This window comes from Barbus barbus (genome assembly GCF_936440315.1).
Source record: "Barbus barbus genome assembly, chromosome: 31".
Taxonomy (NCBI): Eukaryota; Metazoa; Chordata; class Actinopteri; order Cypriniformes; family Cyprinidae; genus Barbus; species Barbus barbus.
Window position 1 is genome coordinate 24,141,832 of NC_136759.1, and position 59,775 is coordinate 24,201,606.

Here is a 59,775-nt window from a genome sequence, read left to right on the forward strand (position 1 = left end):
CCAGGAAGTATGATCATATTAGCCCGGTTCTGTCAACACTGCACTTGCTCCCTATCAAACATCGTATAGATTTTAAAATCTTGTTAATTACTTATAAAGACCTGAATGGCTTAGCTCCTCAGTACCTGAGCGAGCTCTTATCACGTTATAGTCCTCCACGTCTGCTGTGTTCTCAAAACTCTGGCCGTTTGATAATACCTAGAATATCAAAATCGACTGCGGGCGGCAGATCCTTTTCCTATTTAGCACCCAAACTCTGGAACAATCTACCTAATACTGTTCGGGAGGCAGACACACTCTGTCAGTTTAAATCTAGATTAAAGACACATCTCTTTAACCTGGCTTACACATAACACACTAATACACTTCTATCATTCAAATCCGTTGAAGGATTGTTAGGCTGCATTAATTAGATCAACCGGAACCAGGAACACTCCCCATAACACATGATGTACTCGCTACATCATAAGAAGAATGGCATCTACGCTAATATTTGTCTGTTTCTTTCTTATTCTGTTTCTCAGTCCGTGTCTGGATCAGATGGTGGATTGGCGCTGGGAGATGATGTCTCCCTGATCATCGACGGAGGCCGGACACCTGAATTAGCCCCGGGGACATATTCCCAGTAAAGACCTCGACTTAAATACAATAACACTAAAAATAAAACAAAATAACTAAAAATATAATAAAATACCTAACTACATAATACTATTATTGTTAGAAATTGCAACAACATAAAAAAAGAAATATAATACATTTATACATTTAAAATTTTAATTGAATTAATAAATAAACAATAATATCCTGGCCAGAGGAGAACTGGCTCCCCGACTGAGCCTGGTTTCTCCCAAGGTTTTTTTCTCCATTCTGTCACAGAGGGAGTTTTGGTTCCTTGCCACTGTCGCCTCTGGCTTATTAGCGATTATCGTCAATTTGATTTCACAGATACTATTTAAACTAAACTGAGCTAGACAATGACATCTCTGAATTCAATATTGAAATGCCTTTAACTGAAAATTGAGTGTTTAATCTTATTATTATACATTACTGACACTCTATCCTCCAATTTGATACTGTTAAGTGCTTTGACACAATCTGTATTGTTAAAAGCGCTATATAAATAAAGGTGACTTGACTTGACCACATACACAGAGTAAGGAGAGATGAATTATAGGACGATGGCGAATGATTTGTAGATACTGAGCACCACTGACAAACATCTAATCTTGTAAAATGTATGGTACTGCTGCTCCGTGTGATCGCGAACCTGAAAGTGAAAGTGAAAGTAAAAAAAACCCAAAAAAAAACGAGCGCGCATTCGAAAGCGGTTTAAGTGGCCTGCCTGCATATTAGTAGCGGTTCCTTGATGCCCACAATTTAATTATAATTACCCAACGATATAATTGTGAGAGAAAGTATTTAAAAAAATGTTAATCTTCCCATCTGTAGGCAATTTATTCCCCTTAGGGGTTCCATTTTATACTTAATTTTCTTTCCGAACATGGAATTGGGATGCGGCGGATTGCGGAAGCGGGGGTGGGTGGGCGAATCACGATTCCGCCTCAATATCGTGATGTCTGCCAGCCATCGGCGAAGGACGATGGCATCGTCTATCGGCCCAACCCTATTGCAGCCTGATACTACAAATGTTTAAATTCCTTTTTTTTTATTAATCTGCACTCCGTGTTTCATAATGACAAAGTGAAAACAGAATTTTAGAAATGCCTGTAAATTTATTTATATATATTTATATATATATATATATATATTTATATATATATATATATATATATATATATATATATATATATATATATAACTGATATCAATTTACATAAGTATTCAGACCCTTTACTCAGTACTTGGCTGAAGCACCTGTGGCAGCAATTACAGTCTCTAATCTTTTTGAGTATGATGCAACAAGCTTTACACACCTGGATTGGGGGATTTTCTGCCATTCTTCTTTGCAAATCCTCTCAAGCTTGGTCAGGTTGGATGGGGACTGTCGTTGGACAGCCATTTTCAGGTCTCTCCAGAGATGTTTGATAGGGTTCAAGTCAGCGCCCTGGCTGGGCCACTCTAGAACATTCACAGAGTTGTCCCTAAGACACTCCTGTGTTGCCTTGGCTGTGTGTTTAGGGTCATTGTCATGTTGGAAGGTGAACCTGGGTCCTGAGTGCTGTGGAACAGGTTTTCATTGAGGATATCTCTGTACTTTGCTCCATTCAGCTTTCCCTCAACCCTGACCAGTCTCCCAGTCCCTGCAACTGAAAAACACCCCAACAGCATGAGGCTGCTACCAGCACACTTTACTTTTGGGATGGTACTCTGCAGGTGATGAGCAGAGCTGTTTTCCTTCAAACATGATGCTTAGAATTGAGGTTCATCAGACCAGATAATCTTGTTTCTCAGAGTCTGAGGGTCCTTTAGGTGCTGTTTTGCAAATTCCAAATGTGTATTCATGTGTCTTCACTGAGGAGCGGATTGAGTTTGGCCACACCGCCATAAAGCCCAGATTGGTGGAGTGTTGCAGTGATATTTGTCCTTCTGTAGGTTTCTCCCATCTGCATATATGATCATGGAGCTCAACTAGAGTGACCATCAGGTTGTTGGTCACCAGTCTAGAAAAGGCCCTTCTCCATCAATTGCTCAGTTTGGCTGGGCGACCAGCTCTTGGAAGCGTCAAACTTCTTCCATTTGAGAATTATGGAAGCCGCTGTGCGTTTGAGAACATTCAGTGCAGCAGAAATTTTTTTGTAGTCAGATCTGTATCTCGATAGAATCCTGTCTCTGAGCACTGCAGGCTTGGGTTGGTTTTCACGCTGATATGCATTGTCAGCTGTGAGGCCTTTTATAGAGAGGTGTGTGCCTTTCCAAATCATGTCCAGTGAATTTAATTTACCACAGGTGGACCCCAGTCAAGGTGTATAAACATCTCAGCAATGATCAAGAGAAATGGGAGGCACCTGAGCTAAATTTCAAGTGTTGTTGCAAAGGGTCTGAATACTTATGTAAATGTGATATTTCAGTTTTTTCTTTTTAAGAAATTTACAAACATTTCTAAAATTCTGTTTTCATTTCTTCATTATGAGGTACGGAGCGTAGATTAATGAGAGAAAAAAGTATTTAAACAATTGTAGTATCAGGCTGCAACATAACAAAACTGAAAAAAGTGAAGGGGGGTCTGAATATTTTCTGAATGCACTGTAAGTGTCCAGTTTCTCTCAAAGTCCACCCCAACAGCTCTAAAATAGCCTATATCGTTATTACAGGTTTATCAAAGTGTTAGCTTTATATATAAGTTAGCTTTAAAATGAAAAGATAATTGTTTTACAGCACAGGTATAAACAGGAAATTATGACAACCTCTACCGTAAATCAATCTCTGAATAAACTTCTCCCTAGTAGTGCACTAAAACTATGCTTCCATTATGCACACAGACAAAGAAATGGCTTATATTAAACAGGGAACCGCCAAGGGAACAGAATATAGTTCCCACAATATAGTTTTATAAATCAGTATCAATTAAAATGTAATAATTCTTAGGGTCCTAATTTTGTATCTACTGTAGGTATGGGTTGATTGATGGAATTTGAAAACAAAAAAGTTAAATTATTGAATTATGAGTTATATTTCAAGTCATATTTAACTAAAACTACTTAATTTTTTATTACTGACAACATCAGGGTTTACTGGAATACTGCTGAAACAGTTGAATGACTTAATTAGTAAACACTGATAAAAAGAAAGGCACCCACCCCAGCAGGTCTGCCCCACAGAGCGGCGTGAGCTCCATGACTGTCCCAGGGGCTTTTGGGAGCCCACGCATCCTGACACAACCGTAAACCTTCCAGCAGACTCAGGAGTTTTGTCTCATCTTTGGAGACCCCATTGGGTACGGTGCTAGCAGCATTTTCTCTATTGATAAAAAAGTTGAATCATGTTTTTGAAGAAAATCATATTAAAAATGCACATGGAATAAAATGATTACATTTACTGAAGATTGTATCCTTGTTCTCTCTCACCTGTTCTCACTGGTTGTGAATTCATCTTTTGATTCTTTCATCATAATTGGTCCAACAGAATAGCGATGGGCCTGTTCAGGAAATCTGTTCTGTTATAAGCTCCTCCATTTTAGTTATGTGGCTGTAACCCTGTTGAATTAAGAATAATTAATTTAGAAATAGAGAAAAAAAGGAAATGAAGAAATATGGTTTCTCTCCAACCCCACATCCTTTCATTTGTATTTTACGGTCACTTTTTCTTTGTCACAGTTCTTTGTTAACAGCTAAAGTGTTTCATCAGTGGTGAAATCTAAAGTCTGATTTTTTTTTTTATATGAGGGAGGAGTTTCATTTGTGATGAGCAGCTTTAAAAGTAGATGGCCAGCATGCTGTGACCAAAAACAAATAAAAATAAATAATAATAATAATAAAAAATCCTTTCCAACTTGTTGAACATTTGAGCACACATTGTTACTCATTATTGCTATTTATGTGGATGGATCATGTATGAATGGTTAAAGTAGCATATAGTATGAACTCAAGCTAATATTTCATGATACATAAATAGTACCAGTGAATAAAAAAAGTTCTCTGATTCTATAATAATTTGTCTCAGAATTTTACTTTCTGTTTTGTATTAAAATAGCAACATCTCCACGTTAAAAATCAGAAATGCTAATTTGATTTTCAGAATTCGGACAATTATTACATTAATGTCAAAGTACTAAAATTACCCATCGTTACAACACAACTTAATACTTAAAGTAAATTAAAATACATATTAATCTAAGTTCAACATAGCCACAATTATGTAATTCTGTGATATACAGTAAATTGACATTTTCTGGGACAAAACATCAAATGAACATGAAACACATCATGATTTGTATTATCTCTCACTGGTAGGCCTTTATCTGTTAGCTTTAGTTCATCTCTGGTTTCTGTATTGGATTATCTTTTGAGTGTCATATGCAAAATATAATTATTTTGTCATCACCTTGAACTGTCAGTTCAGTTGTCATGAATAGGAACTAACCGTTTGAGAGAGATGGGCTTCTCAGCTTATTATACTCCATGTTTAATGTATATATATATACCTCTAACAGTTCTGACATTTCTGTAGAAGCATGTAAAACCTACAGTAAATACCTCTGAACATCATAATGCTTTGATAGGCTATGGCTACATACAGTAACCCCCCCCCCCCTTCTAAAGCCTATTTTGGCTCATGTCTCAAGAACAAGTAACTCACTTGCAATGATGCAAACAGAAGTCAGAGCTGAACTCACATGTGGTGTCTTCAAAATGTCCTCCTACAAGAAGAAAAGCCTGAGCATCTCTGAAAGCTGCTCCAAACACCTCCACACACTGCAGGTTCACGTGTGAGGTTATTGACACTCCTCATTACGAATCGGTCTTGTACTTCTTCACGACGCCAACAGTGGGATTCACTTTCGCTCCTGTGATGTATGAAATGTTCAAGGCATCAATTTCAGTCACATTAAAGTTCAGTTTGAGCTCAAAAGTGACATGATGATGCTTTGTGTGTGTCATAAGCTCCACCCATATTCATGGTTGTGGTAAACCTCACAGTGTAGTGATAGAAGTAGGATGCCACATACAGCAGAAAGATTCTAGCTAAACGAGTGTTATTTTCATATGTAACAGTATCACGCTGCTCAGTTCAGAACGGTTCCATTTTAGTCTAGCCAGCAGTTACAAAATAACCCCCCTTTTCTTTTTACGGGAACATAAGTTCTGCTAATAATTGAGATTAAGGGAAGACACTGTTGTTCCTCACTGAATTTCCTCTTACGATAAAATCCATACTGACTCTAATTAAGGTCAAACCCATAGCCATCTCTAAAGGTTTAAAGGTTTCAATAAATGTTTGAGAACTGTAACATTTCAGTGCTGTCTATAATCTAGTACTAATGATCACAAAGGATCATCACACTGTAAACACAGCAGGCTAACAAGACATTTTAGTTAGAAAAGCTAATAAGAAAGTGTTACTAAAAATAAAGCAATAAAAATGAATATACAAACTACACAAAAATATTGAATATTAGAATATTTTTTTAAAGCATCAGGTAATATAGTGTCATACATCATACTAAAAAGTGAAGGACCTGACATGAACAGGTTACTAGTTGACCCTGTGTGTCAAGCAATCATATACACAGCCACTAGGGGAACAGGTGTTTTATGTCGTAGCTGTTATTTACTAATATACTGTATATATATATATATATATATATATATATATATATATATATATATATATATATATACACACAGTGGGTACGGAAAGTATTCAGACCCCCTTAAATTTTTCACTCTTTGTTATATTGCAGCCATTTGCTAAAATCATTTAAGTTCATTTTTTTTCCTCATTAATGTACACACAGCACCCCATATTGACAGAAAACACAGAATTGTTGACATTTTTGCAGATTTATTAAAGAAAAACTGAAATATCACATGGTCCTAAGTATTCAGACCCTTTGCTCAGTATTTAGTAGAAGCACCCTTTTGATCTAATACAGCCATGAGTCTTTTTGGGAAAGATGCAACAAGTTTTTCACACCTGGATTTTGGGATCCTCTGCCATTCCTCCTTGCAGATCCTCTCCAGTTCTGTCAGGTTGGATGGTAAACGTTGGTGGACAGCCATTTTTAGGTCTCTCCAGAGATGCTCAATTGGGTTTAAGTCAGGGCTCTGGCTGGGCCATTCAAGAACAGTCACGGAGTTGTTGTGAAGCCACTCCTTCGTTATTTTAGCTGTGTGCTTAGGGTCATTGCCTTGTTGGAAGGTAAACCGTCGGCCCAGTCTGAGGTCCTGAGCACTCTGGAGAAGGTTTTCGTCCAGGATATCCCTGTACTTGGCCGCAATCATCTTTCCCTCGATTGCAACCAGTCGTCCTGTCCCTGCAGCTGAAAAACACCCCCACAGCATGATGCTGCCACCACCATGCTTCACTGTTGGGACTATATTGGACAGGTGATGAGCAGTGCCTGGTTTTCTCCACACATACCGCTTAGAATTAAGGCCAAAATGTTCTATCTTCGTCTCATCAGACCAGAGAATCTTATTTGTCACCATCTTGGAGTCCTTCAGGTGTTTTTTAGCAAACTCCATGCAGGCTTTCATGTGTCTTGCACTGAGGAGAGGCTTCCGTCGGGCCACTCTGCCATAAAGCCCCAACTGGTGGAGGGCTGCAGTGATGGTTGTCTTTCTACAACTTTCTCCCATCTCCCGACTGCATCTCTGGAGCTCAGCCACAGTGATCTTTGGGTTCTTCTTTACCTCTCTCACCAAGGCTCTTCTCCCCCGATAGCTCAGTTTGGCCGGACGGCCAGCTCTAGGAAGGGTTCTGGTCGTCCCAAACGCTTCCATTTAAGGATTATGGAGGCCACTGTGCTCTTAGGAACCTTAAGTGCAGCAGAAATTTTTTTGTAACCTTGGCCAGATCTGTGCCTTGCCACAATTCTGTCTCTGAGCTCTTCAGGCAGTTCCTTTGACCTCATGATTCTCATTTGCTATGACATGCACTGTGAGCTGTAAGGTCTTATATAGACAGGTGTGTGGCTTTCCTAATCAAGTCCAATCAGTATAATCAAACACAGCTGGACTCAAATGAAGGTGTAGAACCATCTCAAGGATGATCAGAATAAATGGACAGCACCTGAGTTAAATATATGAGTGTCACAGCAAAGGGTCTGAATACTTAGGACTATGTGATATTTCAGTTTTTCTTTTTTAATAAATCTGCAAAAATGTCAACAATTCTGTGTTTTTCTGTCAATATGGGGTGCTGTGTGTACATTGAGGAAAAAAAATGAACTTAAATTATTTTAGCAAATGGCTGCAATATAACAAAGAGTGAAAAATTTAAGGGGGTCTGAATACTTTCCGTACCCACTGTATATTAGCATGGCTGGAATGCTATATTGACTAACCGGCATCCAGTAGCAAACTATCCTCTTTTTTTTTTTTTTAATAACTATTTTAATGCCTTTTGACAAAATCACACCACATGCATACACAGTACAAAAACTCTTGAAGGTTTCATCTTTCATTGTGGTTTGGGCTCATAAGGTTGCATTGGGAAGCCATATGTGTAGATATCATTCCAAACCAAAAATAAGCAACGGAGAACTATTTATTTGTTATTTATTTGAATAGTTAGTATAATGCAGAGATCATTAATAATTCATTAAAAGAAACATTCATTAACCCTTTTAAAAATGTAACATTATACTAAAATCTACAAATAATTGCACAAAGAAAAAATCTGATTTGACAAGGTCAGACAAAAGATCGTAAACCATCATTAGTATTATGATTAATCTCATGAAACCGGGTAAGAATTAAGCAGATTTTTTTTTTTTTTTGGTAAATTCTCTTTATCATAATGCACAAAATGCAATTCTCATTAATGTAGTGCAAGAATAAAATATTTATACAGCATGGTAGCATTTGTTGTACATCCTTTTGTACATTTCTGTAATTTAATTTACCTTAAATTTAACTTAATAATTTAAAAGAAAATCACAATTATGAGAATGACAAAAAACTCAAACGCAACACTTGCAGGTGCATTAGAGTAACGAGAATCTGGGCTTCAGACACTTTTGTTTTATGCAGGATAAAATGAGACCCATATTATAAAGCATAAAGTGTAAGTGTAATAAGTTATCAACTTTAAAATATTACATTTAAAGCACTGTTATTCATAGTTGTGTTTCACAAACTTTTTTTTAATCAAAGCCACCTCAAGGCCCAAGCATAACACCATGTTCCTGCGAGAGTGTTTGCCGTCTGTCTCGCCGTTCCTGTCTGAGCTCTGTGAGGTTTCTGTACTTATCTATATATTGCTATTACAGGCAGGTGAGAGACACAGTAGCTCAGAGAAACGGAAAGATGTGATCGACAATAGACTCGAGAAGGCCAGACTTGGCTTCGAGACGTGGAGTGCATTACATAGACAGCCTCTTCATGCTGTGAATGGTTATTCTGTCTTGTCACTCTTTCCAGCCTCTGCCCCAGTGCTTCTGGAGCTCTGATTGGCTTCCTTGTCTTTCGTTTTGGCATCTTTGCTGTCAATTAAAGCATGTTCACACTTCACCATCTCTTCCAGCTCTGCCTGAAACAAGAGTGGTGACATCTCATGCAACAAACAGTTCAAGAAAGGAAAAAAATATATATGTTACGGATTTAAATAAAAGATTACACTTTATTTGAAGGTGTCCTTGTTACAGTGTAATTATATATTTACATACAAAGTAATATTAATTAACTACATGTACTTACTATATGGTTAGGATTAGGCCTAGGGTTACATGCATGTAATTATGCATAATTAACTGTTATTATAATAGTAAGTACATGTAACACCTTAAAATAAAGTGTTACCAAATAAAATGTCTGAAATGATCTGAGAGTGAATATGCCTATATTTACTTTCCAGCCCAGCAGTTCTGCGAGAGCCAAGCAACCGTCATCACAGGTGCTCAGGTGAGCCACATCTCTGTGAACAATTAATAAAAAAATCAATACAATCTCTCAAACCCCACTGACACCTGTACGCATATTCACACCATTTTGAAAGTTTGGAAAACATTGTTTTTTGAACATTTTATTCACTTACGATGCATTAAATTGACTGAAAATTATTTTAATGATAGGTGTTTTCACACTTGAGGGCCTTTCACACAATATTTTATATATTTCAGATAAAATTAATAAAATTATTGAATAATTTATACGGTGTTAACAGAGCTACATTCATAATGCAACCAAGTTCAGCATCCTGTTATATACAGTAAATAGTAAGTCATGGGGACACAAATGGCACAATTTGTGCCATTTGTAAAATCAGAATCATGTCAGGATGAGTTTTGGTGTTCTTTTTTGGTCAGTAAGTCATAATGCCTGTGAATAGTTCTAAACAAACCAAACTGTTTAACAATACAATACTTGGAGGCCTCACCTGTAGGCTTTGTCGGAGTCAAAATCCATTCCTCCTCCAAAACCAAATACCCCCTGGCCAAATTCTGACTGTTTGGGAAAAAAACAATGCAAAAATGTAACTGTAAAATTAATTTGTTTTATTAAAATGTTTATAATGATTAAACATTTATTCAGCTACAGACCTGTCCGGTTTTCTCCATATTGATGAGCAGTCTAGGACAGCTGTTTGATACTCTGCAGATGAGACAATGAGTCAGAGATATAAAAAAACGTCATAATCACAGACCTACATATTTTGTGCAGAATCATTGCAATATACGTTAAATATAATTTAAATAGTTACCTTAAAAAATCTTATCTACATCAATTCCACAGCATTTCCTCCAGAATCAGCACAGAAAATGTGAAAAAAAAAAAATCTTACCTATTGACTAGTGATGCAAATGGTTGAACCTGCAGGGATGTGCCCATTATGATGAGAAGGTCACATCGAGGAAAGTCCTGCGGTAGAATGACAGTACCAGTGAGAACGTGGACCGACTGAAAAGGAAGTTTGACCTTAACAGATCAGCTGAATCCTCACCATTTTCATGGTAGTGAAGAACCGGGCAGGCAGATTCTCCCCAAAAAACACAATATCTAAAAAAGAAGAAGAAATACATCCACAATTTAATTACATCAATTATTTAATTTAATAATGAAGAACAGGCTAGTCACCAATGAAATCAATTTAACCCCCTGGGGTCTGAGGGTGTTTTGGGGGTCTGGAGAAGTTTTGACATGCCCTGACATTTGTGCTTTTTTCAGTTGCATATAAAAATACAAATGGCTAAAGTCTAATAACACTGTAAACAGCACAAACTGGGCTACAATAATATGTTAGCAGCATTTATGTACTTGATTGTGTTTTTAAGAAAGCAACATTTATGCGTGGTAAGTGAAAAAATAAATTGGAATTAATTTTGGACTGATTGTCAGCGCATATGGTTTCAGAAGACTATGAATGATCTCATATAGCCAGTATGGACTTCAACTATTGTGTATTTTATATTTATGCTAAAGAGCAACTCTTTTTGGGAACGTGTACACAAAACCAGTCATATATATCATCTGAAAGCTGAATAAATAAGCTTTCCGTTGATTAGTTTGTTAGGATCGGACAATATTTGACTTGAAAATCTGGAATCTGTGGGTGCAAAAAAATCTAAATATTGAGAAAATAGCCTTTAAAGTTGTCCAAATTAAGTTCTTAGCAATGCATATTACTAATCAAAAATTAAGTTGTGATATATTTACGATAAGAAATTTATAAACTATCTTCATGGAACATGATCTTTACTTAATATCCTAATGATTTTTGGCATAAAAGAAATATAGATAATTTTGACCCATACAATGTATTTTTGGCTATTGCTACAAATATACCCCAGCGACTTAAGACAGGGTCACATATATCTTTTGTGTTTCAAGGAAGAACGAAAATCATACAGTTTTGAAATGACATAATGTTTGGGTGAACTAGACCTTGAAGCCAAAAATTATTCAAATGACTAATTCATATTTAAATCAAATAACATATTATTCTTAGAAATAATTTCTCTTACCAGGTTTTACCAGGCTCCCACAGGAATCACACTTAGGAATATCTTCAGAGAAAATTTTATCTGGGAGTCAAATACATGAAATGTGAATCTTCCCACATCTCGTTTAAAACAGAAAGCACAGAGAAATTTCAGCGTTCATTACTGTACTTTTCATCCAGTCCATGGAGTACTCCTTACGACACAGGAAGCTCACACAGTGAGAGGTGTGAAATGTACCATGAGCTTCAATCAGGTCCTCTCCTTCCAGACCTGCAACTCTCTCTAAAGTGTCGATATTCTTAAAAAAATAACAATAATAATTGTATTATATGAAGTAATTACATGTTATAAAATACATAGACAATAATTATTATTTTTCAATAATAGCATAAAATGACACATAAAAACAGTCTCTTACCTGAGAGTAACATCGAGTCAGTAGACCTTTGTCCTTCAGCATCCTCATGAAATAGTGACAGACTGTGGGCTGAAGAAACCAAAGAGCATGTAACACAAACACAGTATTGCATGTGTCATTATTTGTATGTGGTGCCTTATCAAACTCATGACAAGACAAGAGCATGTAATATGTGTGAAATAAATAATAATGCAATGTGGCATAACACAGTGGAGGGTTTGCCAGCATTTCTGTAAATATGCATCTTAAGTAACTCTTTTGTTAGTAATGCATATTCTATGCTGGCAAATGAAATATGCATTAGTTGTTGATTTCTAATTTTTGGTTTGATTTCATTTCTAACAGAATTTCATTGGTGACCCATGTATGTCAGAAAAAAATTAATAAACTACCTTAAACTGTCCTGGGTAGAGTTCTCGGGCTAGAGCAAAAAAGGGCTCTGGATGTTTCTGGAAAGAGAGAGAAGGACAAATTTGGCTGTTGTCTTCTTAGATGACAAATAATGACACTGTAGCTTTTCTTCAGAATGACAATCAGACCTTAAAATAGTCGATCTGAAAGATGGCCTCTGGGTAAGGCAGATTGTACTTCTGCAAATTAGCATATAGACCAGTGCCAGGAGAGCGGAAATCTGGGATGCCAGCAGCTAAATGAGGAAGAGACTACAGGGTTAATTAATAGTGTTATTACACATTAAAGCCATGATAATATTTACAATTATTCAGTTGGCAGATGCTTTTATCCAAAGTGACTTACAGCTGAGGAAAACTGCGATTTATCATAAAATGGCAACAAACACGAGAAGTGCTATATAATAATAGTCAGGACCATATAATAATATAAGAGGTCTTTAAATATAAAAAGGAAAAATAAGATATGATCTATTGAAAAAGCAATGTGCTTAGTTTAATAAAAATGGTTTTTATGGTAAGTGATTTACTTACATGTAGATATTCCAGCTCCAACCATACAGATAATGTTCTTGCCTGTTGAGACAGTCAGACACATCCAGCTTACTGAAAGGCATCTCACTAAGTTGACTCAAAAATAACTGCAAAAAGGTGCAATATGTTACCAGCTAGTGCTGTCAAACGATTAATCGCGATTAATCGCATCCAGAATAAACGTTTTTGTTTACATGTGAATATTTTAAATTATAAATGCATGTCAATATTTTCGAAATATATACTGCATATGTGTGTATTTATATATACATAATAAATATACACAGTACACACACATATATTATGTGAATAAAAACTTTGGATGCGATTAATCATTTGACAGCAGCACTATTACCAGCATCACAATGTTTACACAGGAAGCCGACCTACAAGTGGCTTTTTTTGCAGTTCATATTGAATATAATAACGTATTTTAACACTGAACACACTTCACTTTTAAAGACTGGACTCATCTGAGAAGTTAACTCACATTTGCCACTCAGGATATAGCGGGCGACCGCATCCAGGGTCAGCTCATCCAAGACTTTCTCTCCAGGACTCAGGCCAAGAGTTCGTGAGAAGAGACTGCGCAGGAAATCCACTGAAAAAGAGCACATCTAACTTCAGCTTAGATCACATGATTTCTTTAAACGTACTTTAAGACCGACTATTTGACACATACTCTCAGTGTCTCCTGAAGCGTCGCCCTCGTCGCTGCTGTCGTCAGACTGACCCTGCAGAAAAGTGTAACAAAACAATATATAATATAAAGCGGTGGCTTACTGTGTGCTGAACATGGTGGATGTTTACTACATTTACATATGTTGTGTTTATATCTCACGTAACATATGCATTTCCTATACATACATTTGTTTTATGAAAAAAAAAAAAAAAAAAAAATCACTAGAACAAGCTAATATATCATCTAAAATTTGGCCTTTTTAAAATTATTGGCACATGTTAGAGTATTTTTATGAAATAATTGTAAATACTAAATAATAACAACAATAACGTACTATTACTGTAAAGTCAAATGGTTAAGACATGGTATTTTGATAAATACATAGAATACAATGTCACTTCCATGGTCCAAGTGCAAAAAATCTAAACAAAGCATGTTATTAGCTTTGTGAAAGTCTCACAAACACAATGGTATTACTATGGTACATGTCCATGATAAGTCTAATGTGTGTCTGATGCTATGCTCATATCTTACGTGTAATGTTTATATCTATAGACTTCTGTGCATCTCGGTTATAAAATTTACTCACAATTGTATCTATATTTACCTCGAGATCTGGTGTGTCAGCCTCCTCTTCTGCCCTTTTAGATACCTCTACAGGACAAAATAACACATATCACACTGATGGGAATGTCATAACAGCTAACATCAGTCACATAAACAGTGGAAGAACTTCCAATACACAATTATCTTTCTCTTTTGCTAAAGGCTAACTTAACTGATAATAACACCCACACAAACAAATGCACAAGCATAATACTACCTTCAGACATCTATCCGCTTTCAAACAGTACTAAAAATCCCAAAACACAAAGTTAAGAGATGACAACAACAGTGTTTTATTGCTTGTGTGCGTCGCTAATATTTCATTGGGTGGCTAATGTAAATGTTCCTGAGGAACATACGGGTTCCTCGAGGGGCGCTATAGAGGCTCAAGGAGCCGAGTCCTCCGTTGATTCGCATTCAAACCAAAAGACGATTTTTATTTTACAGGAGAAACTTATAGGCTTAATCGTATGTTCATTTGAATGTATCCATGTAAAGGACTGGTACCTGGTATGCAAATAAAAATCCGCTGTTGCAATGTCTATAAAATTGTTTAAAAAAAAAAAGTTTCCCAGCGATTACAAACGACTGTGATTGGTCCTTGCTAACAGCGATGAGAAAAGTAACAGGTATCGCATGATAATGCATTGCAGTCAGTGCTGTGTGCAGACATATATTTTACACCTGAATGACACTGTACAATTAGTTAAAATAGCAAAAATTAACTATATGTAAAAAAAAAAAACAAAAAAAACAGGACGTTTATTTATCATACCTGACCAATTAGAGACACCTTCCGGGCCACTAATCCCCGCCCAGTTCGGATTTCTAGACACAATTCTGTATTATTTCCACGTAGCCTGCGTCCCAATGTGCACACTATCCATCCTAAATTCTATGTGGTAGTAGTATTTTTATTACTATTTAAGGCAGATAGGGTGAATAGTATGCACATTGGGACGCAGGGGTAATATTTCTCTGCACTTCGTAGCTTGTAACCTAACCAAATCCTCTGGGTGGAAACTTTGTACAAAATGTCTTTCAAGGCAACGTTAATGTAACAGTTTAAGAAAAAGCAACGTCAGGTTTTTCCTTTTCCGATAGAAAATACATTGTTTACATATTCGTCAGGTTTCTTCATCCACCTTTCCTGTGCATCAGTCTTTCTAACACTTTGATCCAATATCCTCACACCTCCATAAAAACAATTACAGGATTTACTCTCTGACTAATCAGATTTGACACCTGTCTTTTTCATGGTAGCATAGTATAGTTCAGGGGTGCTCAACTCTGTCCCTCGAGGTCCACTTTCCTGCAGAGTTTAGCTCCAACCTTGATCAAACATGCCTTTCTAGTAATCTTGAAGAGCTTGATTAGCTTGTTCAGGTGTGTTTGATTAGGGTTGGAGCTAAACGCTGCAGGACAGTGGATCTCGAGGGCCAGAGTTGAGAAAACCTGATATAGTTTATATTTAATAAATACAATTTAAGTACACGTTCTCAACTTGCATATTAAACATCAATATTTATTGTGTCTGTATTTGATCATTGTTTTGAAACAATGTATTTTACATAATACAAACAGAAAGATAGCCTTTACATGAGCACAGCACTTTAACGAACAATAATATAGAATCTCCACTGTCAGCAGGCCATAGTTTACAGATGTCTAAGTCCAGTGTGTGTGGAAGCTTCGTGATGGTCCTCTGTTTGCTCTGGGCTGTCTGGCTGGATCAGGCCCTGCTCGTATTCAGCTCCAGTGATCTGGCAGTGCGGCAGCATTTCCTCCAATAGAATCCGTACCAGGCCTGGATTCTGCAGCCGTGGAAGGCCGGAAATGTCCAGCCGCTCTAGCTTTCTGAGGGTGGAGGGACAAAAATAACACAGAATATGAGATTTTCAAAAACATGAAATGTATGTTTGGGTAATTTGTCGCCCTGAAAACAAAAATCGAGTTTGTCCAGATAATGCATATATAAGACACAAGTAAAGACCTGAGGTTCTGTAATGCAGAAAATTACCTGAGGTTCTGTAATGCAGCGAGGCCTCCCACAGTGATACGAGAGCAGTGGGACAGGTCTAACTCCACCAGACTTTCTCCAAAGACATGTAGACTTGCAAGGAACCAGTCATCCACTTCAGGACATCCTCGCAGAGAGAGAGTCTGAAGTTTATTCTGTTTCACTGAGAAGAGACGATTTGTTTGTGTGAGCCATGGAACAAATTGCACCTCAGCAACATGTTTTAGTGGCAGCTGTGAGATCAATTATTTATTATAGGCTTTCTTTGTTTCCTGTTAGATTCAGGGAATGCTTTTCTGTGGTCTATGGATGGACTGCAAAAAAAAGATGAGAACGTAGAAAAATGAAGCCAAAATGTCCTAGAAATAGCCTCTGTAATCTTGCACTAATGATATAATTTGGACCCAGAGTCTGAGCATTATTGATCATAAGGTAACACTTCGGTATCAAGGTCCTGCACATTCTCCCACATGCAACCATGATGCCACACAGTTTTTGTAGCATCAAATTTAACATATAGAACAACAGAAAATTGAACATACATCAGTGATAAGGAAGATAAGAACTACCTAAAATAAAAAAATAAAAAATCTTAAGAAATTTTTTTATTTTTGTCATTTTTTTTTTTTTTTTAGTTTGGCTCATATCCCAATCGTTTACATGGAGAGAGAGAGAGAGAGAGAGGGTTTTTTGCCGTATATAAAGCCACCATGGTCTGCTTGGAATATTTGACTTAACTTTTCAGGACGTGTGGCATATTTCAGTCTATTTCTATACCGTTCATCAAAACTGCAATGAAATTATGAGATGCTTTCAAAGCAAATAAACAATGCTCCAGGAGAGGCCAAGGATATCATAATATCTCAGAGCATTTATCAGAACTCTGATTGTTTGAAAACGGAATCTACAGAAGGGGCACAGAAAAAAAAACATGATTTTGCATGGGTTTGATTTGGAACTCACAAAATGAGTTGTGACAGACGAGATGGGGACAAGAACATCATTTGGCTTGGCGGCAAATACAAATAAGGACTTGACCGGTCAAAGGCCAAGTCATCTAGAGACACGTGACAGTTCATGCAACAAATGTATATTTAAATACAACAATAGTAGATTACCAAGGTTTTCAAGTCCATTATGGTTTACTAGGGTGCCACTCAGATCCACTTCCTCAATTTGTGCATCAGGTGTGCTCATGAAGTCATAGCTGAATCTTCCTCTAGAGTCTGGACGAAACCATTCAGACTGGCCAGCAAATCTATAGAGACACAAGCATTACGCGATGGAGCCAATTTAACAATGTCTACCTAAACCCTTTAGGCAATGCAGTAGGTAGTAAGAAGCTGAATGAGTCCATAAACATTTTAGGATCAATGACATATAAAAGTGGGGGTTCATATGGTTCTGGAAAATAAAAATACCATGAATTATTATTTTAAGAATTTACTGACCGCATGGGTTCTCTCTAATATGTGACCCTGGACCACAAAACCAGTTTTAAGTGTAAATTTTTCAGAAACTGAGATTTATAGATCATCGGAAAGCTGAATAAATAAGCTTTCCATTGATGTATGTACAGACAATATTTGGCCGAGATACAGATATCTGAAAATCTGGAATCTGAGGGTGCAAAAAAAATCAAAATACTGAAAAAAAATCGCCTTTAGAGTTGTCCAAATGAAGTTCTTAGCAATGCATATTACTAATCAAAAATTAAGTTTTAATATATTTATGGTAGGAAATTTACTTAATATCTACATGGAACATGATCTTTACTTAATATCTTAATGATTTTTGGCATAAAAGAAAAATTGATAATTTTGACTCATGCAATGTATTTTTGGCTATTTCTACAAATTTACCCCAGCGACTTAAGACTGGTTTTGTAGTCCAGGGTTACATATATTATTTCCTGCTTTTTTCTTTTGTAGAATTGTATTCTTTTTTCTTCATTATGACAACAGGACATTATGAATCACTGACACTTCTGACCTCAATTCGGTTTAATTCAGAATTTTAAAAACAGGCTTAAAAATCATAAAAGGTGCATTCAATTAATGAATGTGTGATTTTTTTTAAAAAGATGATTTTTACCTGAGGCTCCCTCTGAGAGTCAGAATATAATAGGCTGCTGCAACATTTTTCCCAAAATTCTTCTGTGCATAACCAAATAACCTATATATATAAATAAAAAACAAACAAAAAAACTCAACATTTCAGTAAAAATAAATAAGCAAATAAATAAAAATGACATTATTTGATTATAGAGACACTATACAGAGCACAGGACACCACAACATCCAGACACAAAAACAGTTTCTTGTCACAGGCAATCTCAATGCATTAGTTGTCAGTTAGCAGAGCCATTTATAGTCTTACTCTATTATAGTATATTGTTTACAGTGCAACATTCTATACAGTAATATGACAAAACAAATCAACACATGCACTGACACTTACCTATTTTTGCGTATGACCGCTTGTGACCTCAACCAGTTGTTCCAATCCAAAATGTTCTCCACATCATAGAAGTAGTGACTGAGTTTTAATAAGAACCTGGTGAAGACAGATGGAGTGGCAGCACCTGAACTCAAAGCCCTCCTGACAGCAACAGCAGCACAGGTGTGAGCCGAACATCTTTTCATGGCTTGAGACTTTCGAAAGAGACAGTTGGAAAACAAAGCCATAAAGATAATTTACAACATGCTGCTACTAAAAAAGATAAACGAGTTCTTGTCACTTAAGGACATGTTGGCACACAGATGGTATTATCATGGTACAGTAATACATACAGGGGCTAGACAAAATAATAAGAAGTGAAGTGACATACTGCCAAGTATGGTGACCCATACTCGGAATTCGTGCTCTGCATTTAACCCATCCAACGTGCACACACACAGCAGTGAACACACACACACAGCAGTGAACACACACACACCGTGAACATACACCAGAAGCAGTGGGCAGCCATTTATGCTGCAGCCCCCGGGGAGCAGTTGGGGGTTCGGTGCCTTGCTCAAGGGCACCTCAGTCGTGGTATTGAGGGTGGAGAGAGTGCTGTACATTCACTCCCCCCACCTACAATCCCTGCCGGCCCAAGACTCGAACCCGCAACCTTTGGATTTCGAGTCCGACTCTCTAACCATTAGGCCACGACTTATACATATATTTATATTTTCATTGTCTATAATCTCTAGGTTGCATATGAGTCTATTATAAGATGTGTTCAGGCCATGGGGTGAAACAGGTGCTTTGTCAGCACATTTAGCAGGAGCATCTGTAACCTTAACAGCCTAATTGTTTGGTGTTTTAAACACAACAGACTGTGTGCACAAAGTATAGCAATTATGGGCGAAAACCGAAATTGAATGATAGCGACCCATCGAACACTAAGCAGGATTGTGTTCAAACAACAACAACTGCAGCAAAATGACAGCAACTTTCAATTTTTCATTTTTCGAATACCCTATTTCCACAAAAAAACGAGCACAGAGAACAACATCCATGAAAGAGCTGCAACTTCTAAAATTCTAATCACTGGCACCAATGCTAAGATGCTAAAATATGGTGTTTGATGTAATACCTGGACAGCTGAAGCACCAAGATGAGCTCCAACATTTGCCCTGGCCAGAAAAATCACCTGACCTGAGTATTACTAAACCACTATTGGCGATTCTGAAGAAAAGAGTGAGGCCGATTCCCTCCTACATACATCTTTGAAGCAACTGTCAGATGTTCTGATAGATGACAATCAACTGGAGACCACTAAAAAGTTATATGAATCTATTCTAAGAAGGTTGGAAGCTGAATTAAAGGCAAATGGTGGTAAAACATATTAAATTGACCAGTTCACAAGATTTTGTCCAGCCCCTGTACAATGGTAAGGAATGACTGCCATGTTAATGTTCCGTGACATTTATAAGGGCTTTTTGAACAATTAGCTCCCTTTCAATTCATGAGTTGGAATATAAATTTAATTCATTTCTACGGGTGACATTTCAAACAACATAGAATACCATGTTTTATTTCATAGGTTTATGGCTATTTAATAATGCAAATGAAAAATACTAAATATGAGACTTGGAACTTTTTTGTTCTTCTTCTTCTATTTTACCGTTTTAAATTCACTTTTTTATTTCTGTATCTTTTTTAAATTCGATTAAAGTTCAGGAATTCCGAATTCAATGAACGGCGTATTTTCATGATCTAAAAACATGGCAATGACATGCTGCATACTGTTACTCTTTTGCAAGTAACTTTAACTATATAATGAACCAACTGTCGTGTAAAACTCTGGCGTTTACTCTGCAGGAAACAAGCCACCTGCCACTGTTTCATCAATAAACTATATTTATGTAAGCAGGAGAACAGTTAAACTCACCAACAAGGAGGCTGCCATGTTTGTTTCTTCTTCTATGGCGGCTGTGAAGGGACAAACCAGAGCTCTACAAGCTATGAGCGAACATCGTTTTTGGGATGCGTTATGATATCAAATAAGAGCACTCGATAAATATAGGTGTTACATACAGTAGATATGTACAGTTTAGATCAATGGTTCGGAGCATTTATCTAATTTCAGTAACCGAGTCCATGCCTTCGTACGTCGTAGGTATTTGTTTCGCAATGTTAATGATTCTCCGTTAGGAGGCGATCTCAGAGAATCCAGTAACCAGTGACTAGTTATTAATGATGACGGATCATATTTTATAATGTAGACGGTTTAATGGCATATTTGTAATGAAAGGGAAGCATAACCCTACAAATTAGTAAAAGAAGAACACATTTCACATTTAATAATTTTTGATGATTTGTTGCATGTAACAGATAAATAAAAAAAGGTCAAAAAATCATTAATTGTTTTGTAAAAGGTGTGTGCATGCACATGTTTTAAATTGTGCTATAAAAACAAACATTGCATAGTATTGTAAAATACAAACAAAGGAAAACATGCATGAAAAAGAAACTAAGAATGAACTGAATAAGCGTGATATAAAAAGTATTCGGTCACTTTTTATTATTTTTTACCTTGCTTTTGTCAAATGCTCTTCACCATCTGCTGCAACTAAGTAAAAGCTGATCAATAGATGGTGCTGTGCTCCAGAAACAGATCCAGTAACTGCAATAAACACCAGTTTCTTCTGCAAAAGTCAAGGAGCAATTTTTCATTTCTGGGTAATCTATTCATTATGGTTTTCATTTTAAAGTATTTTTGGAGAAAAGCATTAGCTAAATGAATATAGCCTAAATGTAGTCAACCAATTGCTAGAATGCATAATAATACTTATGCAAGTTTATTTGAAATGGAAGTAATCATACTTTATGTAACATTATATAAATGTTTTATTTTAAATTGAATGTCCTCTTGGAAAAAGAAGAAGTACTTACATAAATGTACTGATGTTGTGTTGGGATACAGTTAAGGTTAGGAACAGGTTTTGTTTTATGGTTAGACTACATGTACATGTTTAAAGGTGGGTTTAAGGGTAGAGTAGGGTTAATTATAGATGTAATAGAAAATAATTACAAATGTATTTACATGCAGGTCTTTTCAAATATATGTACAACATACAAACAGTGAGATTGAGAACATAAAGTGGGTCTTCAATTTCTTTAAATCAAAAAATATAAACAAAATGTCTTATTTTTTTAGAACTTCTAAAAGTTTATTTGTTTAAAATGTTATAATTTTATACAACTGCTTCTCATTTGTGTTCCTGACACCCCACAGCGCTGCACATTTTGTATGGCTCTCTTACTTAGATCAGATTGCTTCAGATAATCAGCTCATTAGAAGAGTACTCCATGAACTGAACTGAGAGGCTGCGTCTGAAAGCTTAGGCAGCTGACTCGATGCCTTATCAGACAATGATTTTGCAGGCGGTTTTTGTGCACTGAAGGTACTTCAGCATGATAGGCAGCACGATAGCTCAATGATCTACAGCAAAATAGAGAGAACCTTGGTGATAACGAAGTGGATATTTAATGCTGGAAATGACATCAAAAGTGGAAAAAGTTGGTCAAAAACCTACATTTACACAAATTAACCACCGACCTCAACTTTCAGACACCAATTTAATCTTTTAGTTCAGCTGTCACAGAATTGAATGCAGAGGATTGTGGGATATCAAAGACAGAAAAAAGAATACATCTATGCTGCTTTCAAAAACCGATCAGTTGAAGGTGTCTCAGAAGACAGGAAGCGAAGCTATCATTGGATTCGGACAAGCGTTGGTATCTTTTTACTTTGAAATGTATCCTTCAAAGTCAGCATTTTAAGCTTTCGGATGCAGCCAGTGTGTCTGATAAGGGAGACATATAAATGTCCAGAGCAGTGCAGCACCAGGACCGAAATTAAAAACCAATGCCCTATCAGCCACAACATTAAAACCACCTGCCTAATATCCTGTAGGTCCCCTTGTGCTTCCAAAACAGCTCTGATGCATCAAGGCATGGACTCCACTAGGTGTGCTGTGGTTTCTGGCACCATGAAATTAGCAGCTGATCCTTTAACCCTATTGAAAAAAAACAGCATATGCTGGTTAGGTATGTTTTGAAGCATGGCTGCATGAGCTGGTTTTAGCTGATCAAGTGCTGGTTATGTGCTGGTTCTAAGCTGGTCCTGAGCAGGAGCTAGTTGCTTAGGACCAGTACATGACCAGCTAAGGACCAGCTCAAACCAGCAGCCATGCTTCAATATATACCTAACCAGCATATGCTGTTTTTTTCAACAGGGAAGTCTGACAAGTTGTGAGGGGCCTCCTTGGATCAGATTTGTTGGTCCAGCATATCTCATAGATGCTCAATCATATTGAGATTTGGGAAATTTGGAGGCCAAGGCAACACCCTGAACTTGTCCTTAAAACCTTGATCATGTTCCTTAAATAGTGATGTTACGTTCGTGAACGAATCGTTCTTTTTGAACGAATCTTTTAGGTGAACGAATCATTCTCGTTCACGTAATCCATTGACTCATATTTCTCGTTCACTGAAATTCCTCCCTCCACCGCAGCGCGCCGCTATTGCGCGCATGCGTAGCTCTGGACCGTTTCATCTGTCAAAGAATGACTAAACCTCGAGCCAATAGCCTTCGAGTATGATACGAGGACGGAGCATGTGATTTGTTGAATCTAGTGAACGAATACGCCCTTCATTGAGTTGCTTTGAGTTTGAAAGAGTCAAATGAACTGTTACATACATACATCTCGTCTCATTATTACGTTCGTCGTTCGAACAACTGGTTCTTTGTTTTATTTTTTTATATTATTGTTTTATTTTTTTTATTTATCATTTTGTTTTATTTATTTATATTATTGTTGTTTTATGTTTGAACAGTTACATACTTTTAAATAAAAAAATATTTCATTATGTTAGTCATGTCATGCACTTTTGTTTGTTTAAAAACTGTGAAACATAAAAAAATATGGCAGTATTGATTATTTGCGTCACGTCATCCCATCTCATTTGCGTCACGTGACTCCCGGTCAACGAACTGGGTATAGCTACCAGTTCGTTCAATTCGTTCACGAACGGGAGATCTCTCTCTCGTTCAGACTCAAAAGAGCCAGAACGAGAGAGAGATCTCCCGTTCGTGAACGAATTGAACGAACTGGTAGCTATACCCAGTTCGTTGACCGGGTAGGTCGGCCATTCTGTCAATCTAGTTCATCAATCAGCAGAAAGCGGATGCAAAGCACAGGTATCCGTACTGTGCACGCTTGTTTATATTCATATTTTACATACAGAATAACTCCTCGTTTAACATAATCTCAGATTTGAACGTGTAAATCTCTGCCTAAACAATTAAATGTTAACTAGCCTAGTATGCAAACAAATAAAAAAACACTTGTGCATTGGTCATCCGAAAAGAGTGTAATTTAAAAGATAAAAAGAGTAATGACTTTGATCACTTATTTAGACTTATTTTATTCATTTAATGAGAAGGGCACACTTTTTAATGAAGCCAAATCAGTTTTTATTTTGTAACAAGTAAATACGTTAGTTGAACAACACATTTTGCCGCACATGCTGACGTATTTGTGTAATATGGAAAAATGGTCACTGAACGAGTTAGTGAACGAATCTGAACGAATCATTTTGGTGAACGAACGAAAAATGAACGAGTCTCTGGAAAGAATCAAAATTTCCACCACTATCCTTAAAATAAATGTTTGCAGTGTTGCAGAATGCATTACCCTGCTGAAAAACACCACTGCCATCAAGGAACACACATGAAGGGGTGTATGTGGTCTTTAGGTTGGTGGTACATGTCAGAGTAACGACCCAAGGTTTCCCAGCACAACACTGACCAAAGCATAACACTCCCTTTGCCTTCTTCCCATAGTTGGGCCAGCACTTTGCGCCCCATGTGTATAGGTGAGCCTTGGGCACTCATGACCCTGACACCAGTTCACTGGATACCTGTAAGGTGAAGTGAATTTGTTTAAATGTTATGCCAGATCAGTGAAATGTGACATGAAGCTCTACTATACATGTGTTATATTTATAATATAGCTGATCATTCGAGGATCAGACAGCGTAACATGACAAGAGCGACTCTGGAGTACATGTGGACTGTGGTTATTTCTGCTGGAACAACAGAGAGACTGTGTTATTATGACAGTGGGGCAGAAAGCTACATGATATGTTCAGTTTTGTGAACCACTCACAACTCACATAAAGAGTCAGGTAAGAAAACTGCCACAAATCATTCAGGTTTTAACTTAATTTTCCATTCCCTGAGCTCACTAAATTGATGAGTGAACTTTCTCAAAACAAACATGTAAAAGACTAACAAACCAATAAACAGCAACAATTTTTTTTATCATATGTAATTTGATTTTTATAGTGCTGACAGAGAGCAACTACTTTTGCCTGCAGTACATTTATGCATAATACCTTCTTTTTAATTAAAAATGTATTTCCAATAAATGCTTTTGGCTTGAAATCCATCCAACAATGCAGTATTTATATAAAATGTACATATGATTATTCAGGGTCATTATTAATTCATGCATACATTTGAATATGCATGCAAAATTTTAGATAAATGTGTGATATGCCAGTGATTTATTCTAATTGACCATTTTATTTTTTACAGTAGAACTGCAGATGTTTGCCCCCCAAATATTTCCAGGATTATCCAAATAATAATATGCACTAAATATGCACACATGCTTCATATTTCAATACAATACAATTCAGTACCTTGACAATACTTTGAATTATGATAACATTCAGTTTCTGGTTACTGTGTTGCCAGCCTTGTGTAAAATTTGTAAATCTCCTTTTGATCATTTTAGCTCTTTTCCTTTATGACAAATATCCAAATAACCACATAAAACTATGAGTTTTTATGAGTTAAACTGTTTTAGTGTATCGCACTTCATCACTAACCGTTGAAACAAAAAGTCGAATGTTCCAAGAAATGCTGTCCTATTATAAAAACAACTAAACTAATGTCACACTATTAAACGATGTAGTCGAGTTAGAAACGTTTCAATGTGCCAGAAGTTGACATGTCAGAGTGCTCAAACAAACAGAGCAATGTTTGGAAAGAACCAGGGCCACTGTGTTTATGCTCTTCAGGAGGTCAGACTATAAATAGTTTACTTAAACTGGGATAGGAGAAAATATTCTTTAAAAAAACTGCAATTCTTACCTTCCATGTGTCCATATGATGAGTCTACTGTAAACACTGTGAATGAAAAAAGTCTCTCTTGTGGCCTGATTATGAGGGCAGTCAGGATACATTGCTGCAAACTTTAAATGAACAGCAATAAATGTCTGATGTCTGTCGTCATGGAAAGTTTTCGTGCACTTTCTCTAAAGACAAATGTTGAGTTTGTCACTACATTAGTTCAACAATAAATCTGTAAATAGATAACTCTGGAATTTTTCAACGGAACAATAAGATGATAATCATAACAACAGTTGACATTGAAACCATCTGTGATTTATAAGTTTGGCTTTATGGATGAATGTTGTGTGTCCACACAAAAGTCATGTTTATTTAACTAAGTAATTACTCTTTCTGTCCAATATAGGTGATGTTAAATTACATGGTTTTTGTCCCACTATTTCTGTGTTGAGTAGTGAAATCTAAATAAGCTTGAACTCGATTTTCATTTTGAATACAGTATGAAGAGCACATGTTGGTTGACAACATCAAGTTATGGTTAAACTAGATTTACATTTTGTAAATGTGAGTAGAGCTTTTTTTTTCTGTGCAATTCTCACTGCTATGAGGTGGTTGATGGTGGTTGCCAGCCCACTGATATGTGACCCTGGAGCACAAAACCAGTCATAAGTAGCACAGGTATATTTGTAGCAATAGCCATCAATAGATTGTCAAAATTATAAATTTTTATTTTATGCCAAAAATCATTAGGATATTAAGTAAAGATCATTTTGTAAATGTCCTACCAAAATATATCAAATTAATTTTTGATTAGTAATATGCATTGCTAAGAACTTCATTTGGACAACTTTAAAGGCAATTTTTTTTTTTTTTTAAATTTTTTTTCACTTTTTTTTTTTTTGCACCCTCAGATTCCAGATTTCCAAATAGTTGTATCTCAGCCAAATATTGTCTTTATCATAACAAACCATACATCAATGTAAAGCTTATTTATTCAGCTTTGATGTATAAATCTAAAAAAAAAGACCCTTATGACTGGTTTTGTGGTCCAATGTGGTTTCTAGGGTGGTTGCTCTTCTAGGTGGTGTTATGGTACCTGATTATGGATTCCTTTTTCAGTGTTAAAAAGGGATTTTTCCTGCATTTTATAATAAGCTAAGTCCAGATGCTTAGGTAAATAGCTGTGTTTTTTTACTTTATACCACTGTTCTCTTTTGAAATATCTATTTAAACTAAAAAAAGTCATGTTCACTTTAGCTTCAATTAGTATCATTGCTCATTGGTTATATTTTCAAGTAAGTATGAATGATGTGACAGGTGAACAGAAAAGCTTCGAGGCTATGTTCACACAGGACATGTTGTCCTTGTCTCAACTGTTGTTGGTCTTCATGAGAGAATGACTTCAATGGGGAAGGATAACAGCTGATGGTCAACATATGGTCATGACTGTCTGAGTTAAATACAGTCAAGGTCATACATCTTCTCTTACATAAAGACTTCTTTTAAACTATTTTATAATGGCAAGATATATATAGTGTTCAAAGTTAAATTGGGTTCATTTCAGGAACCTGTACACTGAAACTTATATCTGCTAAAACGTTTAATGACTTAAGCTGGTAGCACGGCCACATAAGAGGATGCTATTTAGATATTGATTGATTCATTCATTCTCCAAATTGTTTTGGTGTTGGCAGCAGTATTTTTCTGTTGTTCTGCTATACATTTATCCAGGAAGCAATGCAGGGACTGAGTGTGGAGAGGAGCAGAATGAACCCAGCCGAATTACAGTACAGCAATATAAATATAGTTTTTAATCATACCACATTCTTACCATGTGTTTATATTACTAGTTTATATGCTACTTTATGTAGCATATTATGTAGCATAATGTTACTTTATGTAGAATATTGTTCTGTTGTCTGCGCAATTCTCAGTCTCTCTGGGATAAACTAGTCATTATTAGACAATGTAAGTAAATACTGTCAGAAGAACACAGAATACTGAACCAAGCCATGAGTCAAGACCGGCCTAAAAAGTGCAGGCTGCATGTGGCAGGATTACATAACCGTGTGTGTGTGTGTGTGTGTGTGTGTGTGTCTGTGTGTGTTAGACTGGGAGGGATAGTCTTGTCAGGAGAGCCTGTGTGTCCTCTCTGCTACGGCTGTCACTGTGACTATATTGAGGGCTCAAGGCTTTGGAGATGGTGACGTGGAGTGACCCGGATCTTGGCGTGCCCACTGCACACTGTGGTTCCGCTCTGCATGTGTGGGCAGGGTTGCAGGCCAAACATGGCCACAGCGCAGTGTCGTGTGATAGTGTTGCTGCCAGACTGGGGGAAGTGTGCATGTGTGTGTGTGTGAGACACGAGTGGCATGCTACACTGCTTTTGATTGGCATGTGCGGTAGTTCACTGCAGCTATTACCACTCATCTCACTTATGCAGCATTTAAAGACATCATAGTCTCACTCTCAACATGAAGGCTGTTCCAAAATGTTAAAAGGGGCATTGTTTTGGCTAAATTTTAAGGCAGCATCAAATGTTTCCTTCATAAATGTTCAGCATGAATTGCAAGATCAAATGATCCAAAATGGTAGACAAAGATGTACACCAAGAAAGAAATGTACATTGAAAAAATTACAGTTGCTGCCTGCAAAATATTCCAAATCAGTCACTTATGAGATGCCATTTTAGTTATGATAGACAGCTGTCTATGGCAGTAGGCGATGAGGCAGCTCACTGGTTTTGGAAGAAAGCCAATAAAATCCATTTAGCAGCTGCAGCTGTGTTGTTTTAATCTCTTTCAAACTGCAGTTCTTTCTGTCTAAATCCACTTCTCTCTCAGTGTCTGTCTTTCTAAATCTCTCAGCTTCTTATTGTTCCATCTCTGTATTATTTATGCCTGCCACCTATTTTTAAGTTTGTCTTCATGTAGCTTGGTCCCTTTGTTGATCCTTTCTCTATGTATCCTGTGTACGTTTGTTTTTCACTCCCTTTGTTGTCTCGGTGCTAAAGTTATCCACAAAGAGGCAATTTCATTGTTTTCTAGAAACTAACATACACAACTAAATGATGCTGAAAAGGATACAGCACTTATGAATATGATATAGAACCCAATGAACAGCCATAAACGCAAGATCATATCCTGAGTGAACAGAAAACAGACATAATATAAGCCTTCACTGTCTAACCCTGAAACGTGCTCATAAAACATCAACTTAATTACACGTCACATGATGCTGTCCAAAAACTTTACTGAACATGAAATATTCCCTCATAGGTGATGTATGCTTTCTGTGCTACTAATGCCCATAATAATTACTGTTTTCAAACAGGTTTCCAGAACACTCCTTCTGTCTTCTGCTGGCAAAACAAACAGAATACCACCCAAAATGTAAAGCCTTTTGTTTTAAAGTTAACATTTTATAAACTATTTTTATGAAGTAAACTAGGAATAAATTGTATATTTTTACCAATATTTCAAGATAAACACTTCCTGAAGCAACTAAGGTTTACTTGATTATCCATGCATGTGAGTATCAAATATGATACATCAGATTTTTGGGTAACATTTTATTTTGATGGTCCATTTTGAGCATTCTGTTGACAATAAGTAACCTTGCACTTACATGCCAACAAACTCTCAATAGAGTATTAGTAGGCTGATTAATATCTGCTAACTCTTTATTGTGATTGTCTCCCAACAGACTACTGACTATAAGTAACTTTGCAAGTACATGTCAACTTATTTTACCCCTAACCCTACCAGTCTACTAATACTGTACTAACACTCTTAGAGTTAGTAGATATGCAGGTGCAACAATACTTATTATAGTCAACAGAATCTGTTAAAGAGACCATCAAAATAAGGTGAAACCGGTTTTTGAAGAAGACTTATTTGCACATCTCTCAATCACCATTGCATTGCGTTGCATCATATGCATTACCCCACAATAAAAACTACAGGGCTTTGATCATAAAATTAGATAGAATATATTGACAGCTGATATTTATATGCATTTGATGCAAGTAGTTTGCTGTTATTAAGATATTATTGATTTACAAGCTATCTGAATTTCATCTTACTTTTTGACCATATACTGTAATTATCAGCAACTGCACCAAATTTCATATTTTCACTCAGTTTGGGCCTCTGAATATATATTCTTTCTTTTCTGGAATATGAGCTCTAGGTTTTCACTATCATACGATATGAGCCATAAAAGACTGATGTATCAAATATGTGACCACAAAACCAGTCATAAAGGTCCATTTTTCAAAATTGAGATTTATACATCAGCAAAAAATCTAAATATTGCGAAAATTGTCTTTTAAAGTTGTCCAAATGAAGTTCTTAGCAATGCATATTACTAATCAAAAAATAAGTTTTGATATATTTATAGTAGGAAAGTTACAAAATATCTTCATGGAACATGATCTTTACTTAATGTCCTAATGGTTTTTGGCATAAAATAAAAATCAATAATTTTTTGACCCACACAGTGTTGTTGGCTATTGCTACAAATATACCCCAGCTACTTAAGACTGGTTTTGTGCTCCAGGGTCACATATAATACTCAACAAACAACACATATGGGAACTTTTTAAATATTTTTCAATATAAGGTTTAACAAGCTGTTTAGTAAAAAAAAAAGATTTTTCAAACTATTCATTTTTATGTCAGGTTTTACATATTCTCTGCATATAGGAGAAAGCATTTTAACATGATAATAAAATACACACTTTGCACTTTTTTAGTCTCTCTCTTCTCTTCAGTCTTCAGTAGAGTGCAAACCTCTTTCCTCTTCATCTATAATCTATCATCTATTAGTCCTGAAAATATGAGCAGTCAGGCAAAGCCTGCAACCTTGACCCCAGCAGAGAGCTGTTCTGCCGAATGAAGCAATTTCTCTTGCTCACGGGTTTGTCAAATAGAGGTCATTAGTATCTGAAAGCAGAGTGCATGTACATGTCATTACTGAACTCATAATAATTTCACTGCTCCACATACACAATTTATTGACAGCTGTGCCACGATACGAGAGGAGCATGCTTTACATAGCACATCAGTGCTCATGTTGGCTTTTGAAATGATAATCTGAACTTCCAAGTGGTTTCTCAGTGTTTCAAATATATAATTATGGTCATTAATAACGATACTAATCAAAGGTGATTATAGTGACATTTACTTTCACTGTGGGAGATCAGATGATGTATGCGGCTGCAGGTGGTGATGCTAACGATTATGACGGCGTGTGTCGGCGGAGTTTGCCGTGATCTCTGCTCGAACTCTTAGGAAGTGATGCTCTCTCTCACCCATCTGTCCGCACAATAATCCCTGTAGCGCTTAGTGATATTACTGCCTGGCTTATCGCCGTGGCAACAGGCCCTCAATCCCAGCTCACAACCACGTGACTGTGGGCAGTAGAAGGGGGTTGACATGAAACACACAGACATGTATAATAAAATAAAAAGGACACTGACTATCTTATGTCACATATGCACAATGACTCACATGATGCTTGATGCTTCAAATTAACCACCAAATGTGGAAGAAAATGCTCTTGCAGGAAAGCTAATTCAACTAATAGAGATGCCTATCAACTTCAATCTTTAATTCATGAGAGTTCATTAGCCTTTCTGTTATAATTACCATTCCTGCTATGACCGCTGCTATTAGAAAGCCGTTGTGCTCTTCTGTTGCTCTACTGTGGGAACTGCATGAACTCATTAATGCAGCCATTAAGCCGTTGGAAACTACAACTTTTCCAGATATTATAGTAGTTATAATTACTCATATGTGATTAGGTTATGCAGTTTAGCACACGGCTGATTACTTGTGAACAACATACAGCTGGATCCAAGTCTGAAACTACTAGTGAAAATTCTTCTGTTTTGTTATCTTATGAGCATGGACATACATTTGAAAATGTGTGAGTGTTTAGTTTGTACTCTTTGTCCTTTAATGACAGCAATATTTGAGCTGGCATGGACTTCACAAATTTGTGCTAAACCTGATGATCCATGTTATCCCAGCATTATCTGGGAATGTTACAAAGAGCATCTTCTGTAAAAAAAATAAAAAAATGTATTTTACATAATATCATTTGTTCTCAGATTTGTTGGAGCCAACTGTCACATTTACATGTATTTATTTCCTGATTTTGGCTTTCCTGAATATACAGTATGGTATCATATTTAGTCTGTTCCTCATTCACATTCAGGAAATGCATGCACTGTAGATGAACTTTATTAAATAAATATCAAATAACATTCTGCTGCTCAAACAACCAAACATGTTCTGCAGTAGCTTAATCAATTTATCTGGTAAACTGAAGAATTCTTTAGTTCATACATTAGTTTTTCTCAAAGCCTGGCAGCTGGACTTAATGGACTGGCATGCTTGATGCCAGAAATTTAACCATGATGGAATCTCATAGATTTGGTAAACTCTCTATAGGCAGAAACTATGCCACACTAATAACACTCTGCATAGAAGATAGAAGAGTGATTTGAGCTAATGGTACAATAGTCTAATAGTAAACACAAATACTGGGCAAAACAATCCATTCCCTATAGATAAACCAATCTAAACTGGTTTTCTTATCATTTAAGGTGATTTTCCAGCCTGACCGAACCAGTGCTCAGCTATGAACATGTCAAGATTCAGTCTGCATCAAATATCCATGCAAACATTTGAACCGATACACACAAATACACAGGACACAGACAAATCACTGAGTTCATTCAAGGTGTTTAATTAAGTAATTGTTCACAATCCACAAGTCAGAAACATATAGAAAGAAAACCTTCAAATAAGGTCAGTTACAAAATAAAAATCTGTTGTGTCCCAAACAACAGATTTCCTTACAGAAATTATAGAAACAAATAAGAATCGTTCATTTGGATTCAATTTTGCAAAAACTACAAAAGAGATCAAAACAGGGCTAAGAGATACGGTGGCATTTGTGGATTTGACAATCGATGTACAGCTGTCAGTAAAATCTGTATAGCTATTACTTATGCATTTTAGCAGCACCTGTTTGATCTTTCAGGAACATCACATTTTGCACATTGAGTTGAACAAAATTGTGCGTTGACCTTTGCCTATCATTTCCACACACAAAGTAAGACAAAATGAAATGAAAAAAGAAAATCTGATTTAAAAGAAGATAATTTAACAAATCCTATTCTGTGCACACAATCTAACCCATTTTAATTAGATGAAGTAATCAGATTTGATTTAATCAGATTGATTTCATGGTGGATTAAAGGGTTGCACGTTGCCCTCATAAATATGTATAATCTCTGAAGGACGCGGCTGCAACATTCAGCCACATATAACGCCGTTACCCTTTCCCACATGGCATAGGGTGTGATCGTAATAATATTGCAAGTCTACCTGCTAAATGTGCTTTTCAGAATCTTGTAATAACTGAAGAACTGTTGCTTCATATGGCTAATTGTGATAAACGGTAAAGTTCCTGCAGTTCTCCTGTGATAATGTTTCGCTCCCTGGTTAGCAGAATGGGTCCTGATTTCTCATGCTATTTTCTCTGTGTATAAACATTGGTTTTTAGAATTGGTGCCTTTGCACAGATCCTGAATAATAGCGGCGTGTGTTGATGCGATTTGTCCTGTGATGGTGCAGGTACGAGGGATGAATGACTCATCTGCCCTTTTGCCTTTGCCAAGTGCTAATCCAGAGTTTATATGGCCGTGTAAGCAGCTGGGAGTGATTAGGTAGCGGCGACTCTTCTTATTCCTGAGAGATTAGTACGGTTTGTGCGGCGGGTGTCAAACACCCCTGGCAGCACACGTGGAGTTGTAATTGGTCAAAGTTCCACCCCAGACCCACCAGTTTTATAATGCCGTTTTATAAAGAGAAAGGGAAAGCCTATTTGTGAATTAAAACTTAAGATGTCGTCTTATGAGCAGTTTGGAACTACAACACGGTTATTAAGCAAAGGACAACAGACTAAAACGGCATCATCTCATTTAACTGTCCTTGCTGAAATAAAGGCTTGATCATGAGCCAGAGCTCTAGAGGAAAACCTGAGCTGGCAATGGAAAAGTGTGGTTGGGACACGGCCGTTGGTGACTGTGGGCGCCATGATTTCTGGCAGAAGAGCATTCTGGGACATGTGATGATCATTGAAAAAGGATTAACGTGAGATTAGAACGATTGTTTTTCCTGAGCTAACGGGGAATGAACTTGCCTCTGTTGTATTCATATGTAAATCTGTGTAGCGCGATTGCTGTAAAAATCTTTTGGCACTGCCAGGAGAGACTCGTTAGACTGATGTTTGAGCGTTATTCTGATTATTTTCAAGGTATACTTGTCTGAAAACATGTTTGTAAAAGATTGTTATCAAATAATTTACAATTTATCAGTAGTTTGTTTGCTTTTCAACTCTATAAAACATGGGCAAACTTTCAACTGGCTTTTTCAAAGATGCTGTACATTGAATAATAATTGTAGAAACACTTAGAACATGTCATTTTTAAAAAATCTGTCACCTGAGACAGCTTTTATTTCTTTCATGTGCACTGGCCCGCTATATTTTCTGGGTGTTTAATTACATTATGACTTTTTGAAATATCAGCAGTTAAAGTCTTCATCTCACATTTAAGATGATGATCAGTGGCAGTAGATTAACGTCATACCGTCAATTAAACACTTACACATCAATTATGTCTCAAAAAACACTTTTTGTGAAACAGTTATTTTCTACAAAATAGTCTGGCAGTGACTACAGGATGTGTGTAATCATAAAAATACTTTTTGACCCTCATGTCAAAAGTTTGTGCTGAAAATCAAGTGTTGCATATGTTTGTGACAAGATTGTAGTCTGCGTAGTTTAAAATACCTGCTATAGTCTTATAATTTAGTTTTGGCCCATTAATGCCTGAAATATTTACCATTTTACCTAGTTTTCTAATCTAACCATGACATTTACTTGTCCCTGCTTTTCTGTTTCATAAAATAAAAGAACAAAAACATGCTTTCCATATCAGTTACACATGCTTTACAGTAATTGAACAACCCATTCACCGAAACCCAATTAGTTAAGTTGCATATAACAAAACTTTGGCAAGTAAAGCCACATTTTTCACTTCAAACCCTAGTTCTGGTCTTAAAATACCCCCTGCTGTGTCCCTCATATTACAGCACTGTAAAAAAGAGTAACACATATAAACATAATTCACAAGCTGGAATAAATAAAAAGAAGAAACAAAATCTGACATTGTTCTTTTTGTCTAGTATTAAAACTCTGATATAGGTTTTATAAAAATAGGCTGAGGAGAAGAGTGGATTAAGCACATGAAGAAGTTCTCACTTGGGGAAGCAATCTTCATAATCTCTGAACTGCACTTGTAAAAGATGCCCTTTAATGCTGCATAGTTACAGAGGTTATGATTTTGGCAGAGTTACTGTTTTCGTAGATCAGAGTAAAAGAACTGGAATTCTCTAACACAGGAGAAGGTACAGTGTAAGAAACAGATATGCTTGGTCCCAAGTATAGGGTGCATTTCATTTCTACCCCACAAAATAATGACTATAGTCCCTTATAATTTACATGTTAAACTGGTCCCGACTATTAGATCTGCAGAGGATACAATCAAACCTTTGTGTTAAGAAAGCCTTACTTTCAGCCATTACTATTTATTTGTTCTGATTAAATTAAAAGTGAGTCTTGTTTTCCATTAAACATATCTAAAACCTCTTTAAAACTTAATTTTAATTTTAACCAACATCTTCTTTTTTTTTTCTTATTTTGTTGGCATTTTGTGTTGTTTTACGCAAACCTTGTTAAATTTGCGATATGCTATAACAACACTGTTTAATAAATTGCATTTTAGAGTGTATACACAGGGTTCAAAATGAACGTGTACCAGGCCTAAATATTTATTAATGGCCATGGAATTGTATTTGCATTTAAATGAAAAATAACAGCAGTAGTAGTTTGTATGTCTTTGAATTGCATCACTTTGTTGAGGGTCATATTATTGCAGTACTGTTGCAGTTCCTAATAAACTGGCAAGTAGCTTCGTGTATGTACTTGCCAATCACATTTACCGCTTGATGAGTGTTAATTTTGTACCCTGGGTCTAAATGTAATCATGTTCTGATCTTGGATGAAGTACAGAAAAGTCCACAATTGCTTCAAAGTTTTTACGGATCATTTAAGAGCTGTTTACATTTGCAGTAAAACAAATGTGACATGCGTTGGATGCCTCATAAAGGTGGCCGATTTTATACCTCTCATTCAATTTAGATGTAAACCACAATATCCATCCTCACATGGACTTCTGGCCTGAATCAGAACTGTGGCTAAACCGCACTTCATGTCAAGCTAAACATAAACACACACTTTCTTGTGAAAGACTTTTTTTCTGCAAGAACTGCCAAAGTCAGGACAATTGTGTTGCTATTAAAGGGCCTCTGCAGTTTCCTCTCTTTCTCTCTGTATCTTGTCTGACAGTGTTTTCTGTGTCTGTGGTATGTCAGTCCGTGCTAGTTGCACTGTGTTCTGTCTACACGGGGTTGTTTTATGTGCACGTGCAGAGTGGAGTCAGGGCGGTGTAGGCACAAATACGTTCTTTAGTGGGCCTAGTGCTAAAATTGGCTGAACGACGAATGTTTTTTTGTGTGTGTTCGTTAGAGATGTTACACTCTGCTTTAACCCACACTGTGTAAACAAAGGCACACAGTGGATCCCAGATACATACACGCACATACCTACGCACTTGTCATCGATCTTATTTCGGATGGACCGATTCAAAAGGCTCACTTTCCCACCACTAATGTCCTTCCCAGAGTGAGTTTCTCCTTTTATCCACTCTTCCCATCCCCACAAAGTGCAATGCATACATATATTTGTTCTAAGCTTCTTCTTTTCTTAATAGTAAAGGCATGCCGATTAAACACGTGACGAGAAGAAAAAAGCTAATAAAACACTATAAACCGATCCTTTTTCCTAATAACACACACTGAACATCGATTTTTCATTTCAAAAGTCATTTGACAGATAAAGCTTTGTAAACATGCCTTTGAAAGATACCTTTTATGCTAATGTTTTGATGATAAATTCATCTGATAGAAACATTTGGATACATGAAAACATTTCTTCAATTCTTTTTACGGGTGTCCCCATCAAGCATCTATCATAATACACAAGACTTCCTTTGTTAATCGTGTTCACCAGAAAGACCATGCTGGTTACTTAGTTTTGTTTTTTGCTGGTGCACAGCATGGCTATGCTTCTCCACCAGTTAAACCAGCAATAACCAGCATAAACCAGCCTTGGCCCAGCACGGAGATTCTTTTCAGCAGGGTTGGCTCTCTTTCCCAATAAAGATAAATAATCTAACTTTGCAATAAACGTTTAAATATGTCTTAAATCATATTCTGAAATAAACAGTCATTTAAGTTGATGGCACCAACCTTTGCAGGAAAAAAGTATATAATCTTAAAATGAACAAAAAGGAATCTGCGATTTTCTAAATTCTTTCAACTTTGGTCACATACATACATATAAACACACATTCATGCACCACGAGAAGGTTGAATATTTGACTGGAACACGTAACAGTGGGTGTCTTTTTGGAAGGGCACACTTTGCGAGGAGGTAATAATCCTCTCCTAGTCTTTTACGACAACCAGAGAGAGATTACAAAAGAAGATGCTAATGTTTGTTCGATCAAATGTCAAAGTGAAGGTGCCACTGCTGTAACAATGTTTATATCTCGCCCGTTGTTTGTTTTAGGCCGATGTGCTGCCAGGAGAGCAAACCTAAACAGTACTCTTCTTCTGGCACCATCTCAGCGACAACGGTTGAGGAAAGTGGGAGGTTATTGTCATGCTACGCTCTCCTGCTAACTATCCTTCTTTTTCCTCTTTCCTCAAGATGTGAAAGTGAGAAAAGTGGGAAAACAGACCCAGATTCTTTTATTTCCATTACATTCTGTGTTAGACCTCCATCACCTCCGTGTATCGTACCTTACGCTCTTCACCCTTCCATTGATCCTTGTGTTCGAAACTCAAAAATTGCCTTTTATGCCCTGTCTTCACATGCTGTTCCAGAAGCCTAACATTGTGCAAACTTCCTCAAACATCGTCATATGGCATAAAGAGGGAGGGAGTGGCTTGTGGGAAAGAGGTGTGGCTACGTGGAGCCCCTCCCCCTTTGCCATTATAAACATTTGCACAAGTACCATGACCGCATTCCACTCTGCTCCACTCCTTGTGACTCCATATTTAGGTGAATGTAGATCAGACATAAGCAGACTCGCTGGACTGGGTCCTGCCCAGGTTTGTCGGTTGTGACAGGTGGGCCATGTCCTTTTTGCGGATCTCACAGATGGACTTCCTGCGGGCTTGCACACCTCGAATGGCAGCCTTGATTTTCCTCCAGCCGAGGTGGTTGAGCTCAGCAAGGTTGAGCACGACGCAGAGCCCACTCACTGCAAACATGAACACTAGGAAGACCGTCTTCTCAGTGGGCCGTGATACGTAGCACTCCACCTCCTTCAGGCAGGGGTAGCGGTCACACTCAAAGATGCCGGGGACACTAAAGCCATATAGAAAATACTGTCCCGCCAAGAAGCCTATCTCCAGTGCGTTGCGGAACACGACTTGGATTATGTAAAAGCGAGAGATGCCCTCTTGTCGTCGTACCTTGGAGCTCTTGCTATGCAGGAGGCCTCTTGGAGCATTTGGGATCTCCTTTACTTCTAAGCAATCAGGTTCATCTTTTCCACCACCACTGTCAGAGTGCTGCACCAAAATTCCATTAATGTTGCGTAGTTTGCGGGTACCCTCACGACTGTAGTCCCTCTCCATCATTGGGTAGAGGAAGGAGTAGCGACGGTCACGTTGTTTGGCCGACTGATGCACTGAATAGGTGATGAAGCACAGGCTGGGCGTGCAAACAAGGATGATCTGGAACACCCAGTATCGGATGTGGGAGATGGGGAAGGCCTTGTCGTAGCAGGCCTGGTTGCACCCAGGTTGGAGGGTGTTGCAGATAAACATGGTCTGCTCATCCTCATAGACCGTTTCACCTACGATGGCCACAATCAGGATACGGAATATCACCACAACCGTCAGTAGAATCCTGGTGGAGAGAAAAAGAGGGAATGTGATTTGATGTGCAATATAAACAGGCTCCAAAAAAACATTTCCTCAGTTTCTTCCATTGACATAATTTGTCCCTTATTTAGGCTACCAGCTAATTAGCATTGCAGATGTTCGCATTTGCTGTTCAAATGTGTTTTTCACTTTCAAGACCAACTTTGCACATTTAATTAAGAGCTCTAATTTTGAAACAATTCTGCTCTAATTATAGCTCCTTCTGTGCCGTTAAACTCTGTTAACATGGTAACCTGTATTATTGGTACAATAACCTGTGTCGATGCTAGTCTCTATATTGCTCATTAATTTGGTAGCATGATGGCATTCAAACCTGTTCTCTTCTATTTCCCATAGCAACAGTTTAGATTTTACACCTCAGTTGTCACTGTCGTTAGGGCTATTTCTGTACCAGCGTTTGATTGAGTAAGAGATGGACAGAGCGAGATTACATATGTTTGTAAGGGAAGGCAGGAATAAAACCGATTGAATTTGTGCATCAGTGGGTTTGGACTTACGCTCTACATTTAAGATGATTGCTCTGTAAGACAGCTTTTGTATATGGGCTATTTGCATTTTTTTATTCTAGGTTCTGTAATTGTGCACATTTGGATTGTTTTCTGGAGGGTGGATATGGCATGCATTTTCTTAAAGTCAATCCCCATCCACTTCAACCAAATTTCATAGGCTTGAAAGGTTAGGTTCACACTGTACCCAATTCTGATATGGTTTTCAGGGACTATCCACTCTGTTTTTATGCAAGTAATGTAATCAGATTTATTATTCAGAGAGCCTAGTCAATATCCAGTATATGTAATTTTGTTACCATAGTAATGACTTTAGCATCAACCTGATTCCCAAAAGAGAAAAGAGAGTAGCTGTCGGTGTGGACAGAGGAGAAATTTTGACATCTTGACAACATAAACACCAACATAAGCTCTCACTCTGAGCGAATACAGACACAGTTTAAACACTACTGGGGTTTGCGTATGATAACTTATATTCAGTGTTCTGAATAAAAAAGAAAATCGCTTAAATTCTAAATCTTGAACTGACCATTCAAAGCATTATTAATAAATCTAATGTTGTTCTGATAAAAATAAAACAAAGAGGCATAAAGCAGACCAATTTTAAATAAAATACATCTTTCCAATCATGGCAGCAGTACTTCATGATTAATTAATGTTAGATGATGCATAAACTAACAATGAGTCATACAGTGTTTATTAATATTTGTTAATGAAAATGTAAATGTTCATTGTAAGTTAGGTCATGTTATATAATTTTAACAACTGGAACCTTATTGTATTGAACTGATTATCATTGTGTTCTTCAGAAAATCTTTTACCAGATATTTATTTGTGTCCTCATCCAGAAATGTAGTCGCTTTTCCAATCTCATTAATTTTTAAATCAGAGTCAGCATCACTTGAGCATGCCAGACCTCAGCAGACACAAACACAGTCAGAAAAACTCCTTGTGTTAGAGTACATGACCAGTAATGAACTACCTATGCAAAGGTAAAAACCATAATCAACCATTTGTAGACTACATCTGCTTATCGATTCAATAAAGTGATATATCAGTGATACTGTATATCAGGCAAAGCTAGAGTCTTGATCTTGACTCAAAACCACATCTCATGCATTGAATCGTTTGGAGCTCACTCTCTGATTATACATTATGCATTAGAAAGCACTGGATGAAGTTGCAAATGCATTTTATCATTTGCAAGCAATTGGGGGTCTTTATAATTCATTTCATTATTACTTACATCTGCATGTGGAGTTTGTGAATGTCTCTATTGAAGTATCAAAAGACTAACGTGTAAATACTAAAAGTGCCAGAAATGAGTTGACCAGTTCCAATTGTTTTCCAATTCTGATATGTCTACAGAAATTAAACTGTATAATACTCCCTCTGTAGTATTAACTTTTGTTGTAAATGTTTGAGTGCTGTAAAGTTGTGGTTTTTTTCCCCATTTTAATGGTTTTCTAGGTGCTTTCAAGCTGTTGGTGTCACATCAGGTAAGTGAATAATGTGATTGGAGCCCTCACTTTTGATAGATTTATTCAGCGCGTTCTTGTTCCAGCTGTGAGGTCAAAGAGGCAGCTTTAACCTGCACCCAATCAGCCACAGTGTTTTCGTTTTTCTGGGCCCAGCTTGAGTCTGTGGCTGGACAGGAAGCAAAATCGTACACCACTCTATTGTAAGTTCTTTCCACTAAAACGTTCATGCTTCAAAAAATGTATAAAGACGATTGTAAAAGTAATCAATATGACTTCACTGAGTGTTTTAATCCAAGCTGTCTGAAGAGACAATTTCTTTATATGATGTTTTGGGGGACAGAATTGGACAGAAATCTCTCGAGTTTCATTTAAAATATATTCATTTGTATTTCCAAGATTAATGAAGTGGGGATTGAACTGGCAATAGAGGCCAGGGGAGTGAGGTTTACCTGTACAGTTCATACAATACCATCTGACCTCTGTTACAAATACAACTAGCACCTTTCAATTCCTCCCCTTTAAAGCATCCCACAAGGTCGACCGTCCTGACAGTCTAGAAAGTCAAGCTAGGACTACTGCTTATTTATACTGATTTACTTTTTTCCGTACATTAAACCGTGATTTTTTTTTAACACTGAACACAAAATGATACACTGCTTTAAAATGATGGCTGTTAAGGAAAAACAGGTTTCAAATGGACATCACATGTGTTAGCAATGCTCCATTGCAGGTTTCTCTAACATTTCATCACATGGACATGAAATCCAAACCCACCAAAGATTAAACTGATTTCTTTGGTGACTTTGATAAGGTGTGCAATTCCTTGTTTTATGCTTTTGCAACTCATTGCAAGCACTGTGCACTTTGTAGGAGTGTGTTGTCTTTGTGTGGTTAAGTGTAGGCAGCCAGACTGATCAAAAGAGTCCATGGAATGCTGGGAGAAAGGGAAAAATGTGCAGGGAATTGCACATGTACACAGGCACACACAACACTGACAAATAATATGAAATTTTCGTGAATAAAAACGGCCAATGTGGTAAAAATTTCATCAGAGGATGGATTATATAATAGCTTGCACACGCAAACCCCCCAACCTTTTATCTGTATTAGAGCCAATAGAGGGATTCTTGCATTACGAGTTCTTTAATGCCATCCAATAGCTTTAGATTATGTATTCCCCAACCCCCACCTACTCCTCATTCTTTTCCCTCGTACTTTCTCTTTTTTCATCTTTTTTTTTAATCTCTTTTCATTTTCCTCCCGTCTGGCTCACCTGTTCTGTGTCTCTCATAAGTTTCCTGTTAATCCAAAAACACATTTAGGGGCTATTTTAGTCCCTACAACACTGAAAAAAACAAAAGGGCTAACTTAAAAAAAAAAAAAGGTATTTATGGTTTGGTTCAAACCTTACATTTTAAATTAATATTAATAAAAAATATTTAATGTGAATGAAAAATATTTATTTTTCAAATACTAAAACATTAAAACAGTAAAATTATTCATTACAGAATAAAATTAATTCATTATTGTCATGAATTATATTTAAGGTTTGGTTCACACCTTAAATTCTGATTTAATATTAATCAACGATAATTATTTTTTCAAAGATAAAAAACATTGACACAAAGTGAAAAAGATTACTTATTATATAGACCATAATCATTATATTTTCTTTAGACATAAACCTGTATGTCAATGCAGTACAGTCTAATATTTTTGGGGACTTTATACAATTTAATTTCACCATAAACAAAAGCTAAATTAGCGATAATATTAAAGTAAAATTTTCACTTATGATAAAATTAAAAACATTTTGTCACACTTTAAATTAAGTGCCCTTATCTACTATATACTTACATCAAAAAAGCTATTGAGGTGGGATATGGGTAGGTTTTTATGGTGGGTTAAGGTGTAAGAGATGGGTCAACAGTGTAATCATAAATATAATTACAGAAATTAATAACAGATGTAATTACATGTAGGTATTCTTTAAAATATAAGTACAATGTAAAAACATGTACACAAAGTGCATTGTACCAAATGATTCATTTAAATGTAAGTACATGGTAATTAAGGCCACTTATGCAACATTTTCTTTTATGTAATTCTTTTATGAAAAAAATCTGTTACATTATCAACATGGTAATACAATAAGCCTTATTCACTTGACTAATATTTCTGAATAATACACTGAAAGCACTATTCAGTCTAAATATGTGGAGAAAAGACATGCCACTAGATATCAAGTGTGTCTACCACTAGCCTTTAATGCTACTGACTGACTGTGTGCATGTTTTAGTAGTACGGAGGCGTGAAGGCGCTCAGTCCGTGAGGGAGAGAACCCCCCAAATCTCCCCCCATCAGTGGTACCCACAGCATCACTCTGCCTCCCGCTGCCTGTTACCATGGCAACAACACAGGGCAGAAAGCTGGCGAGAACAAGGGAAAGGGGAGTGAGAGAGTGATTTTCACTTGCTTATGTGATAAGAACCCGCTATATTGAGAAGTCGCAGTCTATTCAGACTCTATTTCGGCTCTAGCAGCATGCTGTTTCACTGCCTCTGATAGCAGCAATTACACTGGCATGCTGATGACTCTGATTAAGACAACATAAAGGAGCTAAGAGGCACAAAGAAGCAGGATGTTTTGACATGCATTCTTCCTAACGCAACAAACCATTACATCGTTCAGTTTCACACAGTTCTTTCTGTTCCTGCTGCTTCAGAAAAAAAAGGAGAGGAAAGAAGGAAAAATGGAGAAGATAAGGGAAAAGACGGTCTCTCCTTTTGTAATTTTAATGGCTGAATCAATGAAATCTGAAAGCTCGTGTTCCAGCGCAGTTCTAGCTTGTGGCATTTTCAGCTAAGCTGTGGACTGTGACTGGAATCTTTTTTTTTTTTTTTTTCATGAATAGCTTACCATTGCTTAAATTACTGCATTAATTAATTGTCTTAACTGTTTAATATTCCTTTTTGATTTTTCATCTTGCTCCCAATTCTCTGAGGCCATAATAACATTATGCATTCATACATTTGTATATGCGTTATCTATGGGTGTATAAATGCATTTTATACATGGCTTGGAGGATTGGGAACTGAATTATTTCAAAAATGCTTTTCAGTACAAATTACTACTTGTTTACTAAAATGTAATCAGTAACATACTACAAATACAACAACATGGATTGGATTTGCCACATGTATGTCAACTAGATGCCTTCTGAACACACAATGTTAACATTCAAATTGTACTGTTTTATCTCAGAAATAGCAAATAATTGCAGCATTTTCAGTCATTGTGATCTGCATAGACAAACGTAGCAACAGTTTGAGCAAGACTGGGGTGTTGTGGTGTTAAAGACACTATGTGCTGAAGGCTAAAGGCCTCCTCAGAAAGTTCACTGTCATGGACCAATCAGCTGTTAACTTGAGGCAATAAGCAAAATATTTTAACAAAACAATTGTTCCAAAAAGTCGTTTCAATTTAAAATAATTTGTTACCCCACTGACTTAAAATGTTTAGTTTAGTCAACTTGCAAAAGGCATCAAAATATTTATTAACAACGATGTTTCGGTCGCATGACCTTCATCGGGAATTTTTGGAATCATCTGGAAAAAATTCCTGAAACGTCGTTGTTAATAAATATTTTGAAACCTTTTGCATAGATAGTGTGCTCAGTAATTGAAGTTACTCAATGTTAATTTAAGGGACAACTGGAATATTTTAGTTGTAAAAGCTAAAAATTTAAGTCAGCGGGGTAACAAATTATTTTAAGATGAAACAATTTTTTTACAGTGTATGTACAAAATGTATGTATATGAGTGGAATAGTCGACTTCAGTGAATTATGAAAATGAATGCAGTAGTTTTTAGTAATTATAATGGTGCATTGTAAAATATGCTCTGAGTATTTCTTGGACCTTTCATATTATTTTAGGCGTGAATAAAGCAGCAGTGAGACAGACCTATATCACGATTTCTAGCTGTCTCACATTATATTCTGTTAATGTAATGCTAATCAAATTATCCGATCTCAAATTAATTATGCATTTTGTTTTAATATAATACATCAAATTAAAAAAAAAAGAAAGTTAAAAACTGATTCAGGAACCTGTTTCATTGCTATTTTATTGTGTAAAAGAGAAATATATAAATAAAACTGATAAATCTTTTTTAAGAATCAGTTCTCTCTATTAACTAGCATGCACATTATTGGCTGTTTATTAGTAATTATAAAGCACTTATTAATGCCTTATTCTGCATGATCATATTTTAGACCCCTTATCCAATACCTAAACTTAACAAATAACTCACTAACTATTAATAAGCAGCAAATTAGGAGTTTGTTGAGGCAAAAGTCATAGTTAATAGTTAGATACTAGTGAGAGATTACCTTAAAGTAAAGTGTGACCGAAAATTTAATTGTAAATGAAGGAATGCATTTTTGCACAAAGCCTTGCTTATCTTCACACCCCATCCTGCAAACAATCACTCTAAACTCTATATAATACTGTAATGAAATTTTGCCTCACGTAACCAAAATTCTTCAAAATCACATTAAAATGTGACGTTTTTATATCTCTTTTGTGAGACTGAGCTGTTCGGTACCATGGTTATACTATCACTACAGTATTTTTGAACGGGACTTCCTTTCACAAACCCAGCAGAGACTCACATGCCCTTATATAGAGAGACAGAGGATGGCTAGGCTCCATATCTCTCCTCTCTCAGCAGAAGGACAGAGGAGAAAGAGAGGAGAGGAAGGTCTCTACGCAAGGGTTTGTGCCAGGACGACCATCCGTTTACCCGCACTGACGTCCAGAATCCTGCGTGACACACATGCACACACGCAGCCACGAGTCAGCAACAGGAAGTGACCACTGAGTGTCCTGGGTCAATTTTTATCTTGTACTCAAAAAGATTTGCGTTTGCTTTTACTGAGCGATCACAGAAAGCTTTTACAGCTCTTTTATATGCATTTAGGTGAAGCGTCAATGAGTACATTTGGCGGTGATGTATGTACATTGCATAACCTGGATTCTGCCAAGGTTTGCAATGTTTTTCTTCTCAACCTTTATTGTTTTAATTCTGCTGGTCTGAAAAACTGCATCCCTTAGGATTATACTGTTATGCTTATGTATGCTCCTTTGTGTGTCACTGAGCGGAATTATACAGGGTTTACGCACATCTTACGCACTCATCTCTCACTGTAAAGTCACATCCTCCCTAGACTCTGGCTGTGTTGAAAGATATGGGATATGTGTACTTGATATCTCTGACTTCCGACTGAATGACTAAATGCACTCCCCTGCCCAACACTTGGATGATGATGTACAAGAAAATTAAATAACAGTGCAACTGTTAGCTTTGCAGACATGTAATGTCTACAGCTAAATTGAAGGGAATAAACCATGCTACAATTATCTAATGTGTACAACTCAACTGGTGCAATTTATTTGCTTAAAAGTGCATCTCCTTGGGTGAGCCATGTACATCTGCATTTCAGCATAGTTGGTGGTTTACATTTTCTGACAGAGTTTACAGTACGCTTTTAAGAGGTCCCTAGGTGCAAATTCCAACTTTCCAAGGCCTTATCCACACTAATACGTTTTCGTTTGAAAATGCATCCTTTTCTCTCCATTTTGGCCTTCCATTCACACTAAGACAACGCTTTTTTCTCAAGGAAAATTTAGCTTTTTGAAAAACGCTCTCCAAAGTGGATACATTTTTCGCATTGTGGACTATAAAACAGAGGCTTTTGAAAAAGATTGTACCACATTTTGTACCAATAGATATCTTGTGTTATACTGCTATTGTGAATGGTGAGAGATTTTCCTAAAGAAAATAATCCTGCCAGAAGAATAGCATGAAAACCTGTATTGTATCAGTGAGCTTTTTTGAGGCTTTACGCATGCGCAGTAAAGCGAATTTAACGTTTTCTGACATATCAGTGTGGATGAGAAACTTTTGGAAAAGGCTTGAAAACGCTAGTGTGGATGGAGAGCGTTTTCAAATGTATCTGTATTAATGTAGACGTAGCCCAAGTTGAATGCAATACACAGTATCTGTCTATAATGAAAGGAGATGGATTTGTCAACATCTAATGAAGCTAACACCAGTTCGAGAGTTCAGTTCTAATATTGATCCTAGTAGGGAAGGTTAGGGTAGCTATAAGGATACTATTTTTGCTTCTCAAGACATAGACCTGCTTCCTGCTTATACTTTTATTTTAGAAACATCTGAATGAAGTGCTAAATATATTATTGGGTGCATTGGATTGTTGCTATGGAGAAATATTTATGCCAACCCTCCTACATGTTTGCCACATATGTGAATGTGTAAGTGTGTGTGTGTGTGCATACTCATTAAATTACGTATATAATGCAACAGGAGGCTGATGTGCCCCTGAAAGAACGCTTGTCTCACTAATATGATGGTAAATGGCGACATACTGTTGGGACAGACGCCTCTGTTCGTGTGTGTGTGCGATGGATGATGAATGTGTGTGTTTGGTATCTAATATTTGTTTTCATTTTGTGTGAAAGAAGTTACATGAAGATTTTGCTTGTGGTGTTGTACGGTCAGTGTGTGTTTGTGAGTGTAATGGTTAGTGGTCTGTAAAGTATGTCCCTTTTACAGAGTTGTTTCGCCTCGGTCTTGAGAGATGTACTCACAGTATCAGCTCTAAACCTCGTTTTGTGTTATATTGGTTCTGACAACCATCATGTGCTTCTCCTGTCCTCAAAGGACCTTCTTTCTCTTGTTATTTCATCTTCCATGAGCAGCTTGAGGTTTTGATGCGGTTCAGAGCGATAAGACACTGATTTATGCTTTATTTGTTCAGGAGAGGCAGTTAGATGTCATCCCAGATCCCATAATTCTTTGCGGCAAACTGCCACACACCTCAACTTCAAAATCTGACTGTAAAAATGATATTGTCTTCTTTGTTATGACTGTGTTGGCAGAATATCTGTGATTTATTTCCCTTGAAGACATTTGCTAGGTGATGTTCTACCATGCACCATAAAGCTTTACACTTTGAACGCAGCACAGTAGCACCTTCTGAAGTGGTATGTTTTTTTAGAGGAACAATCCCCTTTAAATGCAACCGTTTCAGGTTTATGGATTTCAAAGCCACATCAAATCCTTTTTTGTTACTGAGAAGAGGCAGAGGTGGCATATTTTTGTAAATTATTTTTCAATTTAACTCTGCAATGTAAAGACGGCATATGAATACGTTTATTATTAATTAAATGTACAGTATTTAAATCTCATTCGCACATATTCAAAGTTAGAGTTTGGTTTTGAGGTACATGAAAACCAATGGCATTGACAACAAATGGCTTAATTTGAAATGGAAAGAACAGTTCAATCAAAAATCATCATTTATTCACCCTCATGTATTATAAAACATAAAAGAAGATATTTAGAGAAAGGTAAATGATCACCAAAACTGTCACCTACATTCTTCAGATTATCTTCTTTTGTGTTCAGCAGAAAGTCATACGGGGTGAGTAAATGATGACCGAATTTTCATTTTTGGGTGAACTATCCTTTTAAGAAAGAACGTCTTATAGATTTGGAACAAGCAATGATATTGTGACAGAATTTTCAGTTTATGGGGTAAACTATATTTTAACAGCTTGAGCTTTTACATTCAGATACTTCTATATCCACTAGAGTAATTTTTCTCTTTTTCTTTTGTGGTAAATGCCTCTCATTTTACTCTATCCTCTGAATTACTAATCACGCTTTGGCATAACGTCTGTCTTCGCTGTGTATAATCTTTCTGTAACAGAGATTGAAGATGATTGTGTCTACAGTATACATTTGTAGTGTGTAATCTGAATAAAATCTGTGTTGATGTTGAGTGGCAAACGGATTGATGATTTGGAAATGTGTGTCACAACACATCTCCTTCGAGGCTTCATGTTATTTCTTTGCACAGAATCAAATGCATAACCAATATAATCCAAGGGCTAAAGGGACAAAGAGATGAAAACATGGATGGAGGGCTAAGAGAGATTAGAAAAGCAGGATGGATAACAGCCAACAGCCTGTGGTTCAGGAAGTCTCAGTGTGAGTCAAGTCACGCACAAGTGAATAGAGCTGTAATGAATCTGTAAATGGATGTTTAAATATGTATAGAAATGATATGGTACAAATAGATGACTAAGCAGCCAAATATGACTGGATGGTGTGATGGACATGCGGAATGGAACGTCAAATCCACTGTGATTAAGGTATCAGTCTCTAAAAATACACACGGATACACATCGAGAAGCACACATGATACCCAGAAATCTGTGCAGCTATAAATACCTTATTCAAAAGTGAGCATCCCTCTGCCAGACTCACTCTGTAGTGCAGAACAATTGAAGTGAGGGGATGTGGCGGGTAGGGTTTCGGGGCATTGCTGTCTCATATTTTGTGATCCCTTCCCTTTATGATGGGATTCAGTTGCTTTTGTTGGGAATGACTCTACAGTAGTGCCTCCTTCAATTTGCCCTATATGCATGTTCAGTCACCTCACCACTGACTAAAATTAAATTACAATATTATAAATATATAATCTAAAGAACAGTAGTGACAGCAGTTATCATGAAACTTACCAATTCGTACATAAGTGCGCCATGTATATGAACCATTTACTCCATATATATTAAATTAGGGCTGCAACTAATAATGCTTGTTTAATTTATTAAAAACAAAACAAAAAAACCCACACTCTAAAATTTGATTTGAATGACACTAATGCAGAATCTACGTATGATGGATTTACACTCTAAAAAGGAAACTTTGCAGTTCTTGCCATACAGGGCTATTTCTACTGGGTTTGGCTCTTAAAAAATCACATTTATTAGTGTAATATAATGTGGCCATATTATTTAATTCCCATTTGAATAATATTTTTCACTTGAATTAAATGTTAAATTAGATGTCACAGCGTAAAATGCATTTTTACATAATCTGACAAAGCATTTCTTACACTGTATCCATAAATATTCACCGTGAACTGTAACAGCACTGCCAACTGTCTGCTGCACATCTTACGTTTGTCTATTTCAAGACATCCTTTGCTGAATAATAGCTTGTAAATGATTCAGCTGTTTAGAACAAATACCAGTTGCCCACATCCCCAACTCCATTCCCTAAATGAGAATTTAATTGAAAACTGCCTCCAATAAACTTTGAAGTACTGCTAAATAAATGATCAGTTAATTATGAGAGGATTTATTAGGTAATTATATTAGCTCAAACGCTATAAATATGTCAGAAGCACTTGGAATTACATGAACTTGAATTGGATTTGTACATTTTTTTAAAAACGTAAATATATATTTGTAGCAAACCAAGGTATCAGCCTGATGTGTGTAATATTTTCAATAATATGCTGTACCCAACATGCCTCACTGAAGTATGTAAAACATGCATGGTCTTTTGTTGCATGAAGAATTCTGTGCTCTCATCTTCTACAAGATGAACAAAATCAGTTTCAGATTAAATGAATCTTAAACTTTGTAGATTTACCAATTAAAAAAAAAAGTTTTGAATCTAACCTACTTCATTTATTAGAAATTTCAATCGGGGGCAGTGCTTGACCATGCAAAATTCTCATGCAATGTCTCATTGGCTCATTGGAAATATGTGCCTCTGCCTACATTTCTGCAAAATTAAAAAACATACCTATACATACAAATCGTTCCAATTACACTGCAGTAAAACTCAGTCCTTTTCACACAAAGCATAATTTACAGGGCCAGAGTTTTGATTAAGAAAGCCTAATTCTCATACCATTCCATGCACAATATTATTTCATGACTTCAAAGCAATTTTAACATGCTGAGAAATTTTAAAGTCATTATGGGAAAAAACACACCTTCAGGTCTCCTACTATATTCTGGTCTCTAAATATGTCTCGGATTCCTCAAGTGGAAGCCAAATGGTTTTTCACCCGTTTTATCATCCTATGGCTAAACATCAGAAGTCTGAACACTAACAAAATGTAAAAGTACAGGTATCATTCATGTTCGTAGCACAAAAGAAAGAGCCTTGCGATGAAACACTAAGGATATTTCTGTGGCAACCGCGCTCCATAATTACACAAATTCATTAACCTCCTTGTAACAGCTCACATCAGAAAACTACCCACATCACCTCAGTAATGCCAAACATAATGAATGAAACAGTCCCTTGAGACTAAGGCATACTCTGTCAGGCGTAGTGTAATTCACCATTGGCTGCCAAGCAGCCTGTGCTCACTGAAGTGTGAGTGTGGGGGCAGTGAATGGTGAATGAGATCTGATCAGGGTAATCATTCATATTCAGCCTAATGGCACATCTATGCAAGTGTCGCTCAATGTCTGGCCAGCCAAATTGATGCCAGAGCTGACAATAGAAATGCATGGCAAATGCCAATCTCCGACCATTTGGTCTCGTAAAATCGACAAATTCAAGCATCTGTTGCCATAGAATCAATGTGTATTCTGGGGTCTAGTGTAGCAATGAACCAGACCCTGCTGGACGAGGAAGAGTTGTCCATTACATCATAGCTTTGGATGGTCATGACCTATGATGATCATATGATAAATGGCGTACTGTCAGTAGACGAGTCACAAAAACCTGAATGCTAAGCATCGATAGATGGCTGTTTGGATGTCTAATACCATTTCACACCCAATGTCTCCTGGCTGACTGCCTTAATTTACACTGCTTGACAATGTTTGCCTTCAAGATAATTTCATATGACAGGCTGAAACTAATTAGTGTGTTTTTTAGAAAACTGCATTAGAGATTTAAGTACAGGGCACTGCGGACAAAACGCTGCACACAGAAAAATGACACCTCAAAAAATGTCAGATAAAACCACAATTAGCTTTAATAAGCATCAAACAATACATCTTTTAAAAACAGATGCAATGTTTTTTTTTTTAGCTAAATCTGGCAGGATATTTGTGTCCAAAATACAAATGAAGAAGAGAATGTGAGGGGCTAAACTGGAAGAAAAAACAGCATCACCCAAGCAGGCGATGTCACTTGAGGTCTCACGAGCTTCAGTGGTTCAAACACTGGATCTACTGAAGCTTGAGATTGACCAATAGGCACTCACGGTGCCCGCAGGATTAACTAAAAGCTCAGCCGCGAGGTCATTCTCTCTCCACCATAAGCCACCATTATGGACCAATAACGCCATACAGTAGTGGTTCTTAATCCTGGTCCTGGGGACCCACAGAACTGCACATTTTGTATGTCTAATGCACCTGAATTGAATCGTCAGCTCATTAGTAGAAAGCTTTATGGACCAAGCTTGGTGTGTCAGATAAGAAAGACAAAATGTGCAGTACTGTGGTCCCCAGAAACAGGATTAACCACTAGATAGAAATTTTTGTTATCCACCAATACATGCCATTTCTTCTTGTATTTTTTTTTTTTTTTTGCATTTGAATCAATATGTAGTTTTGATTATTAACTTGAATCTAATACTTTTGTTCAATCAAACAGTCTCTGTGATGCCAGTTTTATCATTTGCCAAGTGAAAATAATTTATATGGCACATTGCTTAGCACATTACTTTAGTAGTAATTACTGTTTAATTGCTACTTATTAAGCCACATGGTTTGACGTATCATTCATGTCCAGGTTTCAACAACCTGATCTCACGGAAAACGTGTCTGTTTTACAAAATGGTGATTTCATATGAATTTGTACAATGTGAATTTTATGAAAACATACAATTTTTTTGAAAAAAAGCATGAAGGTCCGGTCCACCCGTAACCCCACCCCTAAATGAAACCGCAATGAAACAAATGTACAAATGAAATCATACAATTCACACAAATTAGTCACCAATTTGCAAAAATTTTACAATTGTTACAAACTGCCATGACATTGTTTGGGTTTAAAACATTCTATCCCTAACTAAGGCAGACACTGAAACTGACATTCTGGGCTGCGCAAACAAACAGAGTAACAGTGTTTACACTTTTCAGACATTCTTAATTGTAGTTGTCTCTACACATTAAACCGGGAGAGGAGAACGTATTTAACATGAAAAAATCAATTATAAGAACCCGATCAAAGGTCGCAGTTAATTATTACTTTGAGAGAACTGAAACAGATCATTGCATTGATTTCGCATTTCTTACCTTCCAATCATTGTAGAGTGCTGCTGCACAGCGGCCTCCAGGAGGCGCTCTAAAATGGTCCATTCTCCCATGGCTGGGTGCTGAAGACATCAAGGGATCACTGGACACTATAATGGACCCCCACCGATCCTTCACATAGACCTACGAAGAAACTCTACCTTCTTCGTGGCTTTACCCTTTGAGGTAGTCAGCAGCAACAGAGATGCTTTGGTCCTACAAATAGTTCCGGTGATGGCTCAAGAAGACATGTGCACCCATGGTTTTGCCTTATTTGCCTTCAACAGTCTCTGTTTATTGGTTTGCTTTCCCTCGTTGGGTCTGAAGTACTCAGACGGCAGTTATCGTAGAGCTGTGCTTGTCCCTGAATGCCCTGGCATCCTCAAGTGCTTCAGCTATCTTTCCCTTTTTCCTCAAGCAACTCTCCAGCTGCACGGTTTTCTCATCTAAACACACACACTCATGAACAAGCTGCACCTAGCCCTTTTGTTCACCAATAAACACACACTCTCTAACACACACACACAATCGCCCCCGTCTTGATCTCTCATAATCCACCAAGCACGTTTTCCAGGCAGTACTGGTAGCACAATCAGACCCGCTCACGCAAACACACTCCACGCTGTGATTTAAGCACCGCCAGTTGCACATCACAAACACATTTGGACAAATCAGTCAGTTTCCACACTTCCTCTCTGCTTCCTCACTGTTGCTTCCTAATGACTCTTTCTAGCCTTGGCTGGATTCTCTTGTTTAGTCCTCCACCAGCTCAGCTTCAGTGCCTTTCCTGCATTTTTGCATTCCCACTGTCAGTTTTCTATTTCCCAGCTCACTCGCTCGCTCTGCCTCCCTCTGCCCCTGCTGTCACTATGAGCCTCTGTCTTGCCACACTCTCATTTTCTGCTTTCCTCTCCCTCCCTCCACTCTGTTCGCCTGACGTTCTCTCTGTCACTCCTGATAAGTGTGCCGCCTCCCCCCACCTCTCTCTCTTTCTTTCTCACACACACACACACACACATATATGCAAGTCAGTGTTCTTAAATTGTTGCACGAGTCACTGCTTCAAGCAGTGGCGCCAACTGATGGCATCCTCCTTTATTTAGACAGTTCTTCTTTGAATTAACCCTGTTCATTCACCTTTCACTCTACAAGCCTCTTTCTCTGTCTCTCATGGGCATCTGGCTTGTGCGTGTGGCCAGAGGATTAGTGCGAGCATTCATCACACTACTCCTCCTCTCCTTTCCTCTCATCCAAACACCACACAGCCAACCAAACTCTTCGTTTTATTACAAATCCCAATCCCGATTTTGTCTGTCTCTCACAAAGGAGGAAACAGAGGTGCGCTTTTAATTTTTTTTACACTCACACCCAGGTTAAAGGCGACTAATCTAAAGACAAAACGGAAATGAAAAATGGGGAAAAATTAAATTACAATAAAACGGAGCAGCTTTACGCAACAGATCAGCTTCAGTTTTACAAAAGCAATCAGTTTTACAAAACAGAGAAGAACAGCTTAACATGTACACATTTGAACAATTGTCCACCAACCTTTTCATAACCGAGCAGACTGACAACAAAAGCAGCTCTACACCTCATTTACTCTGCAGAGTACCTTTACACAACAGAACCGCTTGACTCCACATTTACATGATCGAGCAGCTTTACACAAGTTACACCTTTACTCAACAGTTTTACAAAACAGAGCAGATTTACAACACCTTTACACAACAGAACAACTTTACGTACACATTTGAAAAATTTTACAGCAACTTTATGTAAAAGAGCAGACTTACACAACAAAGCAGCTCTACGCCACATTTACTTTACAAAGTACAGGTCCTTCTCAAAAAATTAGCATATTGTGATAAAGTTCATTATTTTCTGTAATGTACTGATAAACATTAGACTTTCATATATTTTAGATTCATTACAACACAACTGAAGCAGTTCAAGCCTTCTATTGTTTTAATATTGATGATTTTGGCATACAGCTCATGAAAACCCAAAATTCCTATCTCAAAAAATTAGCATATCATGAAAAGGTTCTCTAAACGAGCTATTAACCTAATCATCTGAATCCACTAATTAACTCTAAACACCTGCAAAAGATTCCTGAGGCTTTTAAAAACTCCCAGCCTGGTTCATTACTCAAAACCGCAATCATGGGTAAGACTGCCGACCTGACTGCTGTCCAGAAGGCCATCATTGACACCCTCAAGCAAGAGGGTAAGACACAGAAAGAAATTTCTGAACGAATAGGCTGTTCCCAGAGTGCTGTATCAAGGCACCTCAGTGGGAAGTCTGTGGGAAGGAAAAAGTGTGGCAGAAAACGCAGCACAACGAGAAGAGGTGACCGGACCCTGAGGAAGATTGTGGAGAAGGACCGATTCCAGACCTTGGGGGACCTGCGGAAGCAGTGGACTGAGTCTGGAGTAGAAACATCCAGAGCCACCGTGTACAGGTGTGTGCAGGAAATGGGCTACAGGTGCCGCATTCCCCAGGTCAAGCCACTTTTGAACCAGAAACAGCGGCAGAAGCGCCTGACCTGGGCTACAGAGAAGCAGCACTGGACTGTTGCTCAGTGGTCCAAAGTACTTTTTTCGGATGAAAGCAAATTTTGCATGTCATTCGGAAATCAAGGTGCCAGAGTCTGGAGGAAGACTGGGGAGAGGGAAATGCCAAAATGCCTGAAGTCCAGTGTCAAGTACCCACAGTCAGTGATGCTGGTGTTGGTCCACTGTGTTTTATCAAGGGCAGGGTCAATGCAGCTAGCTATCAGGAGATTTTGGAGCACTTCATGCTTCCATCTGCTGAAAAGCTTTATGGAGATGAAGATTTCATTTTTCAGCACGACCTGGCACCTGCTCACAGTGCCAAAACCACTGGTAAATGGTTTACTGACCATGGTATTACTGTGCTCAATTGGCCTGCCAACTCTCCTGACCTGAACCCCATAGAGAATCTGTGGGATATTGTGAAGAGAAAGTTGAGAGACGCAAGACCCAACACTCTGGATGAGCTTAAGGCCGCTATCGAAGCATCCTGGGCCTCCATACCACCTCAGCAGTGCCACAGGCTGATTGCCTCCATGCCACGCCGCATTGAAGCAGTCATTTCTGCAAAAGGATTCCCGACCAAGTATTGAGTGCATAACTGAACATAATTATTTGAAGGTTGACTTTTTTTTTGTATTAAAAACACTTTTCTTTTATTGGTCGGATGAAATATGCTAATTTTTTGAGATAGGAATTTTGGGTTTTCATGAGCTGTATGCCAAAATCATCAATATTAAAACAATAAAAGGCTTGAACTACTTCAGTTGTGTTGTAATGAATCTAAAATATATGAAAGTCTAATGTTTATCAGTACATTACAGAAAATAATGAACTTTATCACAATATGCAAATTTTTTGAGAAGGACCTGTACCTTTACACCACAGTTACACCACCGTTACACAACAGATCAGTTTTACAAAACAGAGCAGAATTACAACAACTTTACAGAACAGCTTAACATACACATTTGAACAATGCACTGCATTTACAGCAGGTAAAATAAGTACAGGTGCATCTATACTAAAAAAAAAATAGAATATCGTGTGAAAGTTCTTTTTTTTTTTTTTGCAACATTTCAAAAAGTGAAACTTTCATATATTCATTACGTCAAGTAAAACATTTCAAATGTTTTTTTTTTTATTATTTTTTATTTTGATGATTCGAGCTTAAATTTTTGATGAAAGTCAAAAATCCAGCATCTCAAAATATTAGAATATTTACATTTGAGTTTCATTAAATGTATACATTATAAATTCCGGGTATCCCTTGTTTTTTTGAAACCACAATAATGGGAAAGACTGCTGACTTGACAATGGTCCAGAAGATGAACATTGACGCCCTCCACAAAGAGGGTAAGTCACAGAAGGGCATTACTGAAAGGGGTGGCTGTTCATAGAGTGCTGTATCAAAGCATATTAAATCCAAAGTTGACTGGAAGGAAGAAATTGGGTAGGAAAAGGTGCACAAGCAACAGGGATGACTGCAAGCTTGAGAATACTGTCAAGCAAAGCCGATTCAAACACTTCACAAGGACTGGATTGAAGCTGGAGTCAGTGCATCAAGAGTCACCACGCTCAGACATCTTCAGGAAAAGGGCTACCAAGCCACTTCTGAAACAGAAACAACGTCAGAAGTGTCTTACCTGGGCTACGGAGAAAAAGAACAGAACTGTTACATAGCAATGAATGAAGAGGTATCATATAGATCACAAGTGCAGTATGGAGTACCTCAAAGGCTCAGTAGTAGGGCCGTTACTTTTCACGCTTTACATGTTACCCTTGGGAGATATTATCAGGAGACATGGTGTTAGCTTTCACTGTTATGCTGATGATACTCAGCTCTATATTTCTTCACGGCCTGGTGAAACACACCAAATTGAGAAACTAATGGAATGCATAGTCGATATAAAAATCTGGATAACGAGTAACTTCTTACTGCTAAATTCTGAAAAGAGGTGTTAATTATCAGACCTAAAAACCCCACATATAATAATTTAGAACACTATCTAACACTTGACGGCTGCTCTGTCAATTCTTCTTCATCAGGTGTGCTGTTTGATAGCAATCTTTCATTTGAAAGCCACGTTTCTAGCATCTGTAAGACTGCGTTTTTCCATCTCAAAAACATATCTAAATTGCAACCTATGCTCTCATTGTCAAATGCAGAAATGCTAATTCATGCTTTTATGACCTCAAGGTTAGACTATTGTAATGCTTTACTGGGTGGTTGTTCTGCACGACTGATCAACAAACTATAGTTGGTCCAAAATGCAGCAGCTAGAGTCCTTACTAGAACCAGGAAGTATGACCATATTAGCCCGGTTATTACTGCATTGGCTCCCTATCAAACATCGTATAGATTTTAAAATCTTGTTAATTACTTATAAAGACCTGAATGGCTTAGCTCCTCAGTACTTGAGCGAGCTCTTATCACATTATAGTCCTCCACGTCTGCTGCGTTCTCAAAACTCTGGCCATTTGATAATACCTAGAATATCAAAATCGACTGCGGGCGGCAGATCCTTTTCATATTTAGCACCCAAACTCTGGAACAATCTACCTAACACTGTTCGGGAGGCAGACACACTGCCAGACACACATTTTCAGTTTAAATCTAGATTAAAGACACATTTCTTTAACCTGGCTTACACATAACACACTACTACAGTTCTATCATTCAAATCCGCTGAAGGATTGTTAGGCTGCATTAATTAGATCAACCGGAACCAGGAACACTCCTCATAACACACAATGTACTGATTACATCATAAGAAGAATGGCATCTACGCTAATATTTGTCTGTTTCTTTCTTATTCTGTTTCTCAGTCTGTGTCCGGTTCAGATGGTGGATTGGCGCCGGGAGATGATGTCTGTGGCCTTGATCGTCTGCGGTCTATGTATTTTAGTCAAGGTCTACACATATTCCCAGTGAAGACCTCGACTAAAATACAATAAAAATAAAACTAAATAACAAAAAATATAATAAAATACCTAACTACATAATACTATTATTGTTAGAAATTGCAACAATATAAAAATAAATATAATACATTTATAGATTTAAAAATTTAATTAAATCAATAATTAAACAATAATATCCTGGCCAGAGGAGAACTGGCCCCCCGACTGAGCCTGGTTTCTCCCAAGGTTTTTTCTCCATTCTGTCACAGAGGGAGTTTTGGTTCCTTGCCACTTATTATTATACATTACTGACACAAAGGCTGTTAAGTGCTTTGACACAATCTGTATGGTTAAAAGCACTATGTAAATAAAGGTGACTTGACTGTTGCTCAGTCTTCCAAAGTCCTCTTTTCAGATAAAAGTAAATTTTGCATTTCATTTGGAAATCAAGGTCTGGAGTCTGGAGGAAGACTGGAGAGGCACAGAACAAGCTGCTTGATGTCCAGTGTGAAGTTTCCGAAGTCAGTGATAATTTGGGGTGTCGTGACGTCTGCTGCTGTTGGTCCGCTGTGTTTTATCAAGTCCAAAGTCAATGCAGCAGTCTACCAGGAGATTTTGGAACACTTTATGCTTCCATCTGCTGACAAGCTTTATGGAGATGCTAATTTAATTTTCCAGCAGGACTTTAGCACCTGCCCACAGTGGCAAAACCAATTCTAAGTGGTTTGCTTACCATGATATTACTGTGCTTGATTGGCCAACATGCCTGACCTGAACCCCGTATGGAATCTATGGGATATTTTCAAGAGAAAGATGAGAGACAGTGGATCCAACAATACAGACGAGCTGAAGGCTCAATAGTGCCTCAGCAGAGCCACAGGCTGTTCACTTCCATGCCACACCTCACTGATGCTGGAGTTTGTGCTAAAGGAGCCCTGACCAAGTATGAGTGCATAAATGAACACTTTAAAGAACTTGAACTTTTCTGTTTTGCAAATCCTTTTGTAGATTGATTTTTAGAACATATTCTCATATTTTGAGATACTGGATTTTTGACTTTCATGAGCTGTAAGCTCTAATCATCAAAATTAAAACAACAACAAAAAAAAGTTTTGAAATATTCTACTTTACATGTAATGAATATAGAATATTTCACTTTTTGAAAT

At 37.2% G+C, this 59,775-nt stretch overlaps 4 protein-coding genes across 5 annotated transcripts in view; all 4 read right to left on the bottom strand.

Annotated features, from left to right (window-relative positions):
- The window catches only part of LOC306851493 (ras and Rab interactor 2-like), a 20,180-nt gene extending 14,651 nt beyond the window's left edge, over positions 1-5,529 (bottom strand). Inside the window, exons 1-3 of the mRNA XM_079387772.1 lie at positions 5,294-5,529; positions 4,026-4,154; positions 3,759-3,918 (exon numbers count right to left, since the gene is read on the bottom strand). Coding sequence (XP_079243898.1) covers positions 3,759-3,918; positions 4,026-4,069 — 204 coding nt within the window. The 5' untranslated portion in view covers positions 4,070-4,154; positions 5,294-5,529. The remainder of the gene's footprint in view (positions 1-3,758; positions 3,919-4,025; positions 4,155-5,293) is intronic.
- Positions 5,530-8,005: 2,476 nt separating this feature from the next.
- Positions 8,006-14,579, bottom strand: LOC306850952 (NAD-dependent protein deacetylase sirtuin-2). Its single transcript, XM_079386933.1, has 16 exons — positions 14,431-14,579; positions 14,215-14,261; positions 13,608-13,659; positions 13,416-13,526; positions 12,926-12,967; positions 12,521-12,627; positions 12,374-12,430; positions 11,982-12,050; positions 11,732-11,861; positions 11,585-11,644; positions 10,564-10,619; positions 10,405-10,481; positions 10,163-10,214; positions 10,000-10,067; positions 9,471-9,537; positions 8,006-9,153 (listed from the first exon to the last, which is right to left on the bottom strand). Exons 1-16 carry the CDS (start codon positions 14,438-14,440, stop codon positions 9,019-9,021), a joined length of 1,140 nt encoding a protein of 379 aa, XP_079243059.1. The 5' UTR covers positions 14,441-14,579; the 3' UTR covers positions 8,006-9,018.
- Positions 14,580-15,713: 1,134 nt separating this feature from the next.
- dmac2 (distal membrane arm assembly component 2) lies at positions 15,714-21,277 on the bottom strand. 2 transcript variants are annotated; one of them, XM_079386927.1, is made up of 6 exons: positions 21,259-21,277; positions 18,694-18,887; positions 18,328-18,408; positions 17,352-17,491; positions 16,234-16,396; positions 15,714-16,070 (listed from the first exon to the last, which is right to left on the bottom strand). In XM_079386927.1, exons 2-6 carry the CDS (start codon positions 18,876-18,878, stop codon positions 15,872-15,874), a joined length of 768 nt encoding a protein of 255 aa, XP_079243053.1. In that variant the 5' UTR covers positions 18,879-18,887; positions 21,259-21,277; the 3' UTR covers positions 15,714-15,871. The 2 variants fall into 2 exon arrangements, with proteins under 2 accessions (XP_079243053.1, XP_079243052.1); XM_079386926.1 differs by lacking the exon at positions 21,259-21,277 and adding an exon at positions 20,615-20,864.
- Positions 21,278-35,652: 14,375 nt separating this feature from the next.
- LOC306851301 (gap junction delta-2 protein-like) lies at positions 35,653-54,055 on the bottom strand. The gene is made up of 2 exons (XM_079387458.1): positions 53,157-54,055; positions 35,653-38,989 (listed from the first exon to the last, which is right to left on the bottom strand). Exons 1-2 carry the CDS (start codon positions 53,225-53,227, stop codon positions 38,146-38,148), a joined length of 915 nt encoding a protein of 304 aa, XP_079243584.1. The 5' UTR covers positions 53,228-54,055; the 3' UTR covers positions 35,653-38,145.
- Between the last annotated feature and the right edge of the window lie 5,720 nt (positions 54,056-59,775).

Excerpts from the sequence above, each read along its gene's own strand:
- LOC306851301 (XM_079387458.1), bottom strand. The coding sequence starts at position 53,227 with ATGGGAGAATGGACCATTTTAGAGCGCCTCCTGGAGGCCGCTGTGCAG. Across the intron at positions 38,990-53,156 it reads CACTCTACAATGATTGGAAG|GATTCTACTGACGGTTGTGG; the intron begins GTAAGAAATGCG and ends TCTCTCCACCAG.
- dmac2 (XM_079386926.1), bottom strand. Across the intron at positions 18,409-18,693 it reads GCGGTCATACGCAAAAATAG|GTTATTTGGTTATGCACAGA; the intron begins GTAAGTGTCAGT and ends TTATATATATAG. Across the intron at positions 16,397-17,351 it reads TAATGGACTTGAAAACCTTG|TGAAACAGAATAAACTTCAG; the intron begins GTAATCTACTAT and ends GTCTCTTCTCAG.
- LOC306850952 (XM_079386933.1), bottom strand. Across the intron at positions 11,862-11,981 it reads TGACTCGATGTTACTCTCAG|AATATCGACACTTTAGAGAG; the intron begins GTAAGAGACTGT and ends TATTTTTTTAAG. Across the intron at positions 9,154-9,470 it reads CAGAACTGCTGGGCTGGAAA|GCAGAGCTGGAAGAGATGGT; the intron begins GTAAATATAGGC and ends CTCTTGTTTCAG.